The following is a 69259-nucleotide window of genomic DNA, read 5'->3' as shown; positions in this document are numbered from 1 at the left end:
TGGCCCAGTAGCCTCTTCAGGCCCATTGCACACCATCACCACCCCATCCCTGAGTTCCAGGATGCCTGGGCAGATCAATGGAGCCCCACAGAGCCTGACAAAGGTGAGGGTTAAAAAGGGATCAAGAATCTCACTTCTTTTCCCTTTTCAGCTGATAGGGCTACAGCTAATATTTCCACTTAGAACCTGACTCAACTTAAGATATTATTATAATAAACTGATCACAAGGCCATCTCTCTAAATATGTATTCGTGCTAAATATGTATGCGTGCGTATGCGTGTTGTAGATTTCCATCACAAGGACTGTCATTTGCTAACTTTTGCTGGACTCATGCTTTATCTCATTCACAATAAGTCCAATGAAGTGGATACTGCTATTATTCACATTTCATAGATAAGGAAAGGGAGACTCGGTCATGAGGCCACCCCATGAGGTAAGTGGAGCTGTACTAGAACCTCTGACAGCAGGAAGCAATGGGGCCTGGCTTCCCATCCCCCAGTGAATTCCTTGGTGGGGCCTGCTTGCCCAACCGGATTATCTCTAGTCTTCAAAAACAGCACAACTGATTTGAGTGGAATCACCTGTCTCTAAGTCCTGGCAGAACCTGGCTCAACATAGCTCAAATGAAACCAAAACTCCAGATAAATACAGATTTGCAAAGTCCCTCAAAAGATGACAGTCACTGAGGTTGCCAGTAAGACAACCAAGGAGTGAGTGGAGCTCCTCCCCAGCGGCCCCTCCTCTGCTCTGCCTCCCTGTAGGGGAGGGAGACATTGTTCCCCAAAGGGTCAGAGAGGGGTGTTCACCTTGGCTCTGCTGGCGTTCTCCTTGGGGCCCTCCAGCTGCAGCCAGATGTGAGGGTTTTCAGGACAGTCCTTTGGGAGGACACTCATCCCCACGCTGAAGATGCGCTCCACGTAGGGTTGCTGCTCCCGCACCTTGTCCTCAGCCTCCGCAGACACGGCAAAGCGGTCAGGGGACGGGGAGCCAGCCCCCCAGGTGGGCATGGCTGCTTGGCCACCCAGCCCTGGAAGGAGGGAAGGCAGCTCAGAGCCTCCTTGTCCCCTTAACCCAAATCTTGGGTCTCCCACCCTACACCAGCTATCAACAGGTCGCGATACCGATCTAGTAAACAACCTGGGTCCATCCTGGGGGTAGGAAGAGAATGTCAGATTATCCGGAACCAGGTCTTCTCTCCGGAGAGGAAGTCATGGGCAAACAAGGCTGCCTACTGGGGATGGGCATCTGGCCTTTGGAAAAGGCTGACCACAGCCCTAAGCAGGAAGAGTGGGGGCTCCAGCTCGGTCTGGAGGCCAGAAGTGGATAGATGACAAAAGAGTCCCTCTCCTCAGGATCTCTGCAGTCTCCGCGTCCAAGACGGCCTCTTAAAGATGAATCCGCACCAGGGCTTGAACTGGGATGTCCTCTGGAGTCCCTGGTCTGCCATTTCCAAGGTTCTAGCCCCTCCCACCTCTCCCCCTCCCTCCGCCGTCCGCCGCTCTTCTAGGTAGCGCCAAGGCCCCACCCGGGGCCCAGGGGTCGAGCCGGGTCCCCGCCCACAGCCAGCTGCCACCGCCCCCGGCGCCCTTCCCCCGGCCGCGCTCAGCACAGGGGCCTCCGGCTCGGCTCCCGCCGCCGGGGCACGGGGCAGAGCGCGCCTACCCGCCTTGGCCGCCTGCTTCGGCCTCAGTACAGCGGGCGCCTCTTGGTGCCTGCAGGCCCCAGCTTCACCCGCGCCCCAGGCCCAGCGGAGAAGGGCTGGGAGCCCGAAACTGGGCGGGCCTTCCCGAAGTCCTCACCCAACGGGGACCTGTCTTCGCCACATCTCGAACAGTTTTTTGAGTCACTTCCTGGCCCGGGGCGGAGTCAGCCAGGCCCCACCCGGCGCAGGGCGGGCTCCGGGCCCTAGCGCGCGCCTGCCGCCGGGACCGTCCCGGACCCGCCCCCGGCCCGCCTCCCGGCCCCGCCCACTCGCCAGGGGTTCGCTTGGGCTCAGCTTCCAAGCCTGCCTGATGGGTTCACCTCTCCCGGTAAATCTGGGTTCTCGCTCGTTCTGCGCAGTTGTTTCTCGGGAGAGAGGAACCACTCATTGAGAGCTGGAGGTGAAGAGGATCCCTTCGGATGAAGATGTGGAAGATCAAGGAGAGAAAGAGACTGGCCCATGGTCACAAGATACTGACACGGTTGGCCCAAGCACTTTCCACCACCATCGTAGGGGAAAGACAAGGTCACCCGCTTTCTTCTAATGGCGGAAAGGGGCCACTGAGAGGGCTGTTGACTAGTGAGGGATTTTAAGAGGAGAGGAATGAGGAAAAGGAGGGGCTGTACGAGCTGTCTGGCGCATAGATGCACGCTCACCGGCATACACCTACAGGCTCTCACACATTCTCACAGGCACATGTACACTTTTACACACCAAGTTCTCTATGGTCCCAGATCCAGCCTTCAGTGCTCTCCAGAGGGGCTGCCCTGGGTTCTGGCTGTAGTCCTTCTGTCTCTCTGCTTTATCCCTCCTCTCCCTCCTAGCGCCCAACTGCTGTCACTTCGTGCCCTGCCAAGGAGGAGGGAACTGCAGTGACAGCAGGAGAGAGAGGCAGGACAGAGTCGTGGGGTACAGAGAGGTATGGAGAGGGAGATGCTGAGACCAGGTTAACAGTGAGACCCAGAGAGGGGGCTGAGGAGCAGGGTGAGGGGTGGTGAGAGCCCCCGGGGGAAGCAGGAACTGAAAGGAGCGGCAAGAGGGGACAAGACAGGAAGACTTGTGGGTCACAGAACAACTCAGCCATGCCAGGAGCAAAGCGACACTGGCGACCAAGACTCCCACCCAGCCCCAGGCTGCCCTTGGCCCTGATACTTCTGACCCTAGGGAATGGGTGGGCCCAAGAGGGGGCAGAGCCTGTCCTCCTGGAAGGGGAATGCCTGGTGGTCTGTGAGCCTGGCCGAGCTGCTGCAGGGGGGCCTGGGGGAGCAGCCCTGGGAGAGGCCCCCCCAGGAAGAGTGGCATTTGCTGCAGTCCGAAGCCACCACCACGAGCCAGCAGGGGAGATCAACAATGGCACCAGTGGGGCCATCTACTTTGACCAGGTAATCCCCCTACCCTTGTCCAGGGGACGTGTAATGACCTGAAATCAACTACTCAAACCCACTTGGCTCTTAAGGAAAATCCCCCTACTGTGACTAGGTGCTCCTCCGCTCCTCTGCCCTGCTGCCTGTCTCCCTTCCCTACACCCCTACCCACACTCCTCCTTGCCCATTCTCATCATTTCTTGTGAATCTGTGCATTCCTCCTGTTCTTATCTACCTGCCACCCCTTCTTTTCCTTACTCACTGCCCTGTCCCATAAGCCAGTAGTTTCCCTCAATCCCCACTCAGCAGAGTCTGCTTCCCACAGGTCCTGGTGAATGAGGGTGGTGGCTTTGACCGGGCCTCGGGCTCTTTTGTGGCCCCTGTTCGTGGTGTCTATAGCTTCCGGTTCCATGTGGTGAAGGTGTACAACCGCCAGACTGTCCAGGTGACCTGTGTACTGGGGCCCTGTCCTGGCTCAGGAGGGGAGGGAAGGGAGAGGGAATAAGTAGTCCTGCTGACTCCTAGGCAGTCCCTCCCTTGACGGTGTCCTTGGGTGGGGGGTGGGGGTGGTGCGGCTGGCAGGAGGAAGAGAGGAAAGGACCTGTCTAGCAGAGAGTGTGGAGGAGGTACTGAGTCCAACCCTGGCCATCCCTCAGCCCCCCACTGAGCGTGTGCTGAGCCCCAAGTTCCCAGGATTGCAGAGTATCCCTTGGGAGCTGGAGAAAAGAAGAAGCCCTCAGGCAAGTGGGGGATCTTGGGATAAAGGGAGAAGTGCTAACTGGGCTCATCTCACCAGGTGAGCCTGATGCTGAACACGTGGCCCGTCATCTCAGCCTTTGCCAACGACCCTGATGTGACCCGAGAGGCAGCCACCAGCTCTGTGTTACTGCCCCTGGACCCTGGGGACCGAGTGTCCCTGCGCCTGCGTCGGGGGAACCTACTAGGGGGCTGGAAATACTCAAGCTTCTCTGGCTTCCTCATTTTCCCACTCTAAGGGTTCAGGCCTTTCAAGGACTGGAATCTAACCCCTGCCTTCTGCCCTCTGCCCTCTGCCCTCTCCTGCCCCAGAAGCAGCATCTTTGGAGTAGGAAAGAGGCTCCCTCTGGCTGCCTGTATTCCACCTTCTTGCATGGAACCCTGTGCCTAACACCCAAGGTGAAGAGTAGAGCTGTGGTGTCTGGGGACCTGGCCCCCCTCACCTACCCTCCCACCCCCATCCTCCCACTGCGTCTCTTTGTGCCTGCAAGGTATGGCAGGTGGCAAGGCCTGTGCTACTTTGCAGACTCTGTTCTTCCTGTTCCTCCACCCCCAGCCTTCTGCTCAGTGCTATTTGGGGACAGGTGGCACAGGTGAGCCTGACAGGCCCCCCCACAGGGACCCAGATGGACCAGCCTCAGTGTACCCTGCAGGCTCCTTCCTATGAGGTGTGCCAGCATCACGGATCTTGGCCAGCAGAGTCAGAAGCCGAGCCAGCACAGTGTGGGCTAGGGCAGGAGGCTTAGCGACCAGCAGAAGTGTGGGGAGGACCACAGGACAGCCCAGAGCCTGTGGCTGGTGGGGCAGGAAGGCCATGTGCCCAGATTGAACATGGTACACACTTTTCATGTACACTGGGGCAGCCAGCAGACAGTGAATCTGGGCATCCATCTGTGCAAGGTCCCCGATGGACTCTGGCCCTCACCTCCCCACCTAAGACGTGGGGTGTGTGTGTTTGCTGCAGCCAAGAGTGGGTGTACTGAGCTTCCTTGGACAGCTGGAGGTAGGGGTAGACAGTCACACGTGGGCAAGTATTGATCTCCAAGCATGACACACGTCAATGATGCGGCCACCTCCTAGAACCTTTGTGATCTGAACTTCAACGACTCCACATTCTGACTGCCACCGCCACCCTCCCAGCTCTCTCAGCTACCTTCACTGTACCTGTCCCAAACTAGTCCTAGCCTCTCTTCTTTCTCCTGATTTGTGCTGTTTTGTCCTCCTTCTTAAACTTCCTATTGTCTTAGATGCTATGATTCATCCCTTCAGCCACTCTCCTGCCAGTGTTATAAAATCTCTATGTCTTACCGCACGCTGTCCCATTCTCCCAGCATGGATAAACCTATCAGTAAAGCAACTAGAGAATGACGGTCAATGAGAAACCACAGGAGCCCTGAAGAGACAAGATGCCATTTACAATTTGGATCAGGGGTTACAGGATACAAGCAGGTATGTTTAGAGAAGAGAAATGTAAAATTGTATATTTGAGTCAAATACAAAAGGAAATTAGTAATGCTTAAATTACATAGGAAACACCAACGCGGATTTGTGGTTTTCAAAAGAAGTAACTTTTTCAAAATTTGTCACTAAAGTAGCCTAGAAACAATATTAGAAAAAATCTGATATGCATTCTGAGCACCTGGATCTTTGCCTCAAATATGATTCACCTTTAAAAGAACTTGGGGTGGGGCGCCTGGCTTGCTCAGTTGGTAGAACGTGTGACCCTTGATCTAGGGGTTGCAGTTTAGAGCCCCACATTGGGTGTAGAGATTACTTAAAAATAAAAGTCATAAATAAATAAATAAATAAATAAAATAAAAAGAACAGAACTCCATCTCTTAAATAACTCTATGCCTGGAACACGTTGTTAATGACAAAAAGCAAGGATACTTTTTAAACCGTATCGGGTAGAGCCGAAAAGGCAAAGGAATCCATTTTCAAATTCTCCCACCCCTTGACATGCTGTGACAATTTGATCATCGAAAGGAAAATAATACAGTTAATTGGAACAAGGTGAATTTTTAAAATCCATGACTCTGTAGTGATATTTAAAAGGGAAAAAGTCACTATAAAATGTGCAAAAAGATAGTTAATTTATCAAGTGAAGAAGAACAAATATAATCATATATATCTAGCTAATTCTGATAAGTAGAAGAGTGTAAATATAGTATTTTATCTCTTCGTAAAGTATACTTATTTTTCTTTATCTGTATAAGTAGGGAAGGGTGGACACATAGAGCTGTGAGTGATTCCAGAAAAAGTTGGAACTGTATCAAGAATGGAGGAGACTGATTGGCACCATCTGGTCATATATCACAACCAGGAAGAAAGGGAGCCCAACAGTGTGTTGCAAGATGATGAATTAGTCAAACGTCCAAAAGATAACTGCTCACAGCTCAAATTTGATCCTTCATTTCTTGGGAAAGGGAGCCTCTATGTCACCAAACTAATTTCAATGAGATTGCAGTAATAGCAAACCCAAAATAATAACGGGTTAACCAACAAAGAAGATTATTTCTGTCTCACATAGAAGAATTCACAAATAAAGAGTAGAGCTGGATCACAGTTTTATGATGATTGCAGCCAAGTTTCCCTTCTTGCTGTTCTACCATCGTTAGCATGCCATATCATGGCCCAAGATGGCTCCTTGCACGCCAGCCATTACATTAGCCTTACAGCCCCCCAGGAAGCAGGAAGGAAGAAAGAGCACACCACCTTCCTTTATAGAAGCCTTCTGAAAGTTGCCCCCAACATGCTGATTACATCTCGTTGGCTAGAATTTAGGCACACCTGGCCACACCAGGCCAAGGAGAGAGGCTAGGAAATCGAGTCTTTATTCCAGACAGCCATGCTGAGCTAAACATCATGAGTTTTATAATGTGGAAAAGGAGGAGACTGGATATTGAGGAAGAACAACTAGATGTTTTTGAACGTGCAAATGGGCTACATAAATTCGTAAATAATGGCAGGGAAGTTACTGTGTTGGTTTTCTGTTGCTATATAACAACTTCAGCAGCTTGACACAACACCTATTTATTATCTCACAGTTTTCTGTAGGTCAGAGTCCAGCAGAGCGTGACTGGCTTCTCTACTTGGGGTTTCATAAGGGTGAAAGCAAGGGCTGCCTTCCCTGCTGAAGGGGAAGAATCCACTTTCAAGAGCATTTAGAATTCAGTTCCTTATGGCTGTAGGACTGAGATCCCTGGCACCCACCATCTTTAGGCCAGCAATGTCAGGCCAAGTCCTTCTCACAGTTTGAATCTCTCTGACCTATCCTTCTGAGAGTCAGAAGTCTCTGACTTCAGTGGAGAAATTTCTCTGATTTTAAGTGCTCATGTGATTCGATTGGGCCTGCCCAGATAATCCAGGCTAATCTTCCTCTTTTGACCTTAATTACATGAAACATCTGGGTGGCTCAGTCAGTTAAGCATCCGACTCTTGATTTCAGTTCAGGTCAAGATCGCATGGTCATGATCTCATGGTCCTGGGTTGGAGCCCTGTGCATCAAGCCCTGTGCCTCAGGCTCTGCGCTGAGTGCAGATTCTCTCTCTCTCTCTCTCTCTCTCTCTCTCTCTTTCTCTGCCCCTTCCCCACTCACTTGCTCACTCTCTCTCTAAAATTAAAAAAATTTTTTTTAATTTAGAAAAAGATTCTCTCTCTGCCCCTCTCCCTCATTTGCTCACTCTCTCTCTAAATATAAATAAATAAATAACCTTAATTACATATGAAAATGTCCCTTTTGCTATGAAACATAATTCAGAGGCTCCAGGGATCAGGGCATGGACATTTTTGGAACATCTGCAGGGAACATGGACATTTTTGAAATATCCTAGTCATTAAGTTTTAAGATGGCACCATCTAGGGGCGCCTGGGTGGCTCAGTCAGTTAAGTGTCTGACTTCGGCCCAGGTCATGATCTCACGGTTTGTGGGTTCAAGCCCCACATCAGGCTCTGTGCTGACAGCTCAGAGACTGGAACCTGCATCAGCTTCTGTGACTCCCTCTCTCTCTGCCCCTCCCCTGCTCATGCTCTGTCTCTGTCTCTCAAAAATAAATAAATGTTGAAAAAATTAAAAAAAAAAAAGATGGCATCATCTAAAGGAAAGGCATCCTGGGGCATCTGGGTGGTTCGATTGATTAAGCAGCCAACTTTTGGTTTCGGCTCAGGTCATGACTTGGAGATTTGTGAGTTCAAGCCCAGTGTTGGGCTCTGCACTGACATCACAGAGCCTGCTTGGGATTCTCTGTCTCCTGCCTCCCTCTCTCTCTGCCCCTCCTCTGCGCTCTCTCTCTCTCTCTCTCTCTCTCTCTCTATCAAAGATAAATAAACATTTAAAGAATGTATTGGGGCGCCTGAGTGGCTCAGTCGGTTAAGCACACGATTTCGGCTCAGGTCATAATCTCGTGGTTTGTGAGTCCGAACCTATGTCAAGCTCTGTGCTGACAGCTCAGAGCCTGCAGCCTGCTTCACATTCTGTGTCTCCCTCTCTCTCTGCCCCTTCCCCGCTCGCACTCTGTCTCTCTCTCAAAATAAGTAAATGTTAAAAAAAGATTTTTTTAATGTATTATAAAATAAAATAATTTAATTTAATTTAATTTAATTTAAAAATAAAATAAAGGCATCCAGTTACAACACACAAATCACATGGAAAAAGCATGGGTTTAAGAAATTCCCATGGTATACAAGGTAAACACTGGCTCAGATTTTAGTCATTTTATTTAACTTAAAAAAATTTTTTAATGTTTATTTTTGAGAGAGAGAGAGACAGATACAGAGTGAGAGTGGGGGAGGGTCAGAGAGAGAGAGGGAGACACAGAACCCGAAGTAGGCTCCAGGCTCTGAGCTGTCAGCACAGAGCCCCATGCAGGGCTCAAACTCATGAACCGTGAGATCATGACCTGAGCCAAAGTTGGACGGACGCTCAACCGACTGAGCCACCCAGGCGCCCCAAATTTTAGTCATTTCAGAAGATGCTCCAGTTCCCAGGTCCCAGCCAATCATTCATTGATTAATCATATAAAACTTCATCTGCCCTGAGATAATGTTCTTTGGGATTATCTAAATTCAGAAATTGGTCTGAACTGAGATAGTGTCCATCTCTTGGGTCTACAAACCCATTTTTATAATATGTGTATACACATAGTATAGGTGTAATAAATTTCATGGTCCTTGTAAGATGTGTGTGGTTTACCAAAATCATGCTTTTAGAGAAATTAATATATTACTGGTGATCCTATCAAAATATGTAGGAGGTTTTAAGTTTACAGGAAATGTTTAAATAATTTGATTTGTAAAATAGGTAGGTTTTGATTTATTGGGTATACAAACCGTGTTTAAATGTTTAAACAATTTTGCTTAAGTAGGTTTATGAGGTAAATAGATTAAACGATAAATAAACACCAATGGTGGTTAGTGTTCCTCTCCAGGTACAAAAAGCTCCTCAGACTTTAAGAATCCTAAGACTAGAATGCAGCTGTCCTGGGCCGCCTGGGTGGATCAGTCAGCTGAGCATCCGACTCCAGCTCAGGTCATGATCTCGCGGTCGTGAGTTCGAGCCCCGCATCAAGCTCTGTGCTGACAGCTCAGAGCCTGGAGCCTGCTTCGGATTCTGTGTCTCCCTCTCTGTCTGCCCCTCCCCGCTCATGCTCTGTCTCTCTCAGTGTCAAAAAGAAACATTAAAAAGAAAAAAAAAAGAATGCAGCTGTCCTGCCTCCCTGTGCCCACACCCTGGCAGCCAATCTCAGCAGAGAAAGTCCCACCACTGAAGGATGCACTGTGGATCTAAACCCATTGGTGGTGTCTAGGGGCACCTGGGCGGCTCAGTCAGTTAAGTATCCAACTTCGACTCAGGTCATGATCTCACAACTCGTGGGTTTGAGCCCCTCGTCGGGTTCTGTGCTGACAGCTCAGAGCTTGGACCCTGCTTTGGATTCTGCGTCTCCCTCTCTCTCTGCCCCTCCCTCGCTCACACTCTGTCTCTCTCTCTCTCAGAAATAAATAAACATTAAAAAAATTTTTTTAAACCCATGGTGTCCAGTCACCCCTGTCCCCAATCCTCTGTGCAAATCTTTTGTGGTTTCCTCTGCCAGCTTTTTTCTTCATCCTCCCCAGCATCCAACTGAAGCTTTCCGTTCTTTCCTTAAACCTTTTACACCGCCAGGTCTGCCCCTGTCATCAGCAGCAAACGGGCTCACCCTCAACCTGACTGAAGAAGCAGAAACACCAGGTAGGAACCCTTCCCACCACCACATCTGGAAACTCACCATTCTCATCTCTGCTCCCTCCTGTCTGGTTCAGTAGAAGACGTGTCCCTCTTCTTGTCAAGGCAGCTACCTGCATCCACCAGTCACGGATCTCACTTCCTCCAAACATCCCCTTTCCTTAGTCTCACTTCCCTCTTAAGGTTCAACCTCTCCCTCTCTACTCCTTCCCTTTAGTAGTTAAATAGACTCAAGACTCTTGACTCTGAAAAAGAAAATGATAGGTGTGGAAATAGTTGTAGATACAGAGCTCTATATGTCCCTGGCTCTATGTTCACGTCATCTCTCCTCCTCTTTAGAGTCAAATATTTATGTTCGCCAGTTTCTCACCTCCTAAGTCAACTGTGGCCTCCACTGCTCCACCTAAACTGCTCTCAGCCTGGTCACTCCCAACTTTGGTGTCACTAAAGTCAACACACATTTCCAGTCCTTCTGTTACTCAGGTCCTCCCTAACATTTGACCCTGTTGGCCACATCTTCCTACCAGAACTCTCTGTGCCAATTTCCCTGACTGTGCACCTTCTGGGCTTGCCCTCCACTCTCTGCCCAGGCTTCAGTTTCTTTTTCGGGCTCCTCTACCCCTCTGTTCAAGTCTTAAATGTTTTTCCTCAAGGTTCTGCCCTAGGATTCCTTCTGGCCTGATACATTCTCAAAAGCTTGAATTTCCATCCATGTGCTGACAGCTTCCACACTTGTTATCTCTATCCCTGATGCATACATTGGACGCCCCACTTTATAGTCAACTATACTCTTTCCTCCCTACATCTGTTCTCTCTCTGTGTGTCTCTGTCCTCCATGAATGAAACCTCCCTGTTTCCCCAACCCAACACTAGCTGTTGTCCTCAGTTCTTCCCTCTCCCTTATACCCCATAGCCAATCACAACCAGGAGCCCTGTCTATTGTGTTCCACCCCCCTGACTCAAACTACCAGTCTCCTAGATAGAGTTCTCCAGAAGCTTTCTAACTGACCCCTTGGCCTCCAGTTTTGCCTCCCTCAGTCCATTCTCCACACTGGGGCTGCCATACTGATCTATATAAGTGAACTTCCTTGTATAGCCCTTTAGGGGATCGGTGAGTCTCAGAATGAGACACTACCTAGTGTGGTTTTGAGATCCTTGGCAATCCAGCCACTACAAGTTCCTGCTTCATGTTGACCATCTACAAGAATGTGGAAGCTTACAAAGTAGCACCAGGTACTAGATGAGGGAAAGTGACACCATCCTGTGTTGGGGGACCCAGAGCTAGTGTATTAAGTCAAGAATATGCAGTTTATGGGGCATCTGGGTGGCTCAGTCGGTTAAGCATCCGATTCAGGTTCAGGTCATGACCTCACACTTCATGAGTTCGAGCCCCATGTTGGGCTTTGTGCTGACAGCTCAGAGCCTGGAGCCTGCTTTGGATTCTGTGTCTCCCTCTTTCTCTGCCCCTTCCCTGCTCATACTCTGTCCTTCTGTCTCTCAAAAATAAATAAACATTAAAAAAAAAAAAGAATATGCGGCTCATGACCTGCTGAGGAGGTCATAATGAGGAGGCACAAGCCACTCACACAGGGCACTGTAGGCAGGTAGCCCACTCTCCACCGAGCTCTCACCTCAGGAAAGTGAAAACCCCAGGGCCGTTTTCATTAAAGGTGCAGTTTCGGTACATGCACACAAAAGAAGTAGTGACACAAGATTTATTACAGATGCCAGAAACGGGGGTGGGGGTGCACACAATGAACCAAGGGAAGGGCAGGCATTTGTCCCCGGTCACGAGTGAATGAACAGGACGTAGAGAGCAGGGTAACGAGCACCTACTATTCATAAGGTGGTTGGCACAGAGGTCACTAAAATTTTGTGTGCTCAGCTCTCAAGTGGTTATTTTAAAAGGTGCCCCCAGGAAAAGCAAAGTGGGAATTTGGGGTGAGTATCCTAAGCTCTGGTCCTTGAAAACCATCCAGCCTCTGGGCATGAGCAGGGGGTGTCATACTGTGAAATACCCAGGCAGCAACTCAAAATCATTGTTTTCTCATCACACCTCAGAGAAAAGAAGGCCTGGCTTTCAAGTCAAACTTTATCAAGGCCAAGGGAATCGTTCTTGGACCCATCTAAGGTAAATCGGGACGGGTTTTAGTTTGTACAGCAGTCTAATCCAGACCAACCTGAAATAGAGAAATCTTAACTGACACAGTGTAACACATTAAGGAAAGACAGGCCATAGATTGAAGGGGGGCAAGGCAGAGTAACCGTAGCAACGAAGTGAATATGCTCACAGGAGAAGCAGTGAGCATAGTGGTTAAGACGGTGGCACAGGAGCCTCTCACTTAGTGGCTGCACATGACCTTCCATGACTGAACCTCTCTGTGCCCCATCTTCTTCCTCTATAAAATGGAGAAAACAATTGTATCTACCCCACAGGGTTGGAAAACACTTAGAACAGTGCCTGGCACAAAGCAAGTACTCAATATGTGTACTTGCATGTGTAAGTTACTGTTACTGTTTGGATTGGTAAATAAATTAAAAAGGGTGTATGTCCCAAGGATTCTCTGGCAATCTTTAAAAAGCATGTAGGGGGTGGTGGGACGTCTGGGTGGCGCTGTTGGTTAAACATCTGACTCTTGAGCTCAGCTCGGGTCATGATCTCAGTGTGTGACTTCGAGCCCGCATCAGGGGCTGCACTGGCGCATCTCCTTCTCTCTGCCCCTCCCCTGCTTGTACTACTCTCTCTCTCTCTCTCTCTCTCTCTCTCTCTCTCTCTCATTCCCTGTCTCTCTGTCTCTCAAAATAAATAAATTAACTGAAAAATAATTTTAAAGCATGTAGGGGGGCACCTGGGTGGCTCAGTCAGTTAAGCGTTTGACTCTTAGTTTTGGCTCAGGTCATGATCTCACAGTTTCATGAATTCGAGCCCTGCAACAGACTCTGTGCTAGCAGCCTGCTTGGGACTCTCTCTTTCTCTCTGCCCCTCGCCCACTTACACTGTCTCTGTCTCTGCCAAATTAAATAAATAAGCTTATGAAAATTAAAAACTAAAAGGCATGTAGGATTTTTATTTGGTTTTATAGTGGCCATTTACCTGTTACAATGCTTCTTTCATTCAAATGTGTTCACTTTTACCTGTGAACGCAAGAACATAGTAAATGGTTGCTGGGAAAGCGTGGTGTCACAAAGCTTAGGGGTCTTAATCTCACCAGCTAGTTTATGTTAAGTTTTAACGTGAGAACAGGATACAATGTGGAACATGCTTTGTCTTTATGACTTGTATTACATCATAGAACTATCTGCATACTGGCTGCTTTGTAATTTCTCTGGGGAAAGCCCACCTTCCAGTGCCCCATATGAGAAGGGAAAATCGTGATGGGCATAAACGAGAGAAGCAGTGACTGGTAGGCTGTGATGCCCATAATGGTCAACTCTAGACAAACTTTTACTATGCTTTCCCCTAAAGGTAGGAGGAATCTCTAATCCTGTTCAGAATTGTTCAACAGCGAAGAAGAAAAATCTCACCATCCCAGCGCTCAGAAGCCAATGTGGGTAAAATCTGATTATTGCTTAAAGTCATCCTGAGTAAAAACTAAAGAGGTTTTGCTGAGCCAGCGTTCTGCTCGGCTTTCCACTTAGGAGTTCTGAGCCTTTCCCTTGCTGCCTTGTACTAAGGGCATGTGCATTATTCCTGGTGAAGGGGGTCAGGGAAGACCATGACCTGTCTGAATGGCATGTGAGCTGAGATCCCAGGTCCCTGAGCCCCAAGCTCATGTACCATGCTCTCTCTCTCTCTCTCTCTCTCTCTCTCTCTTACTCCCCTGCACTGCATTTGCTTGTTGAATTGTCTCCTTCACCTAACTGAGGATTCCAAGGGGCAGAGACCCTATGACTCACATGACCTGCTACCCAGCCCACACCTAGACAGGGTCCCGCACATAGTAGGTGCTCCATGAATAATGAATGACAGCGTTGAATCCATGAATAATGGATTGAATAATCCATGAATAATGAATGACACACACTGGGGAGTTCTCAGGAAAGAAGTTTCCTTCCTGCTGCTCCATACCCCTGCCAGTGCTGAACAGAAGTTTGGGCAGGTGAGGAAGGCACCAAGAAGCAGAGGCCCAGAGTCGGGAAGCTGGGCCAACATTAGGAAGGTCTCTGAACCTGAGGATCAAAAACGGCAAGAGTTCCAGAGGCAGGAAGAAGACAAATGTTAGCTAGTATGTGATTGTCTCAGGCAGCTCGGGCTGCTATAACAAAATGCCATAGACTGAGGCGGGGTGGGAATTAAACAACAGTCACCTATTTCTCATAATTCTGGAGCTGAACATTCAAGATCAAGATGCTGACAGATCCAGTGTCTGGTGAGAGCCCACTTCCTGGCTTGCAGATGGCCATCTTTTCATTGTACCCCACATGGTAGAGACAGAGCAAGGAGTGGCCCCTTTCCCTTAAAAGGACATTCATCCCACCATGGAGGCTCCACCTTGATGACCTCATCTAAACCTGATTATCTCCCAAGGGCCTTCCTAATACCTCCTAATAGCATCCTCCTGAGGTTTAAGATTTTAGCATATGAATTTGGTGGGGACACAAACATACAGTCCACGGCAGAGATGAAAGCTCACACCATACTCAGCACCACAGTAGCCTCTTTGCACAGATTATTTCATGTAATCCTTGTGCCATCCCATAACTTGGGAGTCATCACCCTGCATCTCACAGATGGGGAAACCGAGGCCTCGAGAAACAAGCCACACAGGTAGCAGATATAGAGTAAATATCCAAACCTAATTCTGTCATGTTTCTTTTTTTTTAAATTTTTTTAACGTTTATTTATTATTGAGAGACAGACACAGAGCATGAGCAGGGGTGGGGTAGAGAGAGGGGGAGACACAGGATCCGAAGCAGGCTCCAGGCTCTGAGCTGTCAGCACAGAGCCCGATGTGGGGCTCGAACCCGCAAATTGTGAGATCATGACCTGAGCCGAAGTGTGTTGCCTAACCAACTGAGCCACCCCGGCGCCCCAATTCTGGCATGTTTCCAATACAACTAAGCTGGGTCAGCGCTGATGCCATTCTCTCACGCCAGGCTTCATTCACCCAGTTCTTCCATGACAGGGACTGGAAAGAGCAGCTGCGTGGGAGCCCATAGCCTGGGCTCCCCTCCCAGCCCTGCCACAAACCAGCCGTGGGCCTTATGTATCTCACTACCTGGGTGCCAGTCTCCTCATCTATAAAATGAGACCATGCGTCAGGTGAGCTTGAAAGGGTACTACCCAGGCCTTCAAATCTTCAACTCAGCCTGGGAAACATGCAGCAGCAGCACCCCACAACTGCCCCCCACCCTCCCCACCCATAAGTGAGCCTGCAGCTAAAGAGAACTAGACCTTGGTTCCATTCGGATCCGTTTATTGACAAATCGAATGAAAAACAATCATATAAAAGGATATAAGACCATAAATGTGGTTAACACGTGGAGCGGGCGGAGGAGGGCAGTTGGGATGTGGGTACCGCATGGGGAGGGAGGAGGCTGGGCATACCACTAAAGGGAGAAGCAGAGAAGAGGGGGAGAAAGGGGGAAAGAGGAGGAAAGAAGGTGTCTGCTAACAATCCCACAGCTCACCTTTCAGTTTTTCAGCTGTCACCCAACCATTCTCTCCTGGACAGGATTAACAGCTGGAAATGATTTAAGGGCAACAACGAAGCAGTTTGTCTACAAGAACTGGGAGATGGGGGATGGGATAGGGTTCTGAGGGAGTCTCTCCCTTGAACCTGTCGCCAGAAACCTGTTTAGGGTGAACTGAGAGCTAGGAAGCTTAGTCTTGTTCCCAACTCAGCCACCAGCGAACCAGCTGTGTGACTTTGGGCACGTCACTTCCCCTCCGGGCCTCTCACCTTGGCTGTGAAACAAGCAAACTGGACTCGATGGTGGGTCCTACTCTGGCTCTAGCAATGCCAAGCGCTTTGGCAACCTGAGCTGGGCCAGGAGTCTGGCTCAGCTTTGGAAAAATAAAACTACTTAGAGGAGAGTGACACAGTGCTAGCCTTCACCAGGAAACTACAGTCAGCAGAAGCAGCAGCCACTCAGAGGACGAGTGTAAGTGCACACACCTATGAGGAATTCACTGTCCCTACAAGATGATCTTTGCAGGAAGTGGCTGCGAGGGAGCTGGGTTTTGCTCTACGCAGAAGGCAGGTGCAGGGGAAGGGGACGATCCAACCAAAGCAGTCACACATTGTGCGGGGTCTGGGGATACGGGGTACAGTAGACATGGGAAGAGAGGGCTGTGGACTTTGGGGCAGGGTTGGAAAGTAGAGCCGTGCCAGTACCTCACCGCGTGCCGCACTGCTCATTTCAGACGCCCTGCCCCCTTCAAACAGAGGCCTGGGCCCCTCGGTCTAGTTGAAGTAGCTTGTCAGGTAGAGATGCCACACTCGGCATCGAGATCCTTGATTCCTGTTCTGGTTGACGCCGTTGAAGCAGGGGACGGGTTGTCTTCGTTGGCTAGAGCCAGTTGAGGTAGGCTGTCTCTCCTTGCCCTTCCCCTGCTGACAATCGGGATGCTCTATGGGGCTGGCCGTACTTCTACCCCAGCTCTGAGTCTCGGGCCCAGAACCGCCAGTCCCTCCTCGACAACTGGACAGGCCTAGGCTGGCCTGAGGAAGGTGGCTGTGAGACTGCGAATGGGCTGCCTCTCCACAGCCCTCATGGACTTGGGTCAGCTGTGACAGCGAGAAGAGCAAAGGGTCCCCAGGGGACAGTTCAGGGGAAGAGTCCATATTCGAGATTTCTGTTTGATAAGGGAATGTGGTTCCGATTTTGAGGCCCAGAGCCAACATCGTTTGACCGTTAGGACAGGCAGGAGTAACATTCTGGGGGGACGTGTGTATGTACCTGCACACGTGTGACAGGACGATAGGGATACCCAGGGAAAGACAATGAGCCTGGCCTACCTTAAAAAGGGGACTTTCTGCCCCCCAGGGTAAAACTGCCAGAGGCCCATATCTCACAGCCTTTGACAGACTCTCCCGATATCCCAAACTGGGGATGCTTCCATAGGGACGCTGATCCCCAGTTCAAGGCAATTCAGCAAAGCTTTGTGAATTGACTTCTCCGCAAAAGGCACAACCGAGGCCCCCAGGGGGCTATGAGACCACTTCTTGAGGCTGGGGGAGGCCTAGCAGCAAAAGCCCAGGACCCTGGAGTGGGGGCTTTCCCGGCACCCCGGTCATTGCTCTAAGACCTTGAAGGACAGGGGTGTGCCGCTCTTGGCAAAGGCCTTCATCAGGCTGCTGGGATAGATGCACCCAAGCTTCTCTGGAGTCGGGAAGCCCCAGACCCTGTAGAGAGACAGGCTCAGCCGGTCCCCGATATAGAAGGGGCCCACCCACTTGGCACTGCTGCCGTTCCTGGGGAGCGACAGCAAGAGGACCTGGTCGCCCACATTCCACTCCTTCTCCTGACTCTCCCGCTTGAAACGCCTATTCTCCGCCTTTTCGCTAGCCTTGTCGGTCACCCGCCAGTGTAGCTCCAACAGCTCCCCAATGAGCTGCAACAAGAAGACATCCATCTTGAGCCCTTCGATATTGGCACTGCTCATCTCCCACCACAGCGGCTCGCTCAGCCTCACTTCATCCCCCGTCAGGATCTGGACCGGCGTGGCCTGGGTGGAGGAGGCCCTAAAGGCCAGGTGCAGCAGGGGCAGGGAAGCCGCCCACTTCTTGCCATGCAGGAAGATGAACTCCTTGAGGGCCCTCTTGAATTCCCAGTAGGCATCTGAGCTGGTCAGGCAGGGGAACTGGAGGTCCCTGCTCAGGGAGGCTGCCTGGGCTCCCAGGGCCAGCCCACAGCTCACCAGGACATGCCGAGCAAACTGGGGGCCCTGGGCAGCCTCCAGCCTCACGGGAACGCCCCACCTGGCAAACACATGCTGGAGCAGCACCTGGGCCACTGCCGTGTGCGTGTAGGGCTTCAGGGGGAATGCCTCCACCCATCTGGTGTTGGGGTCGGCCACAATCAGCACGTGCTTGTGGCCCTCCTCGCTTATGGTGACTGGGCCCACCACCTCAATCTGCAGGTTGGACCAGGGGGCGGTAGACCTGAGGGGCCACACGGACTCGATAACCTTCAGCTCACTGCCTATGAGATTTCGGGGGATGCAGAACAGGCAGCTTCGGCAGTAGTCCCTCACATGCTCCTGCATCCCGGGCCACCACCCCAGCAAACGCAACTTCTTGTAGGTCTCCTCGGGCCTCTGGTGGGCGCCCAGGGGAAGGTCATGCACGGAGAAAATCAGGTCCCTCCGGAGTTGCCTCGGGACTACCCAGACCTTGGGCCTCTTATCCCCCTTGAACATAAGCAGGCCGCTCTCTTTGTCGAGGCTGAGTGAGTTAAAGACAGAACTGAAGGGTGAGGAGCCAGACAATTTCTGCCCGGCCTGCAGCTTGGCGATGATATCGGCCAGAGTGCTGTCGCTCAGCTGTAATGCCAGCAAGTCGGGCCTCTTGCCCATGGTGTGAGGAGATACTACAGGGATCGGCACGTCCTTTGGCAAGTTCCACCACTCCCCGCCCCCCTGTGCTCCCTGCTTGGCCAGGGTGTCCACTGTCACAGCAAACAGGGATCCCCGGTAGGAGGTTCGGTAGATGAATGGAAGGGACGAGAGGTCAGAGGTGAGCGAGATGATGTAGGACAGCAGGCTCGGGTGAGGTAGCGGGGCCCCGTCCGAGGAGAGGAAGCCTCGAGCCCTCCACAGGGGCAGGAGCTCCCAGAGGAGGCTGAAGATCCAGTTGCAATGCGTGAGGAAAACCACAGGGAGGTGGGACTGGCCGAAGCGCTCCAGGCCACAGGCCACGGCCGCCAGGTGGGCATAGGTTGGTGTGTACGGGGAGCAAGAGAAGGAAAGGGAGACAGGGGCGCTGGTGGGAGACAGGACATAGAGACCAAAGCCAGCACACCACTCGTCCTCACGGTAAAAGCAATAGCCCGACATGTGGATGCAGACAAAAGTGGACAGGTCGGAAAAAGGAGGCAGAACCTGGAAAAAGCGAGGCATCGAGGACGCAGGCGTCAGCAGTCGGTTTTCTCCCAGCAGGCCCTGGAGAAGGGTCAATTCCAGGGCCCTCTTGCCTTTGTCCTGTACCAAGAGGGACCATCGGATCAACCATGCTTTGGAAAGTCTGCGGCCCTCTGGCGCCTCGGGGTCCACAGTGGCCCGGGAGGCATAGGAAAGGTCCAGGACCACTGGGGTGTCTCCAATGCAGCGGGAAAAATGTTTGAGGGCCCAGGCCACCGCATAGGGGCTGTCTCCCCCTGACTGGGGGCCCTCGCTCTCCTCATCGGGAAGGAGGGGCTTCGAGGTATAGGCTACAGGGTGCTTCCTCCCCGAGTGCTCCTGATAGACAACGGCCGTGAGGGCCACTTGGCTCACTGTCACCTCCAGGCGGAAGGGCAGCTGGGTGTTGGGGGCCGTCAGGCAGAGGGCAGACACCAGGGCTCGCTTCAGAGCCAAGAAGGCCTTCTCATGCTCCCAGTCCCACTGCCAGTCCGGCTTCTGCTTGAGGAGGCTGTGCAGAGGGCCCACGAGGGCTTCATAGTCAGGGATGACATCCTGGTGGGAGTCCATGAACCCCACGAAGAAGGAGAGTGCAGTGAAGTTGCTGGGGATGGTCAGCTGGGCCAGGTGGGCAAGAACCTGTTGGCAGGGAGCCTTCTCGTCCCAGGGGATGCCCAGGTAGGGAGACGCCGGCGCCGGCAGGAGATCGATGTCTAGGGCACCGTCAGGGGGGTCCTGGAGGCTGAGGCACCGGAGGATTTCCTCTGAAAGGGAAGGGCACTCGGCCCTGAACACTGATGCCAGTGAGGAGTCCAGGGCATCTTCTTCAGGTGGCTCCTGCACCCCTTGCCGCTCCCTCTGCTCATCGTCCTGCCTCTCCTCCTTCTCCTCCCGGACTTCTTCCATATTCCGCAGACCCTCCGGAGGTGCAGGGTCAGCACCATCACTTGGCTCAGAGGCGCTGGCCGAGCTGGGAGGAAGCGTCTTCCACACCTTCAGGAAGTTGCCGATGTCGGTGTCTAGCCTACCCCAGAAGAGCAGAGCGGAGGGGCTCAGGGGCCTGCTGGAGGAGGGAGGGGCACCCAAGGGGGAAACCACATCTGCGGAGCCTCACCCCACTGCTAAGTCCCCCTGAGGCTGGGCCAAGCGCCAGAGCCTCCACCAGGACCCTGCCCGCAGGTACCTCCTCTATCTCTAGCACGTGCCAGGCCTCCATATTGGAGATTCATCCATATGTGAAGCCTCACCCAATCAAACCCTTGTTGACCAAGCAACATTTTCAACCACTTCTAAGCCAATGACTTGGTACGAGTTAGATGACTGGCACTTCCAACCTGTCCCTAGGACGAGCAAGCCAGGGGGAGGTCAAGAAGGAAGGCGGCCTGACAAGGCACTTGAGAGAGGGCACAGCAGACAAACCTCCACAGCACTTTTTCTCAAACCAGGGAAATGAAACTGAGGGACCCGGTCCAGAAAGCAATGCCCTGTCCATAAGGTCCTTGCCACCATCCTCTGCTGGGAACTAGGATGAGGGGGGCAGTAAGGCAGCTCAGAGCAGGAGGAAGCCAGAGCGTCTGAGTTGCTGCAAACCTGGTCCAGGACAGAAGTCATGTATGTCTAACCCAGGTTGTGAGAATCCAAGGAGACAATAAATATGGAAAAAATTCAGCAGTACGTCCCCTAGCCCAGCTCCCTTTATTCCCACAGCAGCAAGAATGAGGCTGTCCCCTGGAGCACTGCTGCCAACAGCATAATATGGAAAATGTCAAACGACCCTTGACAAGAGATTCGATAAATCCCCTGGGTACTTCTAGAATGGAATACCGCGCAGCCATTAAAGTGAGCCACATGAATTAACATGGCATGTATCTGGGCAGGGCGGGGGGGGGGAGCCATAAAATGCTGAGTACAAATGCCAACTGTGGAAAGATGCACATGTGCAAAACTGTAAAGCTGCAAAACCATACTGTAAGTGGCTTATGGATGCATCGATATGTGGTAGAGGTCAGGGAGCCTAGGTGGCGCAGTCAGCTGAGTGTCTGACTCTTGGTTTTGGCTCAGGTCACGAGCTTACAGTTCATGGGCTCCAGCGCCGCGTCAGGCTCTGTGCAGAGCCTGCTTAAGATTCTCTCTCCCTCTTGCTCTGCCTCCCCCACTCACGTGCATTCTCTCTCTCTCAAAAATCAATAAATATTTTTTAAAAATATGTTGTAGGGGCGCCTGGGTGGCGCAGTCAGTTAAGTGTCCGACTTCAGCCAGGTCACGATCTCGCGGTCTGTGAGTTCGAGCCCCGCGTTAGGCTCTGGGCTGATGGCTCGGAGCCTGGAGCCTGTTTCAGATTCTGTGTCTCCCTCTCTCTCTGACACTCCCCCGTTCATGCTCTGTCTCTCTCTGTCCCAAAAATAAATAAACGTTGAAAAAAAAAATTAAAAAAAAAATGTTGTAAAAGCATAAACCTGAAAAATCGAATCACTCTGCTCATGGTTAAGCACTAGACAAATGTTGGTTAGCGCCGAGGGGAAGTTTCTGGTCAGTCCCAAGAGGCACTGGGAGGCGGCAGAGGCTTGGCCCATTACCTGTTTGGCTTCTTCAGAAATTCGTCCAGGGTGGGGCCATCACGGCCCAGGGGGTCATCTGGCACCATGAAGAGATTCCCCGCAAAGGTGAAGGGCAGTAGGCTGGACCCGGGAGAGAGGAGATATGGTCATAGAGGAGCCCTTGATTCATACAGCCCGTTAACCCCTGGATGTCTGAACAGGAATTGAGACCAACGTCTGGTGAGCACAACTCTAAGGGCCCTCTCCCAAGACCAGCACCCCCTGCCAGGGGCTGGCTGACATCCATCCACGGGGAAGGAACAGCTCAAGTCCCTGGGATCACCTCACCGATCTTTGACCATCAGTTTCTTGGAATTATTCATCAGGATGTGGAGCTGCTCATTGGTGACAATGATGCCGTCTGTCTCCTCTGCCAGCTTTACCATGAACCTGCAGGGAGAGGGGTTGCTGCTAGCCACCCAGAAACCCTTACTTCCCAGGTCTTTGGGGAAAATGAACTTGCAGTTTCACGTGGAGATGTGCTGAACAAAAATGCTGCCCTTGGTGGTCGGGGAGCCAGGGCTCAGGAGCCCATCTCCTCGTCCGTCTATGCAGCCATCCGGGATCACCACTAGCCCCCGGGAGGGTGAACTTGAATGCACACCCCCATCTACAGATACAAACACACACCCCTATCTAGCACACAGGCATTCACATACACATGCACAGACACACACGCTGAAACCTGCACACTCGCCCACATTCACACATGCATTTTTACTAGCTCAGTTTCCACATCTGTAAAATGGACATAAAATACCTACCCTATATTGCTGTGAGGATTAAACGGAATGAGACAAACAGTACATTGAAGTGCCTACCTCGGTGCCTGCCACACAGCATGCACACACATGTTCCATTACTATTCTTCACCAATGCACCACATTCCCATACATGCCAAGACATACATACATATATCCATATGTACATATACACACTACATACATACACCGATATGTATGTAATGTATGTATGTATATACATATAAAACATATATAAAATCACATACCTGAATAAACAAATCCACTTTTCCAAGGATCACCTCTCCTTGAAAGAGGGCTGTGACCAGGAAAGAAAGCAAAGGCCACCTACTTCTCGGCATTCCCGGAAAGGTTGCCATTCCGGCGGCCCCAAGCATGCTATTCCACAAGTGCCCAGCAGGGGACCTTTGCAGAACAACCATCTTCCCTCAAACCCAGACCCGAAATTTTAGAGGCACTTAAAGACCAGGGGGCCTAGCTCTTGAAGGAGGGATGCCTGAGCTGCCATGCCTGGCCCTTCCAGCTGAATGGATGCCAGGTCTTGAGAAAAGTGGGGAAGAACAGAACTTCTCATTGGCCAGCATAGGAGGTGCCTAAGTGCAGCCGAGACCGGGCACAGACTCCAGCCTGGGACCAGTGACTATGGCAGGGCCTTCCCTGCCCCAACAGAGGCAGCATCACAGGCTCCCCCTGTGCATACTGGTCCTGCAGCCATGTTGGGGACTAGGTGCTTAGGATTGACACGTAGGGAAGTAGGGAGGCACTGGGTCTTTAGTGAGGAGACAAGGCCAGTCTAACTCCATTTTCAGAGCCCTGCCAGGGGTCCAACCACATACAGCCATACACATACCTCCTCCCAGTGCCAGGGCTGGGGGGGGAGGAAAAAAACTGAAGCAGTTCCTGGAGACTTGAACTTTAGCCCAAACCGAGGCCCCAAATCAGTCACTTGGGCAAGCAGCTCTATGGAAACACCAGGAGTCACCTGGGCGGGTCCTATCCAAAGTAGTGGGTTCCAGCCCATAGGTCAGAAAGCCTGTAGACTGAGGGAATGGAGCTGGAGAGTCCCAAAGTCAGGAATCCCCCTTAGCCTAGGGTAGAGCCGATCCTGGAGCCCTCTCCTCACTGTGTGCCTCCCTCTGCCTACAGAGGGCCTGTGCACCACGCCATCCTCTCTGACATGACCCTCTGACATGGTGGCCTCCATCTCCCCAGAGCAGGTGAGGCTGGACTCCACCCGACACACCAGCCCAGCCCCTGGAACCCTCCAGAAAGGCCTGGGACTGGCACACCTATAATCGTAAGTGGTGATCTTCTTGCCGTTCTCGAGCTGGGAGGGGGTGATTGAAAGCATCTTGAGGGAGTGCAGCTTCGTCAGGAAGTGGCTCTCTGGAGGTGAAAGACAGAAGACAGAGATGCTCAGAGGAAGGGCGAAGTGGAAGAGGCCACGGCAGGGACAGAGAGGCAGGGAAAGGCAAAGCTTGGTGATGCTGCAGGGGCTGGCGGAGGGGGTGGGCAGTGGACAGCTCACCTCTCACCCTCCGGTTCTTCTTCAGCTGCCAGGTGGGTACAAACACAGTGACCTCTCGGTGTCCCCGGTTCCAGAAATACTGCACCGCCATGGCAATGCCACGGCAGGAGAAGAAGTGCTGGAGGCCGTGCCTGTGGGGGGTGGTGGGAAATGAGGGAGCAGCCTCCTCCTGACCAGTGGCCCTGCCTTTCTGCTCCTCCCTCAGACAATGCCACACGCCTGCGTCAGCAACCGGCAATGCCCTTCTCCCTCTCCTCCATCATCGAACATTCTGTAAGCACCTACTGGGCTCACTCACCTACTCTGCGTGTGCATGTGTGTGCACACATGTCGGGGGGCTATGTGCACGTGATCAGCTGTGTGCACATGTGTGGGTGAATGCGTGTGTGCGTGTGTGTGTGCAGGAAACTCCAGGGCAACAGGAAAAAGAAGGCAACCTCTGCACCCAAAGAACTTAAGTCAGGGCTAGAAGCAAACAAACATTCATTCCACCTACTGTGGGCCAGGAGTGTGCTCAGCACAGATAACTACTGTCCCGTGGGGACAAATTCAGTGGTCTTGCACACATTTATGCTAGCATGTGTAGAGCAGTAAGCGCAATGCAGGAGGACAGTCTCTAAGGATTGATTGGCACACTCGGGAAAAGCTCCATAAAGGACACCTGGGCTGGGCCTTAAGGTGCAGGCTAAACATTGGTAGCTGGCCTGGGGTTGACAGACACTGTGCTATGTGAGACAGGCGGGCTGCGGTGGGAAGAGCACAGGCCTTGGCAGTGGGCAGATCTGAACTCAAAGGCCAGCCAGGTCCCTTACGAGGCTCTGGAATCTTGGGCCAGATGCCTTACCTCTGTGAGCCTGTTTCTGTTTCTATCAAAGAGAGAGAAAGAAACGTCCCTTGGCAGGACTGTCTGCATGATTCCGTGCACATTCCTACCATGCCCCAGTCACCCACCATTGCCACTTCCATCCTATCGTTTCCCCATTTGAACCCATGTCACCCACATACCGAGGGGATGCCCACGCTCTGTCCCCCCCGGGGATGCCCTGCCCCAGCTCCCCAGACTTCCCAGCCCATGCCATGCCTGTAGCTACTCACACCATGGCCACACTGCTGCCATCAATGACCACTCGCCGTAACCCCTGGTTCCCGGGTTCCCCCGACAGGTTCAGCTCGAAGGGTGTATTCAGGGCCTCATGGTACCTCTGGAAGCTGGTCACTGTGCTGTTTGCCTGTGGGTGACGAGGCGGCTGCCTCGGGGCCCCCTCCCAAGCCCCCAGGAGCCCCTCCATCTGAGGTTGGTGCTGACTACCGGAAGTCAAGGTGCTGCTGGACTGAGGACCCTGCCTTCTGGACTCCCCATGGCCCTTTGGCAAGGAGGCATTGCCCCTTGACGAAGGCTGCACCTCGCTCAGGAGTTTGGCGGCATCCAGGCTTGGCCCTGGATCTGTGGGCGTCTTCTGAGCTGCAGGTGTTTTGGGGCCTCTGGAGGCTTTGGAAGCTGCAGGTGCTTTGGGGGCCACAGGTCCCTTGGGGGCCGTAGACCCTGTTTTAGCTGCAGGCCCAGTTTGAGTTTTGGGTGTTTTTGCTGCAGGTGACGTTTTTGCTGCAGGCGTTTTCTGAGCTGTGGCAGTTTTGGGAGTCGCAGGTACGATTTGAGCTGCTGATGCCAGTTGACCCACGGCTGCCTTCTGAGCTGCAGGCCCCCCTTGAGCTGCTGGCTTTGTCGGAACCGAAGGCACTTTGAGAGCTGCAGGTTCTGTGGGGACTGCCAGCATCATCTCCGCTGTAGGCACTTTGGGGACTGCAGGCAGCCCCTGATCTGTGGGTGGGGTTTGAGCTGTGGGCACTGCCGCAGCCACGGGCACTTCGAGAGTTTCAGGCACTGTTTGAGCATCGGGTGCTGACTGACCTGTCAGCCCCTCTTGAGCCACGGACCCCCCCTGAGCTGTAGGCACGCCTTGCCCTGTTGGCAGCACAGAAGGGCCCTCTTCTGGCCCCTTACAATCCCACTGCACACTTCCTTGATCCCCTGGCTCGCTTCCAGCTTGCAGTTGGGGCGCAGAGGTCAAGGGGGGCCCTATCTGTGGAAGTCCTGGGCTAGTCTTATCCTTTACACCCGAGCCCCCTGAGACCACCAATAAACTCATGACTTTTTGGGGGGTCTCTGGCCTCGGGCAATTCTGTAGGGTTGCATCTCCTCCTGGTCCCCCATCTGGTCTGCAGTCTGGGCTTTCCATGCTGGGCAAAGGAACCAGCTCCTTCTGCTTCCACTCTAGATTTAAAGGCAAAGGATTCTGCCCTGGTAGCTTGAACTGAATGGGGCCCAGGGGCCTCTGCCAGAAAGGAAAACTGAAGCACGCCTGGGACAGGAGCCAGGCCAGGTGGAGAGAGTGCAGTTCATTGATCCTCCAGAAGGTTGCGGCGATAGCCCCTGGCCACAAGGGCCCAAACGCTGGCCCTGGGGTCCAGGCCTTCCAGGGCGGGCACATGCTCAGGGCTGACACGGGAGGCTGGAAGGGGCGTTTATCTTCCACTCTCTGGACCTGCCTTTGCTGTGACGGGGCTTGTGTGTGGTTTGCAGAGTCCTGGCTGCTGGTGGCTTGCGCGGGCCCTTCCTCTCGAGCACTGTCGGTACTACCTTGGCTGTTGGAATCGACCCTGGAGGAAATCCAAGTTTGTTGGAAAGGTGGTTAGGCCAGGTAAATCCCAAACCATTTCCGTGGGGCGGGGGGAACAGGGACAGGGTCTAGAGAAACCAAACTGATTCTTCAGAACTTACCTTACCAGCTGGCTGGTTGTTTCCTGCTGTGTGTTCTGGCCTGGGGTGCCCGAGACCAGGGCCCTGGTGGCTCCCAGGTTGGTTAATCTCTTTGAATGTTCTGGGCTCCTGTTCTGGAGAGTCCCCACCTCCAGGAAGGGCCCAGGACCGTCTCCCACAGACACCATGGCCGGGCCTTCCTTCTGCTGGTGGGGAGGGCAGATCAGCACCTCGGGGTCAGGGCAGGACTCAGAGGTGCCGATGCGGCCGAGCCACTCGATGATGTCTTCTTTGCCTGCAGCGTCCCGCACCAGGCTCAGCAGCAGCTCTTGGACCGCTGGGGGCAGCTGCAGCAGATCCCCTGCATACTGGTCACCACGGATCCAGACCAGGGCCCCAAAAGCCCTGGTCACCTCAGCCTCCCAGATTCCCCGGGGGGTGAGCAGAGCAGCAGGGCCCCAGCGCAGCCGCCCCACCAGCTCCTCCAGCCAGTTCTGGGTCATGATGAAAGACTCGGTCAGTCCCCCCACCATCAGGGAGCCGGGGGGACCAGGCACCAGGTAGGCCAGGGTGCTCCAGCAGAGGCAGTCGAGGAAGAGGCCCTGGGCCCCAAGGAAGGCGCAGTGCAGGGCCTGCGGGTAGCGAACCTCCTTCCACAGCTCCGGGCTACACAGGCCCTTCAGATACTCCTGAAGTCACAGTGGGGAGAACACAAAGGAAGTCATTCCTTTATGGGCCTGCCACTGGCTTGCACCCTCCCCCCGCCCACACACACACACACACACAGCCAGCCCCTCTCTCTAGGCCTGCCTCCTCACACACGCATTTCTTTTCAGGGAGCTCTCTGACTGAATGAGGGAGGCCTGGCGGGGGAAGGGGGAAGCACCTAGGCTTGGAGTCGAGGGACCTGATTCTGGTTCCAACTTGACTGCAACAGGTTAGGTCAACTGTGGGAAATTTACCTTCTTCTCAGGGCCTCTGTCTTTTCCCCTGTAAGATGGCAGGTTAAGTGACAGTGACATACCCCTAGGGTCCAGTCCTACCCTGACATTCTAGAACTGTGAGACAGCTAGAGGAGGGGAATTGCATACTACTGAGAATCCTCCATGTGCCAGGAACTTATGTGACCAGGGGGCAAGTTATTTACCCCTCCTTGTGTCTGGATTCCTCATCTGTAAAATGGGAACAACAGTTTCCCACCTCATCAGGCTATTATGAAGCTTCAATGAGTTAATAAGAAGGAAGCACTTAGCCTGACGTCTGCCCATCCTATTCCCAAGGGCACACAGCTAGAGGGCTGTGTCCCCAAAGGCACACAGCTAGAGGGCGATGGGCCAGGACCACAGCCCACATGTGTCTGACTCCGAAACCAGAGTTCTTCCTACCTCCTCAGACTGCAGAGTGACTATAGGGTAATCCTGTGGGATTCTGGCTTAATCCCCCTCCAGAAGGTCTCTAGCACAACCTGTACCTGTAACCATGGTAACTCTGTTGCCCAGAGGGAACAGAGGAGGAGGTAAGTCACTGGGCCAGCATCCAGGAGAACCCCGCAGACATGCACAGTGGCTGAACCAAAAGGAAGGCCTCTGGCTCTCTGGGCAGACCAAGTCCTCATGTTTACAGGGCTCAACCACTCAGTCTTTGGCAGTCACTGGGATGGAAGAGGTTGGGTTTCTCCCCAGTATGGCTGAGTTGCACCAGCATGACCCCTGTGAGCTCCAAGTGAGCGGGGGCGCTCCCTCTTGATCAGTCAACCCATGTCGACTGTATTTGCCCTCATGTCCCTCCTGTCCCTTCACATCCCCGTGTCTCTGAAGGTCACCCCTCTCCCTGTTTCCCCCTAACAGGGAACAAAGGCTCCCTCTTAGATCACCAAAAGCCATCCTGAAGACGGCTCCAGCCCCTCTGCTCGGTACCCTGACCTCTTGTTCAGGCCTATGTTTACCTCTTCCACCAGGACCAGGCCACAGACCTCCAGCCCCTTCCCCAAAGGGTCTAAAATACACCTAGGCTTAGGCCCAGGTCTAACCCCTTTTCGATCAGTCCAAAACCAGCTCAAAACCTGACAGACACCCCAAGCCAACCCCTCCCACCAAGAACCTCATCTGGTCCACTGTCTGGCGAGGGTGAATCTGACCGGGCGCAGGATAACTGTCATAGACCTTAACAAATCCCCACCCCAGCACCCTATATTCCGATTACTTGAAAACAACATGTAGAAATGAAGAGAGGTGCTGAGGAAGAAGATTGTCGGTGGTTTCTTTCTCTTTGTGCAAAGAGCTGAAAATATTTATTGTGCCATTCACTGTTCAATATTTTTTAACTAACAAGTATATAAAAACTAAAATCGTTTTCCAAATAATAAGTGTGAACTAATATTTATTGAATACTTATTGTGTGTCAGGCTCTTTACACACATGATCTCATTTATTCGTCTCTCAGCCCTATAAGGAATTTGCTATCATCCCCATTTTAGACGAGCAAGGAAGGGCACGTGTCCAAGGTTAAACAGATTGTCGGCTGGGATACTCAGGCACTCTGACTCCAAAGTCTGGGGTCTTAACCATAGTGCTGTCTGTACCTTACAGCAAGAAAATGTAAAGAAACAACATGCAATGACATCCAGAAAATTCTGGAGCAATCTGCCTGCTTAAAGCCCACCCCAATCTTTTTCCTCCAGAAGGAAAAAAGGAGAGAAGAGGCAGGAACAAAATAAGCACAGAAAAAGAGTTGTGTATTTGTCAAAATACATTGTGCAGTGTCCACAGGTCCTCTGTCAATTAGTAAGTTAAATAAAAACAGTAACACGAAACAGTTTAATATTGGTCTATACTTGATCAAGGTGTTCTAGCATTTAACACCTGACTTAGAAATCTCCTTTTTCCTAAGGCAGTTACCATTTATTGTCTGCTTTCCAGAACCACCCCTAAATTACCCTGCAGAATAGTCAAAAGGCTCAGAAAATGGCAGCACCAAGAAACTCTGGAATTAAGAGTGATAGGAAACCTTTAAAAAGGCAGACCAAGGGACTCCTGGCTGGCTCTGTCGGTAGAGCATGCAACTCTTGATCTTGGGATTGTGAGTTTGAGCCCCACGTTGGGTGTAGATTACTTAAAAATAAGATCTAAAATAATAATAATAATAATTAAACTAAAATAAATAAATAAAAGGCAGACTGAGGTCAAGTTGTTTGAAGAGCAGCTCGAGACGGGAGACCAACTGCCCCCCTACACAAAGGCTGTGAGGTTTGTTCTCTAGACGGCGGGAAACAAGGTCCCAGGATTAGAGGTGGATCACCATACTTGAGGGTGTGGGTATCATACAAAAAACATGAAGGAAGGGAGGAGAGATTAATAATGAAGTCTACAATGAAAGCTGAATGCCAAGAAACTCATTCTTCCCATTCAGCGATTTAGCAGCCAGGACAGAGAATAAGAGAAATACATTCTGGAAATCTGGCCAGCTGGAGAGCCAAGACCTAAAGATCACCAAACAAGTTTCCTAACAGACAGTGCCCTCAGATCTCTGCACAACCAAGCTCTAAATCAACAAGTGTCAGCCTCAAGCAAGGATTATCATGATAGATAAGGAAAACTTCTAATGTGAAATAAATATACAGAAAACATACAGAAACGGGTGGGGAACAATTTGAAGGAAGAGAAACTCAGGAGGGAGAAGAAAACTTTAAAAAGTTTACTATTGGGGTGCCTGGGTGGCTCAGTCAGTTAAGCCTCCTACTCTTGATCTCAGCTTAGGTCTTGATCTCAGGGACATCAATTCAAGCTCTGCCTTGAGCTCCATGCTGGACATGGCATCTACTTTAAAAAAAAAAAAAAAAGTTTACTACCATTGCTGTCTCAGAGAGATGATAGAGAACATTGCACACATTAAACAAGAATACGGTGTTATTTTTGAAAAGAGAATTCAAAAAACATAAGTGGTTTTTTACAAAAATACTTTATTCTTGAGGCACCTGGGTGGCTCAGTCAGTTAAGCGACTGACTTCAGCTCAGGTCATGATCCCACATTTCCTGAGTTCTAGCCCCACATCAGGCTCTGTGCTGACGCTCAGAGCCTGGAGCCTGCTTTGGATTCTGTGTCTCCATCTTTCTCTGTCCTTCCCCCACTCTTTCTCTCTCTCTCAAAAATAAACATTAAACATTTTTTTAAAAAAATAAAAAATAAAAAAGACTTTATTCTTAAGTAATCCCTACACCCAAATGTGGGGCTTGAACCCACAACCCCGAGAATAAGTCACATGCTCCACCGAATGAGTCAGCCAGGTACCCCCACAAATGACTTTAGATATTAGAAATATGATGGCAGGGGCGCCTGGGTGGCTCAATCAGTTAAGTGTCCAACTTCGGCTTGGGTAATGATCTAGCGGCTTGTGGGTTTGAGCCCTGCATTGGGGCTGTCTGCTGTCATCACAGAGCCCAGCAGAGCCCGCTTTGGATCCTCTGTCTCCCTCTCTCTCTGCCCCTCCCCTACTAGCACGAGCGCGAGTGCCCACTCCGTCTCTCAAAAATAAATAAACACTAATATATATGTATATTATAAATATATATTTATATATATATAATGTATATATAATATGTATATATGTATGTATATATATAATACATACATTATATATATATATACACACATATATATAAAACGGCAGAAATGGAAGACCCAATAAAAAGTTTGGACGATAAACTTCAGGAATTCTCCAGAAAACAGAGCAAAAAGTCAGAATTGGAGAACAGGAGAAAAAATAAGCAAAAGTACATTGGGCCAGTACATTGGGACATTAATGTCTAAAAAGGAGTTCCAGAAAAGGAGAACAGAGAAAACACAAGGAGGAAAGTCACCAACTTTCCAATCACCAACCTAGTCACCAATCTAGTCAATCTAGTCACCAATCTAGAAAATTGTCTACATCTGAAGAACACGAGTGTCCAGATAGACGGGCCCCCAGAATATAGCAATAATAAGCAATGATGGATGAAGACAGACCCACACAGAGGAGTCTCACTGAGAAACCTCAAAACAGTGGGGAAAACAACATACTTCCAGAGAGAAAACACTTCACACACAAAGGACCTGGGACCTAAAGAGCTTCCAAAGTCCTAAAGCAAGAAATCAATGGCATAATGCCTCCACACTTCTGAAGGAAAATAATTTTCCATTTATTTATTTATTTATTTGAGACAGAGAGAAGGTGCAAGTGAGTGAGGGGCAGACAGAGAGAGAGAAAGAGAAGCGGAGTTCACCCAAAGTGGGGCTCATGTTCACTCAATGCAAGGCTCGTGCTCACCCGAAACAGGGCCCAATCTCACCAATAATTTTCCATTTATGATTCAATACCAACCAAACTGTCAATCAAGCGACCTTCAGCTATGCAATGTAGATATGCAAATATGCATATCATTTTATCTCCTCCAACATTTTACCTCCTGTAAACCCTTTCTCAGGAAGATGCTGGAGAGCACTCTCCAGCGAATCAACAATGGAAACTAAGAAAGGAGATCCGATAGAGGAAGAAAGCAAAGACAATCTCCAGGATGACAGTGAAGACAAATCTCAGAATGTATTCATCATTCAGCAAATCATCATTGAGCACCTACTATTTGCTAGGCACTGTTTTAGGACCAAAAGCATTGTCAGGCATGGGGGACAACTAGTTCAGACTGGAGGGTAAAACTCAAGAGGCAAGCATGTTACTAGTATATTCTTCAGCACTGCACCATCTTTTACTTATTTTTCTTTTTTTTTTTAAATAGGCTCCACACCCAGCATGGAGCCAACGTGGGGCTTGAACTCACAACCCTCAGATCAAGACCTGAGCTGAGATCCAAGAGTTGGAGGCTCAATCAACTGAGCCACCCAGGAGCCCCATGCACTGCACCATCTTTTTAACTTACGACTCAACTGGTGGACGTGCTCCACCAACCCAAGAAAGAGAAAGGCATTCGGTCCAGGAAATAAGGCATTTAACAAAGAAAAAATGCAAAGGGCTGCCAAGAATGACAGCAAATTGAAGTGTAGGAAGACAACTGTGCAGTCCTGACTGGACAGAAAGAAGGATGTCTCCAGGAAAACATCTAGAACTGCAAGGACATCCTGAAGCCATAGACTGACCTCCTAGAAAACTGTAGTGAGAAGCCACTGAAGTTGTTAGAATTGGCTACAGGTCCTAAGAAAAATAAGTATATTAAAAAAACAAGGAGTTCTTAACGTCACTGAAATAAAAGTAAGAAAACATAAGCAGGGCATATGGCAGTGCTCAAATACGTGTGATGCTTGCACAGGCATAATGATGCAAACAGTAAATACAGGTTTGAGAGAAAACTGAAATAGAACTATACTGAGAAAAAAAGAAGGGATGGTGATATAAGGAACTAAAGGCTCACCTACAATAATGGTATGTCAAAAGGTATCTAAAACTGGGGCACCTGGCTGGCTCAGTCGGTAGAACATGTGACTCTTGATCTCAGGGTTGTGAGTTCAAGCCCCATGTTGGATGTAGAGATTATAACAAAATAAAATCTTAACACGGAACATGGAGGCTGTGTCAGCTTCCCTCCCTCTCTCCCTCTGCCCCCTCCTCCACCCTAATTCTCAGTCTCTCTCTCTCTCTCTCTCTCAAAATAAAAAATAAGGGGCTCCTGGGTAGCTCAGTCCGGTTGAGCAACCAACTCTTGATTTTCGCTCAGGTCATGACCTCACAGTTCATGGAATCCAGCCCAGAGTCGGGCTCTGTGATGACCATGCAGAGCCTGCTTGGGATTAAATTTCTCCCTCTCTCTCTCTCTCTCGAAAATAAATAAACATTTAAAATAATTTAAAAAAAGTAAAACATAAAAATATAAATAAATAAATAAATAAATAATAAATACAAGATTTTTTTAAAAAATGTCTAAAATTGATTAGTCAAAATATAACAGTACCTATATATGTTTTTAGGAATATGGAGATGAGGAAATGCCAAAGGAAATACTGCCTACAAGGAAGAGCACCAAAGAGGGAGTTGGGAGGGACAAGGCAGGCAATCATGGTGTCCTAGTGTGAGCTTTTTAAAAACTATTGGACTTTTACATTGTGCATTACTTTGATAAAAGAAAAAATTAAGTTTTAAAAAAAGGAGAAGGGGTTCCTGGGTGGCTCAGTCGGTTGAGCATCCGATTCTTGATTTCAGCTCTGGTCATGATCCCATAGTCATGGAATCAAGCCTCGAGTTGGGCTCTGCACTGAGCATGGAGCCTGCTTAAGATCCTCTCTCCCTCTCCCTCTGCCCCTTTCCCCTGCTCGAGTGCTCTCTCTCTCTCTCTCTCTCAAACACATTTTTAAACAAAAACTTTTTTAAATAAAAATTTAAAAGGGAGAAGGATCGGTTGCCCAAAACACAATTAGATTTGCCGGGAAGTGTTTAGCAATCAGCCAGGTGGGGGGATAGACATGATTTGTAGCATTTGACAGTTTCTGTGGCATAAATATTCCCACCAAGGCTAATTTCAAATTACCAATGGGACTCCACTGGCTTCCAAACTTCCTGAAATTTTAACAGTGGGTTAAGTAGCAGCCAGCTCCAGCATGCCCCTGGCCACCAACTTACATGTTACTGCTCAGTGTGGAGCAGGGACAGATCGGCTTCCATCTGACAAGCCAAACCAAAAGTCAGCAAATCACGCCCTGTCCCACAGCTCCCTGAACCCAGTCTCTGGCTCCCCCTCATCTCCCTCCATCATCTCCAAAAAGGGGAAAAGTGAAATGTCACCTCTCTGTGCTCAACCCTTCCTCACATTGTTGCCAAGAACAGAGCGCTGAGCAGGGCTTGTCCCTGGGCAACTCTGTCACTATTAAAACCCTCCTTTCCACTTGTTGATTTCACCTTAGAGAGGTGAGGCTACCCCAGTGTTTGTTTTTGCTGCCTGGGAAGGTGATTTTCAGCAGTGTCTTTATTATTTCTTTTTTTAATGTTTATTTATTTATTTTGAGAGAGGGAGAGAGAATGCAAGCAGGGGAGGGGCAGAGACAGAGAAAGACAGAGACAGAGAATCCCAAGCAGGATCTGCACTGTCAGCACAGAGCCCGATGTGGTACTCGTTCTCAAGAACCAAGCCATGAGATCATGACCTCAGCCAAAATCAAGAGTCGAACACTTAACCAACCAAGCCACCCAAGTGCCCCTGTCCTCATTATTTCTTAAATCCCACTACAAGATAACAATTAAAAGCACTCTTGAGGGGCGCTTGGGTGGTTCGGTCGGCTAAGTGTCCAACTTTGTCTCAGGTCATGATCTCACAGCTCATGAGTTTGAGCCCCGCATCAGGTTCTGTGCTGACAGCTCAGAGCCTGGAGTCTGCTTTAGATTCTGTGTCTCCCTCTCTCTCTCTGCCCCTCCCCTGCTCACGCTCTGTCTCTTTGTCTCTCTCTCACTCTCTCAAAAATAAACATTAAAAAAAAATTAAAAATTTTTTTAAATAAATAAAATAAAAGCACTCGAATTCTACAGAGATTTTCCTGAAAAACCAGTGCATATAATTTAGAAACATACCCAGTTCCTTCTCCAGATAAGCCTGTGTCCTTCACCTCCCCTCCCCTCACAAGCCAGCCATCCCCATGCTCACCCCTTTCCCATCCTTCAGTCTCCAGTCTTGCTAGGTCTTCTCTGCCAGGTGGCCTGTGTATAGTGCGACATTATCAAAGTGCAGGATTCTACGTCCCTGCAGCTGGGATTGGGGTCAGCCACAGCATCTCCCCATGGAAGCCACAAGACATCCTTATACTTGAGAAATTGTCACGTATCAGATTGCTGGAACTTAGAGAGCATTTAATCTTCTTACTCTAATTTAAGCTTTTCACTTTACAAACAAGGAGACCCAGAATCAGAAACAAAAGCACTCGTTCAAAGTTATACAATAATAACTGACATCTATCCCCCAAAGCTCTCCACATCTGCAAACGTGCTTAAGCATGCATTATTTCAGCTGACTCACAATCCCTCTGTGATGTGGGTGTTATATTATTTTATAGATGAGGAAATAAGCTCAAGAGAGAGTAAGCTGTTTGCCCCAGGTCACCCAGTTAGAGAGTAGCAAACCTCAATCTCAAACTCTCTCTGCCACACCCCTCTGTCCCAGACATAGCTTGGTGACAGCAGGTTAAGCCCGGATCTCCTGACTCCTGGGACAGAGCCTTATCTTCCCACCTACCCTGCTCCCCTGCTCCAAACCTCCAACTATGTCTTCTTTCTGCAAATTCTGTGCAATAAGAGAGGGAGTTACCCAGAAGCCCCTCACCTTGTCTCCATCTTAAACAGGGCCTTTCCCCAAAGGAAGACAAAGAGGATTGAGGTGACAGGGTGGGAGAATTGAAGGAACCACTGGTTACCTTAGCAGGGCCTGGAGTGTAAGGGAGGGATCAGTGGCCCAAGGAACCCTGAGGCAGCAGTAGGAGCAGGAGCAGACAGGCCTAGAGAATCTGATCTGGGATCTAAGCAGGGGGCAGGGAAGCTGGGCACCTCTGAAAGTGCAAATCCCATAAAAGCGTGAGTTGTTGTGTTTCAAATTAATAAAAAGATTAAGAACCCAAAACACCCCCAAAGGTTGCTGTTGTTAACCAACCCTATTCCAGCTACTGAAAAGTCTGAATCTGAGGGGTGCCTGCCAATCCATTCTTTGGGCAGGCACCCCTCCCCCCACCCCCACCCCCCAGCACCTCTGTCAGAACTGGAAAAACTGCTGACCAAGCAACTCAGTGGAGGGGCTGAGGGAGGAACTTTCCAGCCTGCTTGCCTGCCTGCCTGCCACTCGACAGTGTACTCTGGGCTCCCCCACCCATGGCCTTGACCAATTAGGATATTGGTATAGACCCAGCTGGGGAAGGGGTGTGTGTTGGGCAGGGTGCAGGGGTGAGAGATACACAGGAAGCGAATGGCCTGGGGCCCAGGGAAGAAACTGTAGCATTCCTACTAGGAAAAGATAAGGGAATCTGGGGGAAGAGGGAGACCTTGGCCATGACTGGAGGCCAGACAGAATCTTGTTAAGAGAAGCCAGGGAGTATGCAAGAGAGGTACACTGTGACCTGGCCTGTCCAGTGCCCAGCCCCACACAGCAGGCCCTTTCATCTGAAAGCCCACAACCCTCCTCCAAGATTCCCACCCATCCCCAGGGACGGCTGCCTTCCAGAGCAGCTGTGCATGGACGCGGGCGCGCACACACACGCGCGCGCCAGCACCAGCCCCTGCAAGAGGCTACCTAGGGCATCAAGAGTGTGGGGCAGGGAGCCCAGAGCCCTGGGTTCTGGTCCCAGCACCTGCCACCCTCCTGCCTACCTGACACTGTGTGCTCAGGCAAGCCTCTTACCCTCTCCAATCCCCAATGCCTGATTTGTAAAATGCCTGCATTGCTCTAGAAGCATCTCTAAGGGCCCCTCCAGCCCAGCACTCTGAGAGCCTCCAAGGGGCAACCCAGGATTTAAAGAGACGTAAAAAGAGACAGAAGGACCTGGGCCTTCCAGTGTCTTGGTGGAGAACAAAGAGGTGTTGCAGAGGCCACAGAAGGACCTTAAGCTGTTCCCCAGATGGAGGAGCAGGCTGTGGATGCTGGAAGGCTCATGAGGGAACACGTACCATGGAGGGTCTCGCAGCGCACTTGAGGGACAGAAGTGACACGCCAAAGAGGGGTGAGGCAGAAAAGAAAAAAGGAACCAGAGGGAAGGAGTCAAGCCTGCAGATCTGGAAAGGCAGGACGTTGGCCCACTACCTGCCCGCCATAGTGCCGAATCCAGGTCGAGGGATCTCTGGGGACCCCTGTCTCCCCCGGGCAGGGGAGAGCGAGAGGGCTCTGGCTGGAAGGGGCGGGTGGGGGTGGGGACAAGCTGTTTACCTTGGCTTTGCTCATGTTCTCCTTGGGCCCCTCCAGCTGCAGCCAGAAGTAGGGGGTGTCTGGGCGGCTCTGGAAGGCGTTCAGCTTGACCCTGAAGATGCGCTGCACTTGCAGCCGCTGCCGCTGCACCCGGGGCTTCGATTTGGTCTGCACCATGAACCATTCCTGCGCCGGAGGGTCGCCCCCGGACAGGAGCATGGCTGCCCCGGCGCCCCTGGAAGAAGGGCGCCGACGGTGTCAACCGGGTCCCAGCGCGGGAGGCGCCCCAGCAGGGTGCGGGAGGAGTCCAGGCCACGCCCCCTCCGCCGAGCGGCGCGCCCCCCGCCTCAGCCTGGTCCTCTCGGCTTACGGACCCACCAGCCACGGCCACGGCGCCCGTCCGCCCGAGTTCCGTCGCTTTTGGCGGCGGCTCCCGCTACAATCTCTTCCTGCCAGGGGCTGCAGCTGGGGGTGGGACCACTTGGGCTCCCGCCGCCCTTCCCTCCGCCCCCAGCCTTCCCCCTTCACCACTGCGCCAGCCCCTGCAGGATGAACCCTTTCTCCGTCTGCCTGGTGGCTTGAAGGGGCGCGGAGGGCCGAAGGAGGGGGCGACAGGGCGGGGGGGAGGGCGCGAGAGGGTCCTGGAAACCTCCGCCTTCCACCCAAGTTTTAGGCCCGAAGCCAGAATCAGGGGTCAAAGTTAATTTCCTTCCACGTTCCCCTTTCCTGGGTGGAAGGAAGAGGAAGGGGAAGGAGGGGCGTTCCGGTGGGGAAGAGGGGGCTCGGTTTCGGGGACTTTCTCCCAGCTCCTCCCACCGCGCCCCTCCCAGCCCTCCCCGAAAAGGCAGAGAACCGGACCTGTGCCACTCCTTCCCCGGAGGAAAGGGTTAAGGAAGAGCAGGGTGGGGAGCGGGGGAGGCCGGGGCCTGAGGAAACTCCGGGCTGGAAACCTAGCAGGAAGCAGAGGGTAACAGCACCGCCTCCCCACCCCACCCCCAAGTCTGGGGACTGCCGGGGCTGGCAGGCAGCCCAGACCCTCCTGAAGCCCCCAGGGCTGGAGGGGCGGGGAGAGCAGCCTGAATTTTCAGACTGGCGTGGTTAATGAAAGCCCCTTTTAGCAAGTTTGAGTAATGCCGGGGAGGGGGGGGGGGGAGGGGCGGGGCTTCAGGATGGGAGTGAGGGTCTGGTCCGTAACGCAGGCTTTGAGGGTTCCCTCAACCCTTGATCCACAGCCAACCGCTTGGCATCAGTGGTCAGGGACTAGCTCTGGGCTGGGGGCCCGCCTCCAACACCCGGCCCCGGAGGCATCCCCGGCACAAAGAACACCTTATGCAGCCCTGGGGCCTGAACAGAACCTGGCTCTGTGGAGGGCACAGTCTGGGTCCTGGGCTCCAGTGCCCTTTATTTTACAAACCCAAAATGAGCCCCGCATTCTGACAGGCACAAGTGTAGTACCTACGGGGACAAAGGGCAGTGGACTGTAATTTAAGCCTGCCCAGGAACATCTGGGCTGTCGGGCCATGGTGTGTTTGTGTCCAGGCAGGCAAGGGGCCAAGAGCACCCCACTGCAAGGAAGAGGCCCAACTGGGGAGAGGAGGGAGCTAATACTCTCATACTACTCCCAGTATCCTCATACTATTCCTAGACTGGAATCCTGCCCATCCTGTCCCACCCCTGCTTCTCCCTAGACTGGAATCCAGAAAAGGAAAAGGTGATCTGTGTCATCTCTGGCTTCACAATCTTCTGCTCTGCCCCATCTGTGTCCCGGTCCTGACTCTTTATAGTACCTTGAAGCAAAAGACCCTCAGGGCGAACTTCAGGTCCTCTCCCCTCTTGCCACCTCTGTCTGCTCTCCCGGTATCAGAAGAGGCTCCTGCCTTCTTGTGTTTCAGTTTCTCCTCTGAAGCAAGGTGAGAGCCACTACCCCCGTTTCCTGCTCTTCCCTGAATAAATACATAACTCTTGTTGCCCTTTTCTAACGGACTGTGGACCCCACACACAGTGGCATCTTCAAGGAAAACTCTCTGGTTTAATCCTAAATTCAAAGGAGGATGGAAAGAGGGCGGAAGAGTCAGGTACTTGATAAATGGATAAAAGAGGGTAATTTATTTAAACTCTTGTGCCTCCATTTCTTCAGCTCATAAAAATGGGGCTGATAATACCTACAGCACAGGTCATAAATCAGACCGCACAGGTTGTAAATCAGACCACACAGATGCACAGATACAGGTACCATGCCTAGCACATGTTCTGGCACAGAAGAGATACCCTATACATTTTAATTTTCCCTTCCTAGATCTTGTCTCTCGTCCCCACCTCACCTCTGGCCAATATGTCACCATACCTTCCCAGAGACGCCCTCTTTCCCATTGCCACCAGCCTGGCTCCTAGACCAGGCTCTCCTCACCCTCCCTGCTAACCAGTGCCCTCCTCCTCTCCCCTCTCCTCCTGGATGTATCGGATTTAGTTAAATAGCCTGGCTCTAGTCCCGACTTTGCCAGTGATGAGTTGTGCATGATTAAGCAGGTAGCTAAGTCCTTGACCTCTCTGGGCTTCCTCATCTAAATTCATTCACTTGGCCAAACTCATTCATTCATTCAACAAATTCCACACACATTTATTAAGTGTTTACTATAAGCCAGGCCTTGGCAGTATAGCATTGACTAACATGACTCCTGGCCCTTGTGGAAAGAAGAAAACAGCTGTGATTTCAGGGAATGACAAATGTTGTACTGGAAATAAAGCAAGGTGTGCAAGGTCTGCAAGGAAATAAATGCAGAGTGCCTTGATGGGGACTCTCTGGCAAGGTGATATTTCAGCTAGAGGGAGAACAGGAAGAGCATGGGGATGGCAATGTGCAAAGTTCTTAATGTTTAATCCAAGCCTCTCCCAGCATGAATATGTTTGGTGATTACTTGCCTATAACATTAGGTTAAAATTTGTTCAATTGTGTTGGAGGCTTTCCTTGCCCTGGCCCAAACTTACCTTCCCAACCTTGTATGGAAGGATCCCAGCTCAAGTCTAAGGAGAATGCAATATGTCTGATATGTCTCGGCATGTCTGGCAACAGGGGACCCTGGAGCCTGGAGTCTGTTTGCATAAAGAATGAGAAGCCTCCAGAGAAAGCTCTTGGAGATTAAAGGAGGGGCCTGCCCTGTAAGCTTGACAGACAGGCCTATTCCAGTTTCTGGAGATGGGGGGTGGGGAGCCCTAGGACCCAGGCAGCCTGCTTGGGATCTGCTTGTGGGAATAACCCAGTGGGGAGACAGGCACCTCCCTGACTTTGCCAGAATCCAGAGCAGCTTGGCCTGGTGGGCTCCCATTGGAAGAGAAGTGGCTTCCCAGAGGCACCAAGAATGTTCGGCCCGTTCCAAACAAGCAAGAAGAGGCAGGAGCCAAAGAAACTGGAGTTACTCCGGGAGAGAGTGATGGCTCCCCATATTGGTCAGGATCTCAGTAGGAAGCATGTGGTCCTTTCAAAAGGGATGGCTGAAGGACATCTAAAGAATGGATCTTTATGGGATGTGGGCAGGGTTAAGGAAAACCAGTAAGAGACTCTAGGGCTAGTGTGGGGAAAGCCATTAGCACCAGAGGCCTGAAAGGGAAAGGGAAAGATGTGATTACTGGAACCAACTAATGGACCAGAGCTGGAGCTGTAGAGGGCCACCAGAAGGAGCTGTGGCCTCAGATGAAGATACACAGCCACTGACAAGCTGTGACCCAGGACGGAGGGAGCAGACTTCCAACCTGCTGCCAGTGCCCGGCATTGGCCACACCCAATCAGAAGCCAAAGGGCAGGGAAGTAGGGTTGAGGCAGGACATTGAGGTCAGCCTCCTGGACACAGAGCAGGGTACTGGAGAGCAAAGAGGAGAACTGGAAGGGACACAGAATGGCCAGCATGCCCCTTCATCCCATACCTATACCCACAGGCTGATAAGGCCCAAGGAAATTGGGGATTCACTAATTTCCCCTACTTTTCCCCTCACACACTCTCACAGGAGCAGGGCTGAATACCTGCGCACTCCCATTCAGAACACAGCACTCAGGCTCAGGCGCACACTTAGACTCTCCTTCAAATCCCAGCTCTGTCACTGTATCAGCAAGTTACCACCAATGGGGGGAGCAGGGAATGGAGCCAGGGAGTGGCTTAAAACAACGGACGTGTATTCTTTCACAGTTCCGGAAACTAGAAGTCTGAAATCAAAACACACAAAGCTACTATTAGCAACTTGGCACATGAATAGACAAACTGTTGAGTGAAACAGACCAAAAATGTAGAAAAGAAGAGCAACTACATACAGAAATTTAGTATATGACAAAGATAGCTTTTCGGTGAAGATAAGATGTATGTTTCTCTCTTTTTTTTAATGTTTATTTATTTGTTTTGAAGGAGAGAGAGCTCCTTTGCACAAGCAGGAGAGGGACAGGGAGAGGGAGAGAGAGAATCCCAAGCAGGGCTCACACTGTCAACTCAGAGCCCAACCAGGGGTTCGATTCCATGACCACAAGATCATGACTTGAGCTGAAATCTAGAGTCAAACGCTTAACCAGCTGAGCTACCCAGGCACCCCTAGGATGTATTTTTCAATAAAGGTCTTGGGACAATGGGGTAGCCTTCTGAGATAAAATAAAATATCCACACCTCACCTCATACAGCAAAATAAATTCCTGAAAAATCAAATATTTAAATATTAAAAATGAAATCATAAAAATATCATAACCATGGGAGAATTTTTTAAATATTGTGTTTGGAAGAAGCAGGCCTTTCTAAGAATGACACCAGATCAGAAGTCATTAAAAACTTGTTTAGGGGCATCTGGGTGGCTCAGTTGGTTAAGCGTCCAACTTTGGCTCAGGTCATGATCTCATGCTTTGTGAGTTGGAGTCCCATATTGGGCTCTGTGCTGACAGCTTAGAGCCTGGAGCCTGCTTCAGAATTGGTGTCTCCCTCTCTCTCTGCCCCTCCCCTGTTCACAGTCTGTTTCTCTCTCTCTCATAAATAAATAAACATTAAAAAAAAAAAAACTTGTTTAATACATTCAGTCACATAGGGATGCCTGGCCAGCTTAGTTGGTGGAGCATACAGCTCTTGAACTCAGGTTTGTGAGTTCAAGTCCCAAGTTGGATGTAGAGATTACTTAAAAAGAAAATCATATATATATACATATATATATATATATATATATATATATTCAGTTGCATAAATACAGAATTTTTTTCCATTGGAATGTAAACCCCATAAGCAGAGTCAATAGACAAATGAAAAGCTGAGAAAATTGATTTGCCAATCATCTCAAACCAAGAACTGATTTCCTTCATAGTTATTTTTTTTTTAATTTTTAAAAACATTTTATTTATTTTTGAGAGAGAGAGAGCAGAAACAGGGGAAGGGCAGAGAGGGGAAGGGGGTCAGATGATCAGAAGCAGGCTCTGCGCTCACAGCAGTAAGCCCAATGTGGGGCTTGAACCCACAAACCTTGGGATGATGACCTAAGCCGAAGTCAGACACTCAACCAACTGAGCCACCCAGGCACCCGTATTTTTTAAAATTTCTTTCTTAAGGTTTATTTATTTTTAGAGAAAGAGAGAGAGAGAGAGAGAGAACACACACACACACACACACACACGAGTGGGGGAGAAGCAGAGAGAGATATGAGACACAGAATCCAAGCAGGTTCCTGGCTCTGAGCTGTCAGCAGAGCCCCACGTGGGGCTCAAACTTACGAACCATGAGATCATGACCTGAGCTGAAGTTGTTTAACCAACTGAGCCACCCAGACGCCCCTGATTTCCTTCATATCCAAACAGCTCTTTTAAACCAATAAGAAAAAGATCGACTCAACTGAAAAATGGACAAAGATATAAACAATTCACAAAAGAAGAAATATAAATGGTTCTCAAATACATGAAAAGATGCTCCCTTTCATTTTTTTTTTTTAATGTTTTATTTAGAGAAAGAGAGAGAGAGAGCATGTAAGCAGGGAGGGGCATAGAAGGGGTAGAGGATCCTAAGCAGGCTCTGTGCTGACAGCAGAGAGCCCAATGTGGGGCTCAAACTCACAGACTGGGAGATCATGATGGAGCTGAAGTCTGCTGCTCAACTGACTGAGCCACCCAGGCGCCCCTCCCTTTCATTCTTAATAAGAGAAATGCAAATTAAAACTATAGCAAGATTTTTCACCTACAGAGTGGCAAGAATTAGCAATGTTTGCTAACACACTGTTGGCCATGCTTGGACCCTGCTGGCATATCCTCACAACCTCCAAGGACAGCAATTAGCAGTGTCCATTAAATTGTGATTGGATATGCTCTGGAGCCCAGCAATCACACTCTAAGAATCTGTTTTACAAATATATTCTCACATGCGCATAAAAAAATAGGAGCATGAGTACTCTTTGCAGCATCATTTGTCACGGCACATTAGAAATCATCTAAATGTGGATGTTCATTCATGCAGTGGAATGTTATCATTCAAAAGAAGTAGGGGATAGAATTGTCCTAATATGGAACTAGGTCCAAGACATATAAAAGGGAACTTTATAAAGCCTAGTGCAAGAGAGGGAGGGCTGGGGTGAACCATCCAGTTGCTGATTGCCCCTGCGCACCAGCCAGCACCCACCAGAGGCACATGTGCTGTGTGTCTAAGGGAGCTGAGGCCGGAGGGGGCGCTCCAGAGCACAGACCCCTGTCGTATATTCAGACGGTCTTAGGTTTTTGTGAAATGTGCAAAAGATATTTTAACCCCAGTGTGTAAGACTACTGTGTCTTTTCCTTCAGACTTCCCTCTGTCACCCTTCCGCTTGTGGCAGGTGACATTGGTGACGTTGTGGCAGGTGACTGCCTAAGGGCAGTTTTGGGGTCTAGCAAAAGGGAAGGTGGGTTGGAGATACATTAATTGTGATAGATTTATGTGGCTTGCGGTAACTTCCACACCGAATTGAGTTATTGTTTGCTATCCCTGTGCCGAAAGGGCTTTCAAAAATTTTCCTTTTACCTCACCTGGGATGGCCACACAAAGCTATAAGTCATACAGACTGTACATTAAGCAGTTAATGATTTATTTAATACCGTGCTATTTTTCTGGGTTTTGGAGTGTTTGTGGTTATTTGTCAGCTTTTTAAAATGTGTAGTTTAGTTTGAGTTTTCTATGTTTTGTATCAAAAATTAAAAATAAATGCAAAATATCTTGGTAGCCTCAGTCTTTAGTTTTTTTTAATGTTTATTTATTCATTTTGAGAGAGAGAGAGGGCTCAAGCAGGGGGAGGGACAGAGAGGGAGGGAGACACAGAATCCTAAGCAGGCTCCACGCAGTCATCGTGGGGCCCAACTCAGGGCTCTTATCTCACAAACTATGAGATCATGACCTGAGCTAAAATCAAGAGTTGGATGCTTAACTGATTGAGCCACCCAGGCGCCCTTACATATGCCTTTTAAATCCCTACGGAGACCAACACTTCTCCCTCAGTTCTATATTCCTTGTAAAAACAATGTTTGCTAGATGATGGATTAGTAGTGTAAACTGCATACTTAGGATGGAATTTTGGGTGGCTAAGGAACAGTTAAACCAACAAGAATTTTGGTGATAGTGTGTTATATCTTGGGAGAGCAAGAGAAGGTCCCTGACCAACCACAACCTCAAAGAAATCATGGGGAGTCTTGACGGAGGCAGGAAACAGAGTGGAGCCAGGGCCACCCAAAGCCGGGAGACCCCAAAACTAGGCAAGGTTATGGTCAGCTGCCAATGGGGTGCTAAGTTAGGAGGAGTTGGGATTTTCAGGATGGTGAAAATAATACAAAAACAATCCAACATGGAATAGAAACTTAACTTTCTTTGCCTTAGAAAAACCTTTTATGCTCTATAGCATCACTCATGCTAGAGGTCATAAAGCATGCCAACACCTGGTTGAATCTAAGTACCACGGCTTTGTCACCACAGCCAGGGTGTGGGGCTGGTCAGACACCCACGCAGGCAAAGGCATTGGCAGCTTTCTTCCTCTGCCCTTTGCCACCAGGGGGACAAAGAATGAAGAAGACCTCTCTCTGAGGCCGAGCAACATCCTAAAAGGACTTAAAGAATGGAGGGGAAAGGGCTCAATGGGGGGCTCAGAACAAGTTCTGTGTCTCATCTCTACATACACCAGCCTGTATACCCCTTCCCCTCCCCACCCCTTCAGAGGAGCAAGGAAGTCTGGTCATTTATTCAACAATCCTAAGTGAGTGGTCTCCTTCTGCAGGCTCCCCTCCGCACACTGCCATTTGCAACATAAACTCCTGGAGTGTTAGAATCAGAAGAGGTTTCAGGCACTGCTTGGACCAGTCCAACTCCTGCATTTTACTACTTACAAAGTGACCAATATCCAGGGCGCCTAGGTGGCTCGGTCGGTTAAGTGTCCGACTTCAGCTCAGGTCATGATCTCACCATTCGTGAGTTCGAGCTCCGTGTTGGGCTCTGTGCTGACAGCTTGGAGCCTGGATCCTGCCTTGGATTCTGTGTCTCCCTCTCTCTCTGCCCCTGCCCCGCTCACACTCTGTCTCTCTCAAAAATAAATAAATATTAAAAAAGAAGGAGGAGGAGGAGGAGGAGAAGAAAAAGAAGAGGAGGAAAAAGAAGAAAAAGTGAATGACATCCAAAAGGGAGCATGAATCCCAAGGCCTTTGATTAAAAGTCTGAAGTTCAATCTCTGGACTGTCTGGCTGCCTCATTCAAAGGGAGCCCTGGATATTTACTTTTTTTTTTTAAGTTTGTTTATTTTGACAGAGAGAAAGAGAGTGCGAACATGAGCTAGGGAGGGGCAGAGAGAGAGGAAGACACAGAATCCAAGGCAGGCTCCCGGCTCTGTGCTGACAGTTCAGAGCCTGACACAGGGCTCGAACTCACGAACTGTGAGATCATGACCTGGGCTTAACTGACTGAGCCACCCAGATGCCCCAAACCACAGTTTTTTTTTTTTTTTTTTTGCTCTTTTTTTTTTTAAGTAGGCTTCATGACCAGCAGGAAGACCAACACAGGGACTGAACTCTCACAACTCTGATATCAAGACCTGAGCTGAGATCAAGAGTCAGACACTTAATCAATTGAGTCACCCAGGCACCTCACCTGGATGTTTATTTTTTATCTGATTTCACCCATGTGATAGGGAATTGGCTGTAGTATGGTGGGAAAGGTCACTGGACCTAGAGGTGGGTCCCCCCAAGGATAAACCCCATGTTGTCCCTGGGAGGCTGTGACTGTAGACATTACGTAAGCCCTCTGTGCCTCAGTTTCCTCATCTATGAAATAGGGATAATAATAGGAACAACTTGCCAGGACTGTTGGGAGAAGATTAAATGAGATGAGCTATGTGAAGGGCTTGCTTGACGAGGTGCTCAGAACAGAGTGAGCACCCCTGTTATCTATTTCTGTCGCTACTATCCTCAGTGAACATCTCTGAGCCTTGGTTTGGGATTGCAGCAAACTTGGAGTTAAAACACATAAAGCACTTCCCTAATAAGCATCACAAAATTGCAGCTCTTATTATTCACTGGACAAGGAGGCATGAAGAGCTATAAATACAAACATGGAATCTGCTCTTCAGGACCTTACAATCTGGCAGGGGAAACAGGGAAAGCACCCTAAAAATACAGTTAACAAGGCAAATCTATGATTACTAAGGGCCAAATGACTGACGATTCTGAGAAGTAGGAGCCAATTGGTGAACAGTGGTCTGAGAAAATGCACAAGAGGGGCACCTGGGTGTCTCAGTTGGTTAGTGTCTCACTTCAGCTCAGGTCATGATCTCACAGTCCATGGGTTTGAGCCCGGCGTCCAGCTATGTGCTGACAGCTTGGAGCCTAGAGCCTGCTTCCGATTCTGTGTCTCCCTCTTTCTCTGCCCCTCCCCTGCTCACACTCTGTCTCTCTCTCTCTCTCTCTCAAAAATAAACATTAAAAAAATAAAATATAAATAAATAAATGTACAAGAGAATCAGATGTGAAGTTCACAAAGGAACAGGGGCCCTGTTTTTCTAAGCTTTTTCCTCCTCCCTCCTGCCCACCCCACCTTCCACTTTGTTACTGCTGCCCCCTGGTGTCAGTCGCCTTCCCAGAAATCCTGCGCGGCAATCTGGACACTGTTCACCTCTGGGGCAGTCTGGAAGAGGAGGCAGACACCCACCCAGGGCACAGCCGGAAAGGACTTGAAGATAAGCCGGGTCCCACTGGGAAGAAAGGAGGTCTCTTCTTCAGATTCTCCAGCCTGGACCAGGACACAAACAGCAACTGCGGAGGTGGAGGCAAGGGAAAAAACAAGGATTACTGTCCAGTGGACAGTGGAATGCCTGTGACACATTTGAATGGATTCAGGGTCTGAGCATTGCACGTACGTGGGCTGCATCTCCACAAGTTACAGAATCACAAAACTTTAAAACGCACTGCCCCTCCCTGCCCTTGCTGGCACCAATATGTAAATATGCATGTGTTTTTCCTCAAAACGAAACCTGACATCTCAACCCCTTTCAAGATTTGTGATTAGGTCTTTCGTACAATGTTGCACAGTTTAGGTTAGACTAAGGTTATGGGCCTTGGGAAAGAATATCACAAAGGTAATGTGTGCTTCTCAATGTATCACATCAGGGGCCTCAGATATCAACATAAATTATTGCCCATGATGTTAACCTTGATTGCTCGGTTACAGTGGTGTTTGCTTGGTTTCTCTACCGTTAAGTGGCTATTTTTCCCTTTCCATACTCTATTTGTTAGAACAAGTTGCTAAGTCCAGAATACAAGCTGGGGCCCCTGAGTGGCTTAGCCGGTTAAGCGTCTGACTCTTGATTTTGGCTCAAGTCATGATCTCACAGTTCATGGGATCAAGCCCCATGTCTGGCTCTACGCTGACAGTGCAGAGCTTACTTGGGATTCTCTCTCTCTCCCTCTCTCTCTGTCCCTTCCCCGTTCCCACCCTCTCATTCTCTCAAAATAAATAAACATTTTTTTAATTCCTCTCAGCTCAGAGGAATTAAATCAGCTCTATTTCCTAGAGCAAGGGGTATCAAAGAATTTGGGACTGTATTTTTCTTAATGTTTATTTACTTATTTTTGAGAGAGACAGAGAGAGAGCGCGCATGGGAACACAAGTGGGGGAGGGGCAGAGAGAGAATGGGAGACACAGAATCCAAAGTAGGCTCTGAGCTGTCAACACAGAACCCAACACGGGGCTAGAACTCACAAACTGTGAGATTGTGACCTGAGCCGAAGTTGGAAGCTTAACCAACTGAGTCACCCAGGCACCCCAGGACTGTATTTTAAAACTCTCACAGTAATTAGTACATTTTGGAACAGATACTTTGAGGCCTGCAAATATCTTGTCCTTCCTTGAAGTTTTACCTGTTGATTTTAGCATTCATCAATGGATCTTGCCTGTAGCAATTATTACTGTGATGGTCTAATGGTGATTTTCTATTACAACTTAGTCCATCTACATTTACTTTTTTAAAGACTTTTTTATTTATTTTAAATGTTTCTTTATTTTGAGAGAGAGAGAGCATGGGTGCAGGAGTGGGAGAAAGAGAGATCCCAAGCAGACTCTGGCCGTCAGCACAGAACCCGATCCCATGAACTGCAAGATCATGACCTGAGCCGAAATCAAGAGTCAGACACCCAACCGACTGAGCCACCAGGTGCCCCTAGTAAACTCTCCACCCAACATGGGGCTTGAACTTACAACCCCGTGATCAGGAGTTGCATGCTCTACCCACTGAGCCAGTCAGGCACCCCTCCTTATACATTTATTAATTGAAATTCTCTTTAAATTTTTTTTTCAACGTTTATTTATTTTTGGGACAGAGAGAGACAGAGCATGAACGGGGGAGGGGCAGAGAGAGAGGGAGACACAGAATCTGAAACAGGCTCCAGGCTCTGAGCCATCAGCCCAGAGCCTGACGCGGGGCTCGAACTCACGGACCGCGAGATCGTGACCTGGCTGAAGTCGGACGCTTAACCGACTGCACCACCCAGGCGCCCCCCTGAAATTCTCTTTAAAGGAAACTTGTCCCTTCTCCTCCAGTGAGTTACTTATTCAACCATTACAGAGGTGTGTGTGTGTGTGTGTGTGTGTGTGTGTGTGTGTGTGTTGTTGTTGTTGTGTTTTGTTGTGTTTTGTTGTGTTGTGTTTTGTTTTGTTTTTGAGAGAGAGAGGAAGAGAGAGAGAATTTCAAGCGGGCTTCATGCTCAGCATAGAGCTTGATGCTGGGCTCAGTCTCACAACTGTAAGATCATGACCTGAGCCAAAATCAGGAGTTGGATGCTTAACTGTCTGAGCCACCCAGGTGCTCCTATTTTATTCCTTGTGTTATAATCTAATATTCTTATTTATTAATTTGCTCAAATTGTTTCAACTTTGGCCATTAAGACATTTTTTAATGGTTTTTTAAACATTTATTCATTTTTGAGAATGAGAGACAGAGCATGAGTGGGGGAGGGGCAGAGAGAGATTGGAAGACGAACGTGAAGCAGGCTCCAGGCTCTGACCTGTTAGCACAGAGCCCAACAAAGGCTCGAACTCATGAACTGCGAGATCATGACCTGAAGTCAGACACAACTGACTGAGTCACCCAGGCACCCTGGCCATTGAGACATTTTTGATTTGGCTCCTGCATCCTTTTGATATCCCCTCCTTATTTTTTTTATTTTTATTTTTTTGCCCTAACTTTCTACAAATGCAATTTGCTCCAGGATTATCTTGCGTTATGCCTTCCCCAACCCTAGAATTTGTCATTTTTCCAAGGAACCCTGGTTCCTTTTATTGAAGAATGGTATTTAGAAACCTAACATCTGGTTGTTAGGTGTGCTCATTGCTAATGTGGTGCCCCCTTCTTTCGGGATTCTTAGCAGGCAAAACTAGCAAATACATGTATGTGTATTAGCTCACATATACACACTTTATATTTATCTCTGTATTTTTTGTATGTCTATACACATACATACATATGTATATTATACAGATATCTGTAGCTTATGGCTCTATATAGAATGATGTCTACATATATAGATCTATTACATATATTCTATAATACCATGTAAATATGTATAGAAAACAAGCATGAGTTCATACTGGTACCCCCAATTCAAATCCAGCACTACAGTGTTTATTCTGTTTAGCTTTTCTCCCCACTTTCTCTGACAATAAGAAACTTCTATCCCATAGCTACAATTCATCTAACTTATGTTCCATTTACTTATTTGTTCAAAACTAATATATATGTTAAATAGTTTCAGAATTGTTAAACTGTAACAAATTTTCCAACTATAATATTGATCTATTGTTTCTTTTTTTTTTTAACCTATGGTTCCTTTTGTCTATAGCCTTATAGCATCCAGTCAAAACATTGTTTTCCAAATTTACTTATTTTAGCTTTCCCCCCACCCCCACCCCCACCCGCACTACCTTTTTCATATATATTTGTAATACAGTTAAATTCATATGTTACATATGGGTTTTTTTATTTGTATACAATTAAGTTTGGTCTTTGTAGAGTCCTATGGATTTTGACAATGGCATAGTCATATATTGACCACCATACCATACAGAACGGTTCCACCACGCTAAAAATTCCTGTGTGCTGCCCCTTTATAGTCAACCACTCCTTGTTCTCCAATTATTTCCCCTGGCAACCACTGATCTGTTTTCTGTCCCTATCATTTTGCCTTTTCCAGAATGTCAAACCGAGGTCAGGAGCCCTAGTTTCCATGGTGTTATGAGTTTCCCCCTACCTTGGCATTAACTATTCTGTATTCACACTTCTCACTCTTCTGTGTCCCTGTGAAGCAATATTTCCCAAATTTCTCAAGCAGATGTTGAGTGAGGTGTCACTAGAATGTGAGCTCCATGAGGATAGGGATGTGTCTGTTGTGTTTGAGGTTGTATTTTTTGGTGTTTAGAGCAGTGTCTGGCATATAGCAGGCACCAGTAAATATCTGCTGAATGAATGAATAAATGAATATTCATATTTGTGGTACCAGCCTCCCAGATGGCCCATATGACCCTCACCTCCTGCTCTTCCCACGGTAAATCAAGGCTGGTTTGTGTAACCAATAGAGTATGATGGAGATGACAGTGTGAGACTTCCAAAGCTAGGTTATAAAGTTTCCACCTTGGCTTCTTGGGTTGCTGATGCTGGGGAAAGCCAGCTGCCATGTCATGAGAACACTCAAGCAGCCCAGTGGGGAGGCCCATGAAATGTGGAACTGAGACCTTCCACTAGTTCCAACAAAGCCTTCACATGACTGCAGCTTCAGGAAAAACTCCAAGCCAAAACTGCTCAGGCAAGCCACTCCCAAATCTCTGACCCTTGGAAACTGTGAAAGATAACTTTTTATTTGTTAAGCCACAAAGTTTTGGAATAATATGTTACACAGGAACAGATAACTAATATAGTATTGTCCTAAATAAAAGAGCTTCATGATCAGGGTGCCTGGGTGGCTCAGTTGGTTGAGCGTCCAACTTCAGCTCAAGTCATGATCTCACAGTTTGTGAGTTAGAGCCCCGTGTCAGGCTCTGAGGCTGGGAACCTGGAGTCTGCTTTGGATTCCGTGTCTCCCGCTCTATGTCCCTCCCCCACTCTCACTGTGTGTGTCTCTCTCTCAAAAATAAATAAATATTTCAGGGGCGCCTGGGTGGCGCAGTCGGTTGAGCGTCCGACTTCGGCCAGGTCACGATCTCGCGGTCCGTGAGTTCGAGCCCCGCGTCGGGCTCTGGGCGGATGGCTCAGAGCCTGGAGCCTGTTTCCGATTCTGTGTCTCCCTCTGTCTCTGCCCCTCCCCCGTTCATGCTCTGTCTCTCTCTGTCCCAAAAATAAATAAAAACGTTGAAAAAAAAATATTTAAAAAAATAAAAATAAAAAATAAATAAATATTTTTAAAAAAAGATCTTCATAAAAAAAAAAGATCTTCATGATCAACTGCATTTAGGAAACATTGGATTATACAGTTAAAGGAATTCATATACAGGAGGAATCTTCAGAGCTTTTAATATGCTAAAAGCTCATTGAGAATTTCCATTCTCATTTAGTTGGTTACTCTTTGTTCATTTTGTTAACCCTTTCCAGTTTGGAAGCGTAGTTGTAAGTAAATCCGCATAATCTCTCAGCATCCCAAGTAAAATGGAGATTGTCCAAGAACAGCAGGAAAAGGAGAATCTCCTGAGGATTGAGGGAGTTGGCCTTAAAATGCCTGCTCTTCACTACGTCAAGAAACTACTTCAAAATCACCTTTCCTTTGGGACTCCCACACTTCATGGCTGCATCCACCAAGCTGGCATCAAAGGACACTGCTCTCCCTTGCACTGCTGGGGCCCAAAGTGGACATTTTTGCTTAACTTGCCATAACACAACTGAGATCAGAATGATTGACAAAACTTTACATGAAATTCAGTGTAGTAGATTGGACTGGGTCACCAAAAAAGATATGCTGTCCTAACCTCTGGCACTTTGAATGTGATCTTATTTGGAAATAGGGTCTTTGCAGATATGGTCATACTGGATTAGGGTGGGACCTAAATTCAATGCCTGGTATCTTTATAAGAGAAATTTGGACACAGAGACACAGAGGAGACACGGGGAAGAATTCCATGTAATGATAGAGATAGAGACTGGAATGATGTTTCTACAAGTTAAGGAACACCAAAGATTGCCAGCAACCATGAGAAACTAGGAGAAAGGACTAGAATAGATTCTCCCTCAGAGCTTCCAGAAGGAACCAACTCTGCTAACAACTTGATTTCAGACCCTTGGCCTCTTGAATTATGAGAGAAGTTTCTATTGTTTTAAGCCACCTAGTTAGTGGTGCTTTGTTATGACAACCCCTAGGAAACTAATATATTAAAAAAGACCTAAAAGGAGGGGCACCTGACTGGCTCAGTAGGAAGAGTGTGTGACTCTTGACCTCAGGGTCGTGAGTTCGAGCCCAATGTTGGGTGTAGAGATTTACTTAAATAAACAAATACATCTTTAAAAAGAAAGATGGGGCGCCTGGGTGGCTCAGCTAGTTAAGCGTCCGACTTCGGCTCAGGTCACGATCTCACTGTCCGTGGGTTCGAGCCCCGCATCGGGCTCTGTGCTGACTGCTCAGAGCCTGGAGCCTGTTTCAGATTCTGTGTCTCCCTCTCTCTCTGACCCTCCCCCGTTCATGCTCTGTCTCTCTCTGTCTCAAAAATAAATAAATGTTAAAAAAATTTTTTTAAATAAATAAATAAATAAATAAATAAATAAATAAATAAAAAGAAAGAGAAGGAAGGAAGGAAGGGACTCCTGGATGGTTAAGTCAGTTAAGCATCCGACTTCAGCTTTGGTCATGATCTTCTGGTTTGTGAGTTGGAGCCCCGTGTAGGGCTCTGTGCTGACAGCTCAGAGCCTGGAGGCTGCTTCGGATTCTGTGTCTCCCTCTCTCTCTCTGCCCCTCCCCCACTCGCACTCTGTCTCTCTCAAAAATAAATATTTTTAAAAAAATATATATTTTTTTTGTTAGAAGAAAGAAAGCAAAATAAACTTGAGAAAAGGTGAGGGGGCCAAAAGGAATTACTTAGGAAGATAAAACGTAGTACTACCTACCACAGAGCTTCCACCTCGCCCAACCTTGGCCCCTGACTTCCTGCCCTGCCAGGATCCTGCCTCACTGTGGTAGAGATGACTGGGACACACTCTGCTCTAACTAGGTCTCTCAGAGTTGAGGTCTAAGAGAGAAAAGCATAAAGAGATGCTCCTTCTCACTCTACCCAAGGCCTGAGTGACAAATCCACATTTCCTGACCCAGGGTGCAATCACTGAATATCCATTCCTTTCAGGGAATGTCTTGTTCCCCCGCCTAAAAGGGACGGATTCAATAGATGCTCTCAAAATATAGTTGTCCATCATTACTCTAAGACATATGCAAACAGTGGGAGAGGACAGGTTCAGTGACCTTTCTGAAAGATCCCATAGCCCCCAGTACTTCTCCACCATTACACTTTGTTCTGCAACTGCTTATCATAAACTTTGAGTTCTGTGAGAGAAGGAACTGTGTTTGTCTCACTCATTGTTCTATCCCCACGAGCTATCACAGAGGCTGCTACAGAGAAGGACGTCAATAAACATGTACAGATGAGGCAGCTAGAGCCCAGTTAGGCCAGGGACGTGCTAGAGATTACACGGAGAGTTGATGGCTGAGTTAGGACCCCAGGCCAGGACCTTTTCTATTCCCTGACCCCCCACCCTAGCTGAGCCTGTTCAGCTAAGCTAAGCAGTAGATAGAGCCCAGACTTCTCTTGCCTCAATTACTGCAAAACCCGTTCTGGTCTCCCTGCCACTATTTTTCTAAACAGTTTCTTTCTTTTTTTTTTTTTTTTAATTTTTTTTAACGTTTTATTTATTTTTGAGACAGAGAGAGACAGAGCATGAACAGGGGAGGGTCAGCGAGAGGGAGACACAGAATCTGAAACAGGCTCCAGGCTCTGAGCTGTCAGCACAGAGCCCGACGCGGGGCTCGAACTCACAGACTGCGAGATCATGACCTGAGCTGAAGTTGGCCGCTTAACCGACTGAGCCACCCAGGCGCCCCTCTAAACAGTTTCTAAATCCTAAATCACATGTGCTCACATACCTACACTCATGCCTGTAGACCCTCTGACCAAATGAGTAAAAGACTGCCTATTATCCACGTTCCTTCGCATGACCTATTAAAGCATCGAAAGTCTGATTCCTTCCCGCCAGTGTGGTCTTGACCTCATATGTTTTAACTCTCAGGCATGACCCCCTCTCGCATGCCTATCTTGTTTATCCAGAAAACTCCCACTTCTCCTTGAAGACCTAGCTCAAAATCACCCACCTCTGTAAAATGTTCTTTGACCCTCCCTCTCAAGCTCTGGTCCCTGTGTTTCCATAGCAACGTACCATTTCTGCCTCTTGGACAGCTCAGATAAAATCACCTCACCCCCGTCTCCAGGCAGGAAAGTGTCCGCTTCTAGTGCCTGGATTGTCTGCTCCTCCACAGCAAGGCCCCGGTGTGATTCCCGTATCCTATGTGCCTAGCACAGAACTCAGCACAGAGCAGGGGCCCTGGAGGACTTTGTGGACCATTGGCTAAGTGAGCAACCAGACACTGAGGCCACTAAAACCAGCTCCCAAAAAAAGCAGCCAAACCCCTTTGCACTTCCTACATCTGGAACTTCCAGGAAGTGCCCTGCGTTACAGGTTTTTGTGGGGTTTTTTTGTTTTTTTTTTTTTTTTTTGCAACCTTCAAGACAACTGAGATTATCTACACAGCAAGATGGAGCCAGGTATAGAGAGAGATGAGTTGCAATGTCATGAATGTGTGTGCCCTTCCCCTCCCCTTAAGAACACTTTTCCAGGTGAGGCTCCACCCAGGACAGCCCAGGCAAGATCTGGGAGAAGGGAGCTATTTTAGAGTCTGGAGTGGGAAGGAGTGACACTTAATTGACAAATGACTCTAGATCTCAAGCATTCTTGTGCTGAATAATCACCTAGGGCACTCCTTAAAATGCAGATACTAGGCCCTGGCCCCAAAGAATATAATTGAGTAGGTCAAGGGTTGCCTAGGAATCTACATTAAAAACCAAAACAGGGGGGGGCGCCTGGGTGGCGCAGTCGGTTAAGCGTCCGACTTCAGCCAGGTCACCATCTCGCGGTCCATGAGTTCGAGCCCCGCGTCAGGCTCTGGGCTGATGGCTCAGAGCCTGGAGCCTGTTTCAGATTCTGTGTCTCCCTCTCTCTCTGCCCCTCCCCCGTTCATGCTCTGTCTCTCTCTGTCCCAAAAATAAATAAACGTTGAAAAAAAAAAAATTAAAAAAAAAAACAAAAAAAAAAAACAGGGGGACCTGGCTGGCTAAGTCAGAGCTTGCAACTGTATCTCAGGGTTGTGGGTTTGAAGCCCACATTGGATGTAGAGATTACTTAAAAATAAAACCTTTAAACAAAACAAAACAAAAAAACTCTCCCCAGTGATTCAAATACAAGAAATCCTCAGACCACACTTGGAGAAACCCTGGCCAAGAAAGTCTTTTCTGACACCAGCTGAAGATCTGGCCTCCTCTCTCTCTCTCTCTCTCTCTCTCTCTCTCTCAACCCCAGCCTCAGGGACCTAGATGTCTGTAGGGATCCTGGGAAGAGACAGTGACCCTGGGAGGCTGACTCACAACAGGATTCCAGTAGGAAGAGGGGTTAGGCGTACAAAGAATGGGCCCAAAAGGCGGAACAGACCCTGGCAGAGCAAGTCACAGGGAGGCAGATGTCAGCTCAACCCCAGGAAGACCTTCATGGCAGATCGATTGTATCACCCCAGGCTTAAGGCCCACCATCTAGTAGGAAAGCTCCCACCATCCTCGAATAACTAAATTCCCCGGCACAGCTACAAGGGCCCTCAGAACTTAGCCACTTCTGCCTTCTCCAAACCCTCCTCACAGCCCCCTACTTCCAGAATTTAACCTGTACCCCATCCCCACCAAACAGAATCTCTCCTGCTCCTCCAAGAATGCCAAGCCTCCCATCTGTTAGCCTTCCTTGTTTGCCTCTCTCCAGGGTCTCTCTCCCATGCTGGTAGCTCTGCCTAACCTGCCCTTCCCCTTATCAGCCTGGGCAATTCTGTCACCCTGAAGTCAGTTCCCTCTCACCCCCACAACTGGATGACATGCCCCTGATCTCTGCTCCTTCTACACCCCATATTAAAACTACTCACCGCCCTCCCCCACAACAAGATCCAACATACTGTCTGTATAAGAAATATTTACAGAGTTGAACTGTTTGAATTTTTATAGTGAGCTCTTTCCTTACTGTTGCCCTGAGGCTAAGAAGTCCTCCAGGACCCACTGGCTGGCAGTTATAGCTGCTCAAGAAATGTGTGGCAATGAATGAATAGCAGTGCCCTGACAGAAAATGAAATGGTCTGCCTTGGGAGGCAGTGAGTGCCCGCCATCTGCAGCTTTCCATTCACAGAGGCTGACCTACCCCTTGTCAGAGATCTTGGGGATGGAGCCAAAGAATGCTCCCTGTGACTCATGTGCCCCAGGGTCCCTCCTGACATTGAGATTACAGGGCAATGACTCTGGCCCCTGCTGGAGGATACTTTTTTTTTTTTTTTTAAGATTTTATTTTTAAGTAATCTCTACACCCAATGTGGAGCTCAAAGTTACAACCCCAAGATCAAGAGTTACAAGCTCTACCAACTGAGCTAGCCAGGCACCCTGAGGGTATCTTTAAAAGAGCAGCCAAAGCCCAGTGATCTGATCACTTGAGGTCAGTTTGGTTCACAAAAATTTGAATTCAGGAAGACAAAGGAAATTCATTGCAGAGCAGCAACCAGATGGAGAGGGGTGGGTGGGGGAAGGTATTATCCCCGTTTCCTGGGCCTCCAATCTAGAGCCAGCTTCTGTCACACCTGCCCCGGAACACACAGGTACTTGCCAGGCACTTGTACTTGTCTGGACCCACTGGGCATAGAGAGGCCCCACCAGCCTTAGGTGAGGCAAGTTTCCCAAGTACGAATTCCCTGAATATCTTTTGAGTATGGCCGCCTGCAGCCAGGCCTCTCCAACTCAGCTTGGTGGTACCCAGTGCCTACTGTGTACCAGGCGCCAGGTGAGCAGGGCAGATAAGGTCTGACTTTCCCCAGCCCAGTGGAGACTTGGTCCCTCCCATGGCCTGTTAACTGGGGCAAACCAGGTTTCCAACCCCGGCCTGTCAGTGGGGACATGTGGGTGTACCTGCAGGATAGACCAGGAGATCATACAATGCCCTGAACCCGGGCAAGTGGTGACCAGAGCTGTGGGGAGCTGCTTGGTTTCCTATAGTCTACCTCTGAAGCACAGATGTTTCCAGAACGTCTTCACAGTCCTCAAAGGTGGGAGAATCCGGTGTGGATGGTTTCCTATAGTCTACCTCTGAAGCACAGATGTTTCCAGAACGTCTTCACAGTCCTCAAAGGTGGGAGAATCCGGTGTGGATGGGTCCATGCCAGCCCTCCCTCACCCCTAACCATACTCGAGGGAGATAAGCCTCAGGCCGAGCCCAAAGGTATCTGAGGGTGGGTTGGGGAGGGTGGGCTGGGCAGGAGGCCAGGAGTGTGGCTGGCATTCAACCTGTTAGTTGATTAGCTGTGTGACCTTGGACAAGCCCTTTTCCCTCTCTGAGCCTGGGATTTCTCCTTTATAAATGGGGAAAAGGGATCAGACTGGTTTTCGTGACCTTGGCTATGAATCCGAATCATCTGAGTGGCGGTAAGAGAAAGAAACTTGAAAATACAGATTCCTAGGCCCCATCCCAAAGCTCCTAAAGGAATCTGAATCCCCAGGGAGGAGGGGCCTACTCAAGCCCCCAACCTCACTCCAGCTGGGGAGCCTCTGGAGTCCCTTCAAACCCTCCCCAGCACCCCTCCACTGAGAAACTCTTTGGGATACAGGGCTAGAGTAAGCTGCCCCATCTCTCTGTCCAAAGACTTCTGGAGCCTGAAGCACTAGTCAGTGAGCAGTTTATTATCCATCAAGCTGTCCCCAGTCTCCCAGCACCGTGGCCTGTACACAACTAGACACAGCCTTCACTCCAGTCTTTTCTCACACCCAGCCTTGGTCCCCACTCCCATCTTAGCCCCTCCAAGGCAGCACCAGGCCAAGGGGCCACACCTCAGCTAAGGGCAGGGGAGAGGAGGCAAAAGCTGGAGAAAGAGGATCCTGATTGGCCCCAAGCTTCTGGAACCGCCACCCCAGGATGAAGGGAAAGTGGGCAGGGCTTGGGCAGGGGGGCTGGGGTTGCCAGGTGATGCTTCAGGCAGGAGGCTCTTCTCCAGGAGGTGCAGGGAAGCCACTCAGGTCTCGGCCAATGATCTCACTCACTGTAAAGGAGGTGCAGTTGAAAGACTGGGCTAGGGACTGGTCCCCACCTTTTCCAGAAATTCCCAATCCATTCCAGGCAGGCCTCAGTCTAGGATGCTTCTAGGCTCCTCCTCCACTGGCTTCTCTTCCACAGGGCCTCAGTTTCCCCAATGTGTCTTGATACCTGTCCCCAATCAAATCTCACTCAATTCCATCCATGTGGGCTCCCAGGCCCCCATCTTAGCCCTTTCCTGGTGGCTCGGCCTGCGGTGTTTGGGCAGTCACTGTCATCGGGGCCAGAGGTGGGTGTAGCCAGTGGGAGGAAGGAGATGCAAAATACGAAGGCTCCTCATCACCAAACCTGACCACAGTCACCATGTGTGGGGGGACGCTGAGGCAAGGGAAAATGTGCCTGACGGGGACCTCAGCAAGCCCCTGCCCCGCTCTGAAATGCAGTGCGTGACTCTGACAATTGAGGGAGCTAGGCTGAATGGTCTTCAAAGTACTTCTAGCCCGGAAATTCTGTGATCTGGGACAGAGGGCAGAGGCAGGAGAAGGGCTGGGGCAGGAACTCTCTGCACCCTTCAGAACTGAGTTTAACCAGATTTAGGTGGCCACATGCACCAAACACTTGCCTCCTGAGACCCTCCAATTGGCCCTGAGGGCCCGAAGATGCCCCATCTCTGGGAAGCCAAACTCCAGCCCTCAGCAAACATGCAGAGCAATCTCTTGCACACACTCACACTCACAACCCCCAGCCCCACACCCACCTTCCTCCAGCGTGATACCCTGGATAGGGACACTGTCTCGGAAGCCGCTGCCGTAGCCACCCCTGGATTTCTCCTGCTCCGGAGCCCCCTCCCCAGGGCCATAGCTCGGCCCTACCTCATTGTATCCCTCAGCAGGTGGGGGATGAACACCACTCTGGGGAGGGAAGGGGCCTTCGAGGGGTGGGGATGAAGGCAGTGGAGGTCGAAAGGGGGCTGGAGGAGGGAACGGCAGCCCCAAGGGAAATGGGGAGCCCCGTCCTCCATAGGGGTCACTAGGGAAGGGCCGGGGAAGGAAGGAGACTGGAGGTGGGCGGGCACAACCTGCGGTACCCCCAGTCTCAGGGAACATCCGTAGGCCAGGTCTGTAGGATGGTGGGGGCCCCGTCTGGGGGTACAGAGGGGGTGTGCCATAGCTGAAGCCTTCTGACAGGTAAGGAGCTTCGTAAGCAGGGTCTTCGTGGGGATAGGAGGGGTATGGGGGCCTGGGTGGTGAGAAGTCCATGTCAGTGCCAAAGGGGGGGCCAGGTGCTGAAGGGAAGCCGCGGAGAGAGGAGTCCGGTAAAGGCTCCTCCTTGAAGATCACTGGGTAGATGAGAAAGCAGGACACACTGGTGAGAGGGCTGGCAGTCTCCCCACTGCACAGCCTCTGCCCACTTCTCTGTCCCCAGGCTCCATCCGTCCCTTGGATCCTCACGATGGGGCACCGCATCCCTCTGCCCCTGCCTCAGCTCCCCGTATCCCCACACCCCCACCGTGGGCTGTCCCAGAACGTACCAGGCAGGAACTTGAAACTCTGGGTAGGACTGCGCTTCCTCCGCCCATTGGAGACATAAAAGTAGACCTGGACTGGCCGGGACACCCGCTTGTTGCTGTACTCAGGGACAGTCAGGGTCAGCGTCACCTGGGGAAGAACACAGGATGAGGCAGGGAGCCCTCGGGGATCTGGCTCGGCATAGCCCTTTCAAGGACCCAAACTCCACCTCCTGGCTTTTTCCATTTGCTAGACAGCAAACTTCATTTCCTAGAGATGAACCTGCTCCCAGAGTGACCAGACTGCCTCCTCCAGAAAAGAAGAGGTAGCTTCTGGAGTCCATTCCCATGGGCAAGGGACATAGCTGTGAATTTCCTGACTTCTCCCACCACCCGCCCAGGGTGGGTGCCCTAGGTGACACTGGTACCTCATTGCTCTGCAACCGGTTCACTGTGGCCTCCTCCTCCCACTGCAGCTTTCCATCTGTGCAGGAGGAACAGAGAGCTCCAGCCCAATTCCAGGGCCCGTGTCCCTTGCCACTTCCCCTCCTGCTAGAGTCAGGGCCACACTCAGAAGGTCCCTACAAGGCCTGGCTCACAGAGGAGCCCATTGCGTGTTTACTCAATTGGATGAAAGAGGCAGCAAACTGAAACAAGAGAAGTGGCAGGGCCAGCCCGGGAACCAGAGAGAGTTCACGACAGAGGTGACTCTGGAACCCTTCCATTCAGTTCCAAACATCCCCTGCCATGACAGTGCTGGGAGGAAGTTCAAGAGTAAGAAAGGTCCTAGCTTGAAGGAAGGCAATGAGACCCTGATCTCAAGATCCAGAATCTCTGAACCTTCTCTGACATGGTCCCAGGGTGCTCCATTTGAGTGTAGGTGCTGGGGTTCTTGGTGGGCAGAGGTGGGGGGAGGGCAAAGGGCTCAGGTTGGTGGGTTTACTTGGACCCCTAAATGTCCCCTTCTCCAGCCCCACAACTGACCCGAGGCCCCTCACAGGCTTTGTAATCACAGTTGTGCTACCAGGTCCATAACTCAGGAGGGGCTTGGGGTCTGGGAGGATATAAGTCCCCTCTTCCTCTCTCCTCTATGGACTATCTACATGGGAGTAAACTGTGTCAAAGCTGACTCCTCTTTAATAAAATGAATGTGATTTCTCACATCTGTTCATCATCTTGAGCATTTCAGATTGCTGTCACACCCATCTCCCCATGGGAAGCAGACAGGACAATAGGAAGGGCAGTCCATCTGTTCCCTTTCACAGATAAGGAAACTGAGGTTCAACTTGCTAGTTTAATGACAGTGCCAGAGATCTCTCACTTGCCCATTCCAAACTCCTCCTGCCTGCCCCCCGCCCCCATGAGTGCTCACCAGGGCCCCTCTCGATGAACACCACCTTGGAGTCTGGCAGGAAGTTGGAGCCAGTGAGCACTAGTTCCTCTCCTCCTCTCACAGAACAGGCACTGGGGCTGTAGGCCTCTACCTGGGGCAGCTCCTGTGCCGAGCGCTGGGCTGCAGAGCAGTGCAGGAAGGAGGCTGGCTGGGCTGAGTCCAAGAGGACCCCACCCTTCTTGGAATAACTGCCACAGGACCCTGGAGGAGTCCTCCTCAGTAGCAGACATACAAGTAAATCAACAGTATCCCTGGGGTCACACACACCAGGTGAGGAGCTTGGGCAGAGACAGAGATGAACAGCGTCACCTAAGGGCGGAGCTACCCAAACAAGTACACAGGGCCACCCCGAGACAGATGGAGGACAGGCCAGAGACAGTCCAGCCCAGAGACAGAGTCTGTGGCAGGGACAAATTAGAACACTGCCCCCAACCCCTCCATAATAGAAATAAGCGCTGAGTCCTTTATAGCACTACCTAGGACAGGACACAAGACACTATGCAGAAGAGATGGGAAGCCAGACATACACGCAAACAGGGAATGGCAAGAGACACAGAGATGGCACAGGGCCTCTTTGCTCACAGCACTCAATGGGTACTGATGCTGTCTGCACTGAGACGACCTTCCCGCTGCCCTGGGGCACGTGCACCCGGAAGACGAGCCGCACACGTGTGTTCTTGCGCCCAATGTCTGTCTCCCCCTTCCGCAGCTCAATGTCTGAGTTCCGGAGCTTCAGGATTCCAGCACAGTCAATGCTGAAGGCAGAGAATGGAAGGCAAGCCCCCACCCAGCTGAAGCCAAATGGCGAGGCCCCTGTAAGGAGGAAGCCCCCACGCTTCATCCAAAGCCCTGAATGACTTTCTCTGGGAACCTAGGGGGGGTATTTTCTAATCACAGGTGGTCTCTCCAAGGTGCTCCCTAGGCCCCAAGTCCTCTTCTAGATCATGAGAAGGCCTGGAACCTGTTCCTAGAGGTGATGTCCAGCTAGCTCTTCTGGGAAGAGGAAGAGTGGGCCTAGCTTAGACCTCATGGAAAAGGCTGTTCCTAAAGCCTGAAGACTGAGGGGAAGTGAAGTGGGGACCTACTTGGCTGCCATGTTGTTCTCAGGAAGCAGGGTCATCTCCAACACTTTGGTACCACTGACTACAGCTTCATAGCTAGCTGTGGCCACCATCTTGCCTGTGATACGGTGCACCTGATAGAAGGCATGAGGCCGCAGGTTCCTTTCATCTGCAGTGCCAATGAACATCTGTAGGGTCAGTGGCTTCTCACTGTAGCCTAGGAGCTGGCAGACGGAAAGAGAGAGGCCACCCAACTGAAACCCCCACTGTCTCATCCTTCATCCATCCCTGGGCTTTCAGTCGCAAGGGGATGAGGATGGTGAAAGATAAAGGATATCCTGAAAGGGATTCCCAGGGGGAATTGGGCACCAGCTGTGGAGAAAACGTGGCCTGGAGTTTACAGTGTTACTCTTGGAATAAGGCCCAAACTGAGCTGGGCAAAGGGGGAAATCTTCCAAGAGAGACTGGCCTAACTCAACAGACAACCTAACTCCCAGTGAACTTTGGCCTCAGCCTAACCCCTCCCCCATATCTGGCAGGCTACCATTTTCCAGAGTAGACATGAGGCGGGTGTCCCATGGGAAGAGTGGAGCGGGGGTGGAGGGACAGAGAAGGAGAGAGTATATCCGGGTCCTGGAAGTGCACCCTTCCTCCCTTAACTCCAGCCCCTCCCCCAGGCTGCCTGCAGGGTCATTGCTGAGAGGGAGTGTGGGAAAGGGCAGTGCCATGGGTCTGCACAGCTGGAGCCCATCTGCAGGGATCTGGGACTGGAGAAGAGAAAGGCTATCAGGACTGCCCTCTGCCCCTTACCTTGACTACAGGGTGACCACCTGGGGCAGCTTTGACAGCCCCTCGGCTGCCCTCGGTCTCGTAATGGGCCCGGTGGTGGGCTCTAGGCTGCACCTCAATCCTCAGCTCCAGCTGCTCATACTGGCTGGGCAGAGGCCAGTCCAGCGGGGGTAAGGCAGAGGTCCTGGGTAGGAGAGAAAAGCACTCATCATATCCAGTCTCAGACCTCAGTCGGAGCAGCGCTGGGCCCAGCTCCCTGGGATGTGAGGGAGGAGGGGGTGTGAGTGTGGGAGAAAGGAAGTCACAGCAGAAATAAAACAGTCCACCAGCCCCAAAGCGAGGGGAGATAGGAGACAGCCCTCTCAGAGCCCCTTGAGATGAGGGTGTGGAAGATGACACAAGGCCTGAGACTCCTTTCTTTCCAGTTCTGAGCACAGGGTTTGGGGTGGCGAGGGTTCCTTCATGGGGAGGCAGAGGTGAACCTAGACCTAATCCTAATCCCCAGACCTGGATGGGAAAAGTCAAGTAAAGAAATTCTTCAGGCCAGAAAAGTCCTCAAAGGTTACCCCTTTGTTTTTCAGATGAAGAAACTGAGGCCCAGGGAGTAGAATCCAGCAAGCCAAGCAAGCCAGTGACTGACAGAAGCCACGATTGTTTCCAAGCCAGCACCCTCTCCACTAGTTGGGGCTGGACAGGTCAGTTCCAGAAAGCTGGGGGTTACAGATGGGCAACTTTCCTGTCCTGAATTCAAAGATACCCCCCCCCCTCCAGGTGGTGGCTGGCATTGTCTGGAGACACTCTGAGTAGTCGAAACTAGGGGAGAGGGTACCATCCAGAAAGTAGAGGCCAGGATGTTGCTAAACTATCCTACAGCGCCCACCACAGCCCCATACAACCATCATCCTGCTCAAAATATCAACCATGCTGCAGAAGGGAAACCCTGCCCTGCAGGAACCCATGAGAGCAGGTGTAAAGGTTTCTTTCCCCAGGAAACTTTTCTGCGTAGAGCCAACTCAATCTGACATCCCAAGATTTAGGATTATTGAAATGTGCAGGGTTCTTGAGTGAAAGGGGTGAACGAACTTCAAGAACTGCTTGTTTCAGTATGAATTCCTTGACTTGCAAGCTCTTTTATTCAAATTAGCAGCTACACTTTTAATCAGTAAGTCAGGGCCCTAGAAATTAAGAGAAGGGAGACTCCCTGCTACTGGGTGTAGGGCAGAAATCCAGCCAGGTTCCATGCCCAGCCAGTGCCAGCATAGAGCTAAGGGTGGGGAACACCCTAGAGATGCTCCTTCTTTACCTAAGTGGTCCTCTTGGTGGGGGTGGGGGAGAGGTTTTTCCTTATTGGTCCCCAGGGAGTGATTGTCCTTTTGTAAATTATCTGTCTGGAGGGGGTGGGGTTTTTGTTTTGTTTTGTTTTGTTTTGTTTTTTAATGCTCTCCAAAACTGTGTAGATGGCAGCAGCCAAGCTGGTTGCAGATTCTCTTCTGAAATGCCAAGGACACAGAACTAGGACCTTTCTTCAAACCCATCCCGTCACCCTCCTGCTCTAAGTGAGATGGCTGGAGACACAGGCAGTGCTAGGCACAATCCTCACCTGAAGATGGGGCTGTGTCCCCCAATCCGGGCCTTGGACCAAGCCAGTGGGGAGGGCACTGCCAGGTAGTCCATGCCCGCCACCTCCTTCCGAGGACCCCCGGGAGGAGCCACGGCCTCCTCTGCTCCTGACTGCAGCTTTCCATTGCACGGGGCAGGCTCCTCAGGCCGAGGCAGAGCCACTGCCTGCTCGCTGGAGGTCCGCCGGGTCTTCTGCGGGATGCTCTCCGCCGGTGGGGCTCCCACGTAGTCAAAAGGGCCAGGGGAGCCAGGGTCACGGGTCAGAGGCAATGGGGGTGGTGGAGGTGGCTCGGGCCCCTCCTCCCCCAGGCTGCCGCGGCGGGACAGAGCTGGGGAGGCCGAAGACGGGGTCCCAGAGCTGGAATACCGCCGCTTGCCACAGGGAGAGGCGGGCCGCGGGGAGGCTGGGGTGGGCCCAGGAGCGCTGAGGAGTAGCCAGCTATCCTCTGGCCCCCGACCTCCGGGGCTCGGACCATACAGGTTCCAGGGATCGTCGGGGGTCCACGGCCTAGGGGAGGCCCTAGGCGAGGGCAGGGGGGAGCCCAGGCCAAAGCGGGAGGCCGCCTCATTTAGCTCAGACTCCACCTCGTCGCAGGCCGCATACAGGGCTGCCTCGTCTGAAGCGTCGGAGAAGAAGCTCCACGAGGACAGGCTGCTGCTGCCAGGGCTGGGGCTGAAGAAGGGTCCCCCGCCCTGTCCCCCGGTCTCTCGGTAGCCCCCAAAGCCTTCTGGTGGCGGGTAATCCCTGGGGGAGCCGTCCCCCCAGGCATCAGGGTTGTCCTCCAGCGTGGCCGGCGGGTCAGGCGTGGGAGAGATGGAGGTGATGCGGATGCTAGGGCACTCAAGAACACGGCCTCCCCCAACCCCCCCGGAAGCCCCTCCCGGCCCCCCCAGCCTCACTGACCGGGCAGGCTGGCTCTCCCAAGTGCCAGGTGAGGGGGCCGGGCGGGGTGGTGGCGAATGCATGCCAGGCCGAGGGGGTGGAGGCCGAGGAATGCCAATAGGGGCAGCGCCATAGGGAGGGGGCTCCCCCAGGGCCAGACGGCAGCATGGCGGGGCGTCCTCTGAGTCCAGTTCTGTCGAAATGGGAAGGGAGGGGAACAGAGAGAGGGATGCCACAGGAGATGGGGACAAAGAGAAGCAGGTGAGATGTCTGGGTTCCTCGAGTGGCCAGCCCTCCACGCCCCGTATTCCACCCCCTCCTCAGTATAAGGGGGCTGGATCCTGAGATGCCCTTCAGAGCCACGAAGACAAAGGCAAAGTTGGACCTCAGAAGGTGGAGTGCACAGATCCAGACGTCCCAGGCCTTTTCCCACTGGGATAACCTGAGCCCCTGGCCCCGGAACCAGGGGTACCAGACGGGGCGGGTCTTAAGGTGAGGAAGGCGACTCGAGAGGAGCTGGATTTGGGCCTGGAGGCGTGTTTAGGGAAGCGCAGGGCTGGGGTGGGGGCGACTCACACATGAACCCAATTAGCAGCGGCTCCCAAACCCCCAAACGGTGCTGGCAGGAGCCCCAGTTGCCATCGCAACAGTGGCCAAGGGAGGGGGGCTCCAGGGCTGTGGCAACGAGGGGAGGTGGCTCCTCCCTCGCTCCCCCCATCTGGGGGCGGGGGTACAGCCGAGGGGATGCTGCGTGCCGGGCCCGGCCCGGGGGAGGGGGCCGCGGGCAGCGCGAATTCCGTGAGAGCGGCGGCCGCCGCCCCCGGCTCAGTCCCCGCCATCTGCCTCTCATTGCGGCCGGCGGGGGAGGGGGAGGGGAGGGGCGCCCTGGCGGGCCCGGAGAGCTCCCCCAGCCCCGGGCGTCGGGTCTGCCGGCCCAGGGCCGGGACCGCGAGGGACACGCTCCGGGGCCCCCTTCCCCTTCCCTTGGCAGCGCCCGGGGCTCCCGGGGCCGCTGTTCCCGCCCGCCCCCCAGCCCGGTGACAGACGGCCCAGCCGAGAGGCGGCGCGCGGCCAACGGCACCCCCACCCCCACCCCAGTCACGACCTAAAAAGGAGAAAGTGGTGCCCGGCCCCCAGCCTCACCTCCGCAGACCCCTCAGCCTCTGCGACTTCCCCCCACCTCTGAGCCCCTCATCCTCCACCCCAGGCTCGCTGCCCTAAAATCCCCAGTCTCGGGATCTCCGGGCCCTTCCTTTCTTGACCCCAAGACCACTTCCCAGCCCCGCACTAACCTTCCCCCGACCCCCCCGCGCCCAGCGGGGGGGTCTCCTTTTCCTCCCCGAACACCAGCTTAAATTCCAGCTCCTCATCCTCGCAGCTCGCTGCCCCCATGGAGCCGGCCAGAGCCCCCAGGTCCCGGTCTGGGTGGGAGGGGGGGAGCTCAGGAGGCTGCCGTATCTTCACCCGTGGCTCCCTCCCTCCCCTTCTCCGTGACGCCCCCTCCTCCGCCGCTGCCTCCTCCCTCCGGACGCCCCCTCGTTATTATAGAAACTTTTCCAAACTTTTTTCCCCCAAACTTCTTCAAAGCGCCCCCCCAGCCTGTCCCTGATTGGCTGCCCGGGATGCTCCAGCCCCTCCTCCAGGGATGAGATGAGAAAACCACGCGCCCCTCGTCCTCCCCCACCCTCCCTCCCTCTGTCCTCTCTCCAGTCCCTCCCCCTCAAAAAAAAAAAAAAAAAAAGGAACAAAACTTAATTGGAAAACGGTCCCTCAGGCTTGGCGCGACCTCACTGAAGCCTATAGGCCCGCATTGGAGACAATCATATCCCTCCGGGAGCATTTCCACCACCACCACCACCCTCTTGTTAGTCTAAGTTGGGGCTCCGGGTCCGAGAGCCTTAAAGGGGCCATATCCTGGGTCCACCGTGTAGAGAGCCCAGGCAGACCCTTTCTTAAGTTCTCAAGAGTTGTGCAGCCAGCAACTCTCAAGCAAGGACACCTCCTCTCTCCTTCGCCTCCAAGCCTTCGGGCCCAGCGGGCTCTGGGGTGCAGAGCGGCTACAGCCTGCTCTGAAAAGGAAAAGGTCTTCCATCGTCTGAGGCCGCCCTGCCTGGAAGCCTTTGCCCTGCAGAATCAGCCCTTCCAGCTACCGTCTCTGCCCAACCCTCAAAGGTGAAGAACTTTTAGCCGTCTTGGGGAACTGTTCAAAGGTCCACAGCCTCTCACGGGCGGTGATCCAGGCCGGACTTTACCGCTGCCCTTGTCCTAGCCACCCAGAGGGGCCATTAATTAGCCTCCGCGGGAAGTCGGCTCCCTCCTCCCTAGAAATGCAGTCTGGAATGAATCTCGGATCCGATGGCATCCCGCTCCGGCTCGCCTGAAAATCCTGGCCAGATTTTCTAGGAGCCCAGAGCCGGGCGACCTTGTGGGCCCCGGGGTTGGACACCTGTCACCTGGGCGGGGGGGAGGAAGGAAGACTCGGACTGGAGTTTCAAGGAAGGGCAGGTATGGTGGGGCCTCGTTGGGTGAGAGGGAGTTAGATCAGAGATTCTTGATTCAGAA

General features: G+C 50.9%; 4 protein-coding genes across 6 annotated transcripts in view; 1 reads left to right on the top strand and 3 right to left on the bottom strand.

The window, feature by feature from the left end:
- Positions 1 to 1813, bottom strand: part of KHNYN (KH and NYN domain containing) — an 8760-nt gene extending 6947 nt beyond the window's left edge. The window contains exons 1-2 of one of the 2 annotated variants that reach the window (XM_047075548.1): positions 1139 to 1813; positions 808 to 1028 (exon numbers count right to left, since the gene is read on the bottom strand). In XM_047075548.1, coding sequence (XP_046931504.1) covers positions 808 to 1028; positions 1139 to 1148 — 231 coding nt within the window. In that variant the 5' untranslated portion in view covers positions 1149 to 1813. The remainder of the gene's footprint in view (positions 1 to 807; positions 1029 to 1138) is intronic. The other variant, XM_047075549.1, reaches the window with a different exon arrangement.
- A 972-nt stretch (positions 1814 to 2785) lies between these two features.
- On the top strand, positions 2786 to 4061 carry CBLN3 (cerebellin 3 precursor). The gene is made up of 3 exons (XM_047074618.1): positions 2786 to 3085; positions 3393 to 3512; positions 3864 to 4061. The coding sequence occupies exons 1-3, from the start codon at positions 2786 to 2788 to the stop codon at positions 4059 to 4061; spliced, it is 618 nt and encodes a 205-aa protein (XP_046930574.1).
- Positions 4062 to 15462: 11401 nt separating this feature from the next.
- On the bottom strand, positions 15463 to 37829 carry NYNRIN (NYN domain and retroviral integrase containing). The gene is made up of 8 exons (XM_047075547.1): positions 37626 to 37829; positions 26773 to 27440; positions 25089 to 26651; positions 23994 to 24124; positions 23755 to 23851; positions 21993 to 22094; positions 21684 to 21785; positions 15463 to 20131 (listed from the first exon to the last, which is right to left on the bottom strand). The coding sequence occupies exons 1-8, from the start codon at positions 37821 to 37823 to the stop codon at positions 17281 to 17283; spliced, it is 5712 nt and encodes a 1903-aa protein (XP_046931503.1). The 5' UTR covers positions 37824 to 37829; the 3' UTR covers positions 15463 to 17280.
- A 21554-nt stretch (positions 37830 to 59383) lies between these two features.
- NFATC4 (nuclear factor of activated T cells 4) lies at positions 59384 to 68110 on the bottom strand. 2 transcript variants are annotated; one of them, XM_047074616.1, is made up of 10 exons: positions 67990 to 68110; positions 65795 to 66890; positions 64216 to 64378; positions 63430 to 63629; positions 62927 to 63099; positions 62324 to 62464; positions 61380 to 61435; positions 60976 to 61102; positions 60202 to 60783; positions 59384 to 59451 (listed from the first exon to the last, which is right to left on the bottom strand). In XM_047074616.1, the coding sequence occupies exons 1-10, from the start codon at positions 68087 to 68089 to the stop codon at positions 59384 to 59386; spliced, it is 2706 nt and encodes a 901-aa protein (XP_046930572.1). In that variant the 5' UTR covers positions 68090 to 68110. The 2 variants fall into 2 exon arrangements, with proteins under 2 accessions (XP_046930572.1, XP_046930573.1); XM_047074617.1 differs by having other exon boundaries at positions 60523 to 60783.
- Positions 68111 to 69259: the final 1149 nt, after the last annotated feature.

The sequence above is a fragment of the Lynx rufus genome, unplaced genomic scaffold (assembly GCF_022079265.1).
Source record: "Lynx rufus isolate CCGP_SWC_20201006 ecotype Redwood Valley unplaced genomic scaffold, mLynRuf1.p SCAF_13, whole genome shotgun sequence".
NCBI lineage: Eukaryota > Metazoa > Chordata > Mammalia > Carnivora > Felidae > Lynx > Lynx rufus.
The sequence above is the reverse complement of the archived record's forward strand: the minus strand, read 5'-3'. Positions and strand labels throughout refer to the sequence as shown.

Coding starts and splice junctions, on each gene's coding strand:
- CBLN3 (XM_047074618.1), top strand. CDS start 2,786: ATGCCAGGAGCAAAGCGACACTGGCGACCAAGACTCCCACCCAGCCCC. Junction 3,086..3,392: donor GGGCCATCTACTTTGACCAG/GTAATCCCCCTA, acceptor TGCTTCCCACAG/GTCCTGGTGAATGAGGGTGG. Junction 3,513..3,863: donor ACAACCGCCAGACTGTCCAG/GTGACCTGTGTA, acceptor TCATCTCACCAG/GTGAGCCTGATGCTGAACAC.
- NYNRIN (XM_047075547.1), bottom strand. CDS start 37,823: ATGCTCCTGTCCGGGGGCGACCCTCCGGCGCAGGAATGGTTCATGGTG. Junction 27,441..37,625: donor AGAACATGAGCAAAGCCAAG/GTAAACAGCTTG, acceptor CTGTGACTTCAG/GAGTATCTGAAGGGCCTGTG. Junction 20,132..21,683: donor TTTCTGAAGAAGCCAAACAG/GTAATGGGCCAA, acceptor CTTCTGGGGTAG/GCTAGACACCGACATCGGCA.
- NFATC4 (XM_047074616.1), bottom strand. CDS start 68,089: ATGGGGGCAGCGAGCTGCGAGGATGAGGAGCTGGAATTTAAGCTGGTG. Junction 66,891..67,989: donor CGCGGGGGGGTCGGGGGAAG/GTTAGTGCGGGG, acceptor CCATTTCGACAG/AACTGGACTCAGAGGACGCC. Junction 63,630..64,215: donor GTGGTCACCCTGTAGTCAAG/GTAAGGGGCAGA, acceptor TCCGTCTGCCAG/CTCCTAGGCTACAGTGAGAA.